Here is a 57,636-nt window from a genome sequence, read left to right as displayed (position 1 = left end):
CTGCTGCTGGAGGAGACTAGTTTTGTTGGTTGAGGAGTGGGTAGGACAGGTGCTGAATAGGATTGTGGGATCAGCTACATTCTGTTGTACCTGTGCATTGGCACCCCTGTATAAAGCAAGTCAGGGTTGATGGAGGAGGGATGTTGAAAAATCTCGGTATTGGTGCAATTGCACCGCCACTTATAACACTCTTGCATAGTTGGAAGCACTCTGAAAGAGCTGTTGCGACATGTTGGCAATGCCTCTTGTGGTATAGTGTGGCTGGGTTTTAATACACCAGTCAGAGTGGTATGTAGATGTCATTGCAACTCATCTTACATGATCATGTTCTGAATGAATTTAAACAGGGTTAGATAAGTTGTTTCCTACTCTTGATAATTTCTGGACTTCAAACTCTTTGTCTGTAGCCTGGGAGCTGTAAACTTTAAGAATCTGTTATGAATAGATGGAATTTTTTCAGCAATGCTTTCCAAGGCACAAAATTCATGCATAGAATGGCTGACTGTTACTTTGCAGTGCATGCTAACAAGCATGTCATGACAGGGAGTGGGGGTTGTGTGGTAATTAGTAAGCACCATCCAATTTATAAAACACATGTATTGTTATTTCTGTCTCCTCCATCAAAGCAGAAGTTGTATGGTAATTGCTTTTGAGCCTTCTAAAGTCCAATTTCCAAATCATCTGGGGGAAGATATTATTGCTAACAGGGCTGCGTGACCTGTTTTGGAGAAACATGAGCCCACTTACACCCTATGAGCTGAAGTAATACAAAGTCATGTCAGTGGGTCAGTTCAGATAAGTGCACTGTTGTCTTGTCTCTGGGTTTTTATATACATGGTTTGACCTTAGATCACTTTAAAGACCGGTATTCCAGACCTTGAGAACTGAATTGAGATGTGTAGTCTTTTGCAGCTGCTAACTGGGGATGTGAAAATCAAAGACAAAGGGTGGTGTGTGTGTGTAAGAGACATATATGTACATCTGGTCAGAGTACATAAATAAAGGCCAGGAGGCAGCAAATAAAACCAGTGTTATTAGCAATGAAAGCCCCACAGGGCTAGCGGGATTTCAGTCTGTGCTCTAGCTCACTTTTTTGTTGTTAATAACATGGTAACAATCTCCAGCTCTGTGGGATACATTAGTCATAACAGGGATGTACAGTGTGCAAGAGTGTACAGCTGGCAGGCTGCCTATGGGAGGGAGGTCCCAGGAACCACCCACTTTCCCCTTGTCAGGGATGCATTACTGAGCACCTGAACTAGTAGGCCTGTCCTATCAGGTTCTGGGGGGCCACAGGCCTGCCCACAGCTAAAGGACCCTGGGTAGCTAAGACTGTGCCTGTATAGAGTTAGTTCCTGGTATTTCCACATAAGCATCAGTGATGTGGCTCTAGACTGTTGGTGAAGCATAAACCACAGAGGAAATGACTATGCCTTGCTGGGGCAGTTTGTTCTTGTGGTTGCAGTCAGCATTGGAAATTCTAATTCCAGGAAATGTACTACAGCCCTGCTGCAGACCCCATCATCACTGTGCTTGACCCAGAGCTAGCATTAGGGGGTAGCAAACAGGGCAATTGCCCCGGGCTCCACAAAGTTAAGTTTTCAAACTTTTTTTTTCTGGTGACCCAGTTGAAGAAAATTGTTGATGCCTGTGACCCAGTGGAGCTGGGGCTGAGGAGAGTGGGAGGGGCTCAGGGATGGGGCAGTGTGTTGGGGTGCCATGGCAAGGGCTGCAGGGTGGGGCTGGGAATGAGGGGTTCAGAGTGTGGGAAGGTGCTCAGGGATGGGAGTTGGGGTGCAGGAGGGGGTCAAGGCTTTGGGATATAGGGGGACTCAGGGCTGGGGCAGGGGATTGGGGCATGGGGTTGGGGTGCAGGCTTACCTCCGGCGGCTCCCAGTCAGTGGCGCAGCTGAGGTGTACTGTGGGCCGCACTGCACCCTGGAAGCAGCCAGCAGCAGGTACAGCTCCTAGTTGGAGGTGTGCAAGCAGCTCCACATGGCTCTCACCCGCAGGCACCACCTCCCTCCAAGCTCTCATTGGCCGGGAACTGACCAATGGGAGTGCAGAACCAGTGCTCAGAGTGGGGGCAGCATGTGGAGCACCAAGGTCCCCCCGCCTAGGAGCTGGACTTGTTGCTGGCCACTTCTGGGGCACAGCATGTTGTTGAAACATGTAGGGACTACTTACTCTGCCTTAGCTGGACAGCACTGCCAATAGGACTTTTAATGGCTTGGTCAGCGCTGCTGACCAGAGCTGCCACAAGCCAGTAACTTCCATTCCACAACCCAGTACTGGGTCGCAACCTGCAGTTTGAAAACCACTAAGTTATATATCTGCAGTATCAGTGTGGGTAAATGTAATGCAAGTGTTACAGCAATTTAATCTCAAAAAGTGGAAATAAATCTCACTGAAGTCTTAAATAGCCATGGCAGAACAAATTCAAGTAGCATATTTTTTGTGAATTCATTTGTTTACTGAATTGCAACTCCATCATGTTTGTTTGATTTGTTACAGCCGCACTTTGAAAGAGTGAATCGCTTGCAGTCAGTTTATGTTGGATTCCAGAGCAGGAGCAATGGAAACTCCTTAAAAGTGTGTGTGGGGGCCACTGCCACCTGAACCAAGGTCCTGCCCTTGCACCAACCCTTCTCTCCAAGGCCACACCCTCATGCTGCCCCTTCCCTCTGAGGCCCTGCCCCTATTTGCTCCTCTCCACCCCCTCCTCCATCACTTGCCCTTCCAGCTGGTAAAAAGTGATGGAGCCATGGCCTCCTGACTCCCCGTGTTCCTGTGCCCCCATTTGAGAGAGATAGTGGAGTAAAATTAGGCAATCACTGAGTCAAGTTGTTGGACCCTACCCAAATCTAAGCATTGCATTGCATCTCCTTTTGACTGTACCTGTACCGTGACATCAGGAGATAAAAGCTTCTTATGCTTAAAGTTACTGAAGAACTATTTACTTTCAACGGTATCACAAGATCGTCTGAATGGTCTGGCTGAGATTTCAGTTGAATGCAAAATTCATCATGAGTTGGACTTCTCTAAAATAATTGAAGATTTTGCCTCCTCAAAGCTGGGAAGGTCTACTGCTAAGTGATTTGGATAAGTTTGTCATCTTTCGTACTCCTTAAGAGATGTGGTCTGATCTGCTTTTTTTTTTTCTTGCATAAAAGTCCTTTTTACACTGTATGATGGTTTGAGTGGTGGTGGTAGCAGTAATATTACCATTATGATATTGATAAAACTGAAATGTTGCAGAAATCCAATGTATGAGCAAGTTAGAGAGTCGGGGTGAGAGGCTCACTCCTTAGTTTTCTGCCCTGGGCCCCAGTGAGTCTAACACCAGCCCTGAGCTGACAGAGGAATCACAGCCAGCTGCTGTGGGGAATAGACCGGAGAATCGCATTGTCACCAGGAAAAGGCAAGTCTACGTGATTGGAGACTCTCTACTGAGAAGAGTAGACAGGCCTGTAACTAGACCTGATCGGGAGAACAGAAGAGTGTGCTGTCTGCCGGGGGCTAAGATACAGGATGTGGACGTGAGCCTGAATACGATCTTAGCGGGAGCGGGAAAAAATCCATTGATTATCCTTCATGTGGGAACGAACGACACGGCTAGTTACTCACTGGACTGTATCAAGGAGGACTATGTCAGACTGGGGAAGAGGCTTAAAGACATCGAGGCTCAGGTGATCTTCAGTGGGATTCTGCCGGTTCCTAGAGCGGGGCGACGAAGGAGTGACAAGATTATGGCGATCAACAGATGGCTCAGGGAGTGGTGTTATAAGGAGGGCTTTGGGATGTACGGTCACTGGGACGCATTTAAGGATAGACAACTGTTTGCTCACGATGGACTTCATCTCAGCAAGGAGGGAAATAGAATTCTAGGATGAAGGCTCGCCGACCTCATCAAGAGGGCTTTAAACTAGAAAGTTGGGGGAGATGGTTGGGAAATGTTCGGGAGATCTCCACGCCAGAACATAACCTGGAGAGGGAAGTAAACAAAGTGAGCGGGGATACCCTTGCGGCCCCAAGATTTGATCCAAGGAGGAATAGTGGAGTAGAAACCAGAGTAACGGGTGATGCTGGTGGTAGAAAGTCTGTGCACGACGGGGGAAAGAATGTCACTGACGCCAAACGCCGAAAATTAAAAGGTTTGTACACTAATGCGAGGAGCCTAGGTAACAAGATGGAGGAACTGGAGTTACTCGTGCAGGAAGTGAAGCCGGATATTATAGGGATTACCGAAACCTGGTGGAATAGTACTCATGACTGGAGCACAGGTATTGAAGGCTATGTGCTGTTCAGAAAAGACAGGAAGAAAGGCAAAGGTGGGGGAGTAGCCTTGTACATCAATGATGAAATTAAATGTAGCGAAATAAGATGCGATGGAATGGATAAGACAGAGTCCGTCTGGGCAAAAATCACGCTGGGTAAAAAAGCAACTAGAGCTTCCCCTGAGATAGTGCTTGGGGTGTGCTACAGACCGCCGGGATCGGATTGGGATATGAATAGAGACCTCTTTAATGTCTTTAATGAAGTAAACACAAAGGGGAAATGTGTGATTATGGGGGACTTCAACTTCCCGGATATAGACTGGAGGACGAGTACTTGCACGAATAATAGGGGTCAGATTTTTCTGGATGTGATAGCGGATGGATTTCTTCATCAAGTAGTTGAAGCACCTACAAGAGGGGATGCCATTTTAGACTTGGTGTTGGTGAGCAGTGAGGACCTCGTAGAAGAAATGGTGGTAGGGGACAACCTTGGTTCGAGTGATCATGAGCTGATTCAGTTCAAACTAGATGGAAGGATAAACAAATGTAGATCTGCGATTAGGGTTTTTGACTTCTCCAGGGCTAATTTTAAAGTTAAGGAAATTAGTTAGGGAAGTGGACTGGGTGGAGGAATTAGTGGATTTAAATGTGGAGGAGGCCTGGAATTTCTTTAAGTCACAGCTGCGGAGACTGTCGGAAGCCTGCATCCCGAGAAAGGGGAAAAGAACCATGGGCAGGAGTTGTAGGCCAAACTGGATGAGCAAGCAACTCAGAGAGGGGATTAGACAAAAGCAGAAAGCTTACAGGGAGTGGAAGGAAGGCAGGATCAGTAAAGAAAGCTACCTTGCTGAGGTCAGAACATGTAGGGATAAAGTGAAGAAGGCTAAAAGCCGCATTGAACTGGAACTTGCAAAGGGAATCAAAACCAATAGTAAAAGGTTCTACAGCCACATAAATAAGAAGAAAACAAAGAAAGAAGAAGTGGGGCCGCTATACACTGAGGATGGAATGGAGGTTAAGGATAACCTAGGCATGGCCCAACATCTAAACAAGTACTTTGCCTCGGTTTTTAATAAGACTAGTGAGGAACCTTGCGATGATGGAGGGATGATAAACGGGAATGTGGATATGGAAGTGGATATTACTGCAACTGAGGTAGAGGCCGTACTTGAACAGCTCGATGGGACAAAGTCGGAGGGCCCGGACAATCTCCACCCGAGGATATTAAAGGAACTGGCGCGTGAAATTGCGAGCCCATTAGCGATAATTTTTAAGCAATCGATAAGCTCGGGGGTTGTGCCGTATGACTGGAGGATTGCTAATGTAGTTCCTATTTTTAAGAAAGGGAATAAGAGTGATCCGGGTAATTATAGGCCTGTTAGCTTGACGTCTGTAGTATGTAAGGTCTTCGAAAAAATTTTAAGGGAGAAAGTAATTAAGGACATAGAGGTCAATGGGAATTGTGACGAATTGCAACACGGATTTACTAAAGGTAGATCGTGCCAAACCAATCTGATCTCCTTCTTTGAGAAGGTGACGGATTACTTAGATAAAGGAAATGCGGTAGATATAATTTACCTAGATTTCAGTAAGGCGTTCGACACGGTTCCGCACACGGAGCTGTTAGTTAAATTGGAAAAGCTGGGAGTGAATATGAAAGTTGTAAGGTGGATAAGGAACTGGTTAAAGGGGAGACTCCAGAGGGTCGTATTGAAAGGTGAACTGTCGGACTGGAAGGAGGTCACCAGTGGAGTCCCTCAAGGATCGGTTTTGGGACCGATCTTATTTAACCTTTTTATTACTGACCTTGGCACAAAGAGCGGGAATGTGCTAATAAAGTTTGCGGATGACACGAAGCTGGGGGGTATTGCTAACTCGGAGAAGGACAGGGATACTATTCAGGAAGATCTGAACCACCTTGTAAACTGGAGTAATAGAAATAGGATGAAATACAATAGTGAAAAGTGCAAGGTCATGCATTTAGGAATTAATAATAAGAATTTTGGATATACGTTGGGGGCGCATCAGTTGGAAGCGACGGAGGAAGAGAAGGACCTTGGGGTACTGGTTGATAGCAGGATGACTATGAGTCGCCAATGTGATACGGCTGTTAAAAAAGCAAATGCGATTTTGGGATGCATCAGGCGGGGTATTTCCTGCAAGGATAAGGATGTGTTAGTACCGTTGTATACGGCGTTGGTGAGACCCCATCTGGAATACTGTGTGCAGTTCTGGTGTCCCATGTTCAAGAAGGATGAATTCAAACTGGAACAGGTTCAGAGACGGGCTACGAGGATGATCCGAGGAATGGAAAAACTGCCTTATGAAAGGAGACTCAAAGAGCTTGGCTTGTTTAGCCTGGCCAAAAGAAGGCTGAGGGGGGATATGCTCGCCCTATATAAATATATCAAGGGGGTTAACGTTAGGGAGGGAGAGGAATTATTTAAGTTTAGTACTAATGTAGCCACGAGGACAAATGGGTATAAACTGGATATTAGGAAGTTTAGACTTGAAATTAGACGAAGGTTTCTGACCATTAGGGGAGTGAAGTTCTGGAATAGCCTTCCGAGGGAAGTAGTAGGGGCAAAAGACTTTCCTGGCTTTAAGACAAAGCTTGATAAGTATATGGAGGGGATGTTATGATAGGATCGTTAATTTGGGCAATTGATCTTGAATTACCACCAGACAGGTCTGCTCAATGGTCTGCGGGGAGATGTTGCATGCGATGGGTACTGAGTTGCTGCGGAGAATTCCTTCTTGGGTGCTGGCTGGTGACTCTTGCCCACATGCTCAGGGTTTAGCTGATCGCCATATTTGGGGTCGGGAAGGAATTTTCCTCCAGGGCGGATTGGCAGGTGCCCTGGAGGTTTTTCGCCTTCCCCTGCAGCGTGGGGCACGGGTCGCTTGCTGGTGGTGTCTCTGCAGCTTGAGGTCTTCAAACCATTTTTGAGGATTTCAATAACTCGGTCCTGGGATAGGGGTTGTTATAAAATTGGATGGGTGGGGTTCTGTGGCCTGCCTTGTGCAGGAGGTCAGACTAGATGATCAGATTGGTCCCTTCTGACCTATGAGTCTATGAGCAAAAGGGAAGACTGTATTTCACCCAGCGAGGAAGCAGTGTGGAGGGATCTCCTCTAGCAATTTTCCACCCACTGAAAGGAGCCATCATTGAAAGTTTAAAAAGACACTTAAAATATCAATTTTCAGATCTTTCTCTCAAGGCCAAGTAGTCAGAGGCTCCAGTTTATATCCTAGCATAAGCACAAGTCCATTCCCACCATGGTAATACAGGCACATTTGGCCCTTTCATGTAGTTCTGTACTGTACTAGACCAGGGTCTGTAGGCAATAGCTGTCAATGTCCAGGGATTTGGGGAAGGGGCAGATGCTGCACTAGATAAACATGCTGGCCTCTTAGAGTATGTCTACACAGCAAAGAAAAACCTATGGCTGGCCTGTGCCTGCCGACTTGGGTGTGTGGGCCTTGGGCTGATTGCTGTGTAGACTTCTGGGTCCTAGAGCTGGGCCAGCTATGGATTTTTCTTTGCTTTGTAGACATACCCTGTGCCCCCAAACGAAGACTTTTTTCTAGTTAACTGGAAGTATGGACCATTCAGTAATGGCACAGATTATCTGGTTCCATGCATGGGAGAGTTGCAAGGGCTGGTTTAGGGAACAAAGCACAATCACTGCTTGCACATCAGTGATTTTGCTATGAACCTAATAACATGGGGCCTGACACGCTTCCCTACAAGTAGGCCTCTGGTTTCAGTGAGTGCAAATATTTGTAAGCATGTTCTATAAAATATCTCTCAACTGCAATTGGATGCTTAGATATCTAATTCTACAAGATGTACCCACAAATACGGGTAGTCAAATTGAGACATCATATAAAATCAGGGCTGTGGAGACCATGTCTCACTGGGGACCTAATAAATCATGGTGACTGAGCATAGGGAATCAGAGAGGTTAGCTAAGGCACTTTCTCACTGGATCAACTAGCAAGCACTACAACGTAGACTTCTGGCATAGTGGGTGTGCTGCAAGACAGATGGGGGCCTGGGTGGAATAATTCTCAGCTGGTGGAATGGCTAGGGCAGGTTAGAACCACCCTGAAGCTGTTCAATCTTGAGATGGGCCAAAACATCCCAAGGATCAAGGAACTGGCTTTCCACCCACTTTCCTCCTATGTCCCCTTTCTTGGGTGTTCTGAGCTCGGCTATGCTGAACCAGAGGATCTGGTCTTCCGTATCTAGCGGAAGAACAGTTTTCTGTCTCCAGGGAAAGGAAAAGAGAAGAAAACTCTATTGAGGGAGGCACTTGGATACTAGTAATGGGCAGTAAAGAAATAGAAGATTCTTGCTGAGGAAAGCAAGACTTACAAAAAAAAAAAAATAGCACAAAAGCAACATATACAGATAAGGCCATCATCTAATTAGAACACTTTAAATTTGAATCGCAAGTAATTCCCACTCTTCAAATCTTTTCTCTACATTCCCCTTTCTCTTTAAAACTATAAAGCATTCTGAGAGGTGTATGATGTACATAGCATATGAAGTTATCTTTCCAAAGGCAACAGACTCTACATGTATCCTGCTTTCATGAGTCAGTTTATTTTAAAAGCAATTAAATAGTTTTTGGGTTGTTTTTCAAGGAAGAAGGTCCAAAATTATCTTTTTATTGAGCCTGCATTTACCAGCTTTCTTAAATGAAGCACTATAAGATCATTAGCAATGATCGTAATCCTTGAGGTTACTAATGGATTGGCTGCTTGTTTGCTTTCAAGGTAACCTTTTATGTTATGACACTTTAAAAACACTTGAATGCCCAACATTGCTTCAAACTTTCATCCAGCTGACATAGGTGTTGGAACTGGGGTGCTGCTGCACCCCCTGTCATGATGTGGTTTCCATTATATACAGGGTTTACAGTTTGGTTCAATGGTTCTCAGCACCCCCACTGTATACATTGTTCCAGCACCCCTGCCAGCTGAGCATGCTAATTGGAGTCAGTACCTTCCAAGAAAAAGCTAGGGTCCTGTAGGAAGGTTATAATCATCTGGAGAAAGTGGCATTCTTTCCCCGAGTTGGTACTCAACTAACATGAAAGATGGTGCTGAGGATTCTATGCTGCTGGAGATGTGGTCTGTCAGATGAAATGCAAAATCAAGTGTGCTTCTTCACACCCTAGCATCATTGTGCTGTGGCACCTAGTCCTCTCCCCTTTGTCAAGCAGTAGCAGATGTCTGGATCCTTGCAGGACAGTTTCCTGGTGGAGGAGAAATCATTGACATGGAATCCAGGTGTATAATCTGTGTAAATAAAACAAGTTACACTTACACACTCTTGCTCCCTTGTCCTGGAACAGAGGTGGTCAGCATTCAGGGCACTGCCTTTTTTCAGGAATCTCAGCCCATTCACAAATACCCAGTTTCCACGGAGCAAATCTGCCTCAAGAATTGATGTCTGCAGTCTTGTAGCCATGTAGGTTCCAGGATATTAGAGAGAGACAGCGGGTGAGGTAATATCTTTTATTGGACCAACTTATGTTGGTGGAAGGTACAAGCTTTGGAGCTATACAGCGCTCTTCTTCAGGTCTGGGGAAAGAAATCAGTTGCTGAGGGCTGGCCTAAACTACAAAGTTAGGCTGACCTAGCTGTGTTGCTCAAGGGTGTGAAAAAGTCAGTCCTCTGAGAGATATAGTTAAGCTGACCTAAGCCCAGGTGTAGATGGTGCTAGGTGGATGGAAGAATTCTTCCATCACCCTAGCTACTGCCTTTCAGACAGGTGGATTTACTACAGGGATGGAAGAATCCCTTCTGTCTGCACTATCTACACAATAGTGATACAGCTGCAGCATAATGGGTTTGAAGTGGGCAATTAAGGGCAGCAGGCTATGTGGCATGTTTAAAGGACCAACCTGGATGTGGGAGACCTAGGTTTAACCTCAAAAGTTTGAAGCCTTAAAAGCTGGTCCAAACCAGAATTGTCATCCTCTCATGAGAGTCAGTTCTAAGCACTTAGGATTACCATGGCACTTCTTGTAAAAGAAGAGGGGTTAGCCCCATTGTGTGTGCTACATTCTAACCTCTGATCATTACATTCTGCCTATTTTAGTTCTTCTGGAGTGGGCTACAGTATTTCTTCACTTTCTGTCTTCAAACTCTCATGTGGTGGTTACACTTCTGCCACTCTCTTCCAAAGGCTTGGTGCGTGAAAACTGGGGTACCTAGCTTACAGTTTTGCCAACCCAAACACTCTCAAAAATTAATGAGTCAGGACCCTAAAAGTCATGAGATTGGAAAAAAATAGGGAGCTCTTTTTATATACCCTCTGGAATTTGAGCCCTATGGAACACAGTCAAGTCATATTTTAAAGCTTTCTTCTGCAACCATGTGGGCAAAAACGTTTTTTTTTATAGTTGATATTCTCCCCTCAATTCCATTCTGCCAGAAGCAAGAGCTTTAAGAAAAATACCAACTGTTTTGAGACTCACTATAACATCACAAGAGCTGGGATGAAGGTGGTGTTTCTCTAGTACTGCAACACTGATTCCAGTTGCTGCTTTTGGAGCTACAAACTCAGAATTAATTTGATTTAATTGGATTAAATTGTGAGATCTATGAATCTTGTGCACTAAGTTGTATGATTTAAGAAATACCCTTTCTAGGGACGCAGTAGTGAAAGGATGCTGAGTTGATGGATGCCAAGGACATCTTAAGATGAGACTCCATGTCTTCATTTCCTGAGAAGGCTAAATGAGCCAGGAAGCTGGTTTTAAACTTGCTTTGTCTTGGCTATAGCTGCCCCAGCTGAGAAAACATAATTGTGGTTGATATTTAGCTGCTGTACCATAATCTTCCCTGAATTATGATGGAAATTTAGCTCCTCTGTAACATTATGGAAACAAATAAGCTTAGGAAATGCTTGCTGCTCTAAGGTTTTATTTAGCAATCACAAGGAAGTGGTATTTCAGTCCTGCTTTTTAATACTGTGCATTAGCAATAATGTAACACTTCAGCTATCTTAAACTATAGAACAGGATTGGCCAAACTTACTGACCCTCCGAACCACAGACAATCTTCAGAAGTTCGAGAACTGCAAGACATGCACAACCTGCCCCATCGGGTAGCGCCTGCTGGGGTGCGGGGCTTCTGCTCTGATGCCCACCCATGGAGCTAAAGTCCTTAGACAACCCCCCAACCCCAGTCCCACAACCCCACTGGCAGGGAGACCTCGGGGCTTCTGCCCTGCAGTTTTGTAGGTAGAGAATGGAGGGGTGTATGGGGGGTTCTGGGAGCCGCACTTCAACTGTAAAAGAGCTGCATGTGGTTCACAAGCCACAGTTTGGCCACCCCTGCTATAGATTGGTGAACTTTCCTCTTCCTTCCTTCTTTCAAGTGATTTTTAAAAGGGTTCTGTTTAAATGGGGTTATCTTCTCTTCTGTTACTTCATTATGTATAAAGAAGCCCCAAAGGGCTTTAAAATAAAATGTTGCTTGTATATCATCTTAGAAATATTCAGTGTGCAAACATTGGCTTTTTCTGGCTTTGCTGGACAGTCTTGGGGGCGGTGTTCAGGTTTGCATTGGGAACCCTTCTACTGTAATTGAAGGGTGTGAGTGAGATCTCTAACAAAGATGTCCCTTTAAATAGTCATTTAAATTAAATAGATATTAACAAAAGCAATCGAAGGGTACATACAGTACAAATGAATGTGTAATTGTAATGGGTGAAGACATACCTGCACCAGCTTTAATATAGATAGTGAAGACACAGCTGTATATGGATCCCAGATTGGGTGAGCAACCCATGCATACCCAGAATCCTTAGTAGACTACATCCTTACTACCACTATTACTTGTGCCAACTAGATTAAAGCTAGCATGAGTATGCGTGACTACACTGCAGGTAGGCAATCTTAATTTGCAGTGCAGATGTATTCTGAAATTTCCCTCCCTCTCATTTGCTCAGCTTTCGCTCTCTTGACTGTTTTGATGTCATAACTTCACTAATTCTCAGATCATGATAATCTTCCAGTCTAGACAACTCCCGATTTGTTAATGGAAGTTTTGTTTGTTTTTTTTTTTTTGTGCAGGGTGTGAGGTGATGTAGTAGAAATACTTTCTGGCTGGCTTGCTTGCTTATTTATTTTTTGTTTTTAAATACATTGCTAAAGGAGCGAACTGGGACCCATAAAGAATTTCATCTATTGCAGGTAACCTTTTAATACAAGTCCTACTGGGTGTGTTTTGCAAACACAGAAGTGTACTCTGATAGAAGCTTCTATACCCATACTCTCTTGCTAGTTCCTGCAGGTGTGGGTCAACATAGGGGAAAAGATTAACTGAAGACACAAATTTCCCAATGGGGCATGGCTTGGGCTGTTTGGTGTGTATTTGCAATCAGTGGGTAATGTACTGCATAAGAGACTTTCTGAGCACTATACAAGCTTGAGAACTCAGGAACTCTAGCTCCATCAGCTTTTCAGTTTGGGTGGCCTTTGTTTCTAACTCCTAAATTTCTTTAAAGATAGTGTTGGTATCTCTGGACATCATTGAAGATGGAAGGCCCTTATGCACAGAAGCCTGGATAGTTGAGAGCAAGCTTCTCCACATGTGCTGCAGCCTTGTTCTGGTGTACCATCCCTAAAGATTTCAGAGGTACCATGCCAGGTGACTGTATTTTGGAACTTTCTCTGTGCTAATCTGTAAACTCCTTGGGCTTTCCCATCTCTGTACAGCACTGAGCACACTGTCATTCTGAATATATAGGCAACAACTGTCTTGGATGCAGATCAGCAAGAGTCTTCACTATTTTGTTCATTTGGGAAGTTAGTATGGTTTTATAAAAAAAAAAAATCAATTAAGGTATCAATGTTAGGCCAAACTGATAAATTTCTTGTTTAATAGAACTATGCTTTGATGGCTTTCATATGCCATTTTAATTAATCTGTATAAGTACTGAAGAAACAATGCAGCAGTTTGGTCCTTTGATAATGTAGTTATCTCCCACAGCAAAGTTCTGTGCAAGAAGGAAGTATGGTGCTTATCAGGAGGTTCAAAATCAGTGGATTCATTTTCATTTGAAAGACTTTGGCCACTAGGCATCAATGCACTTTCCTCAGAAGATAGACTGTTTGCTATCAACAGTGGTCCTTTAAGAGTCAATGGAAACGATTCCTTTTCAGACTTCAAAGACTTCCACATATGCACTGCTTCTTTGCACAGATAAACCACTGTCTTCCTCTTATGAACATTTGGAGAAACCCTCCATAGGCAAACCTTTGCCCCTAGTAGACAGATTCAGCATTATTTCTTTCCTGTGACTGGGTTACGTCATCAACTGGACTGAACAAAGGTTTAATATCATCCCCAATCAAAAGATCCTTAGGTGATAGCTTCCTTAACTAGCTATAACACCAATCCATGCAAGATGGATTCTGGCTAAGGGCACACTTACAGTAAACTCATAGAGGATTACAAATATTTACTTACCAAATAAGAGTGATCTTCCTCTTTGACAAGATCTGCTTTAACAAAAGTGATGTTAGAAGCTGTAATTTTGCCCATAACAGCTTTTACCTTTGACTTTTACATTCTCTGCACAAGTTATGGGGTTACCTTCACCCAAGTAAAAGTATTTACACAAAAGGTGGCAGTGTTGGGGGTAAATTTGGTTACACACAGACAACTTGCTCTAGAGTCAAACATACCAACATTGTTACAGCTGGATAGATTCTATCCCCATCTTTGCTGTTGAGAGGAGCTGGTTTTTTCAGGATGATACAGTTCCTGTTGTTCCTTTATTCTCTTGAGTTGGAGCTTAAGTCTGTCCACTTTTGCCTTCATTTCTAGTTCCTGCAATCAAATATATGCCATTTTTGTTCATGTTCAAATCACAGGCATTCTTTTTCAGCAACTTCTCCTTCCATATCAGCTATTTTTTGCTTGTGTTCAAGTTCTAGCTGCTGGCTTCTCACCGAAGCATTTTTGCTGGGTCTGCTTCCTTATCACTGGCAATTAATAGATTTTTCAATTCTTGCTCTGGGGCCTTTTGCTTAAAATACAACCCTCTCTCTAAGCACAATTCTTTCCAGGAGAGGAGCCTTGGAGGGAATGGGCGACATAGACGTACGGGGTCATGGTTCAGGCTCCAGTGCTCCTCCCCTCCTCTTTTAGGAAGCTTCTGCTGCCCCTGCATCTCAGGAGACTAAACTATTGCATGCCACAGGCAGCAAACAGGAAGGACAAAGGTGCACCAGGACCCCGGGGCCACTGCAATGACAGGGAATTGATTAAGTGACATACTCAGTAACATTTGCCAAAATAAATAGTCATGACAGATGGTTATAGTAGAAGACACAACACACGTGTACTATGGGCTTATTTAGCTGATATGGTGGCATCATTTGTGGCCCTCATTTGAAAAGCTCTTATAGAGCAGCAACCATTTGACACAAACACAAGTCCGTGCCTGTTGGAGCTGAGTGAATAATTTTCACTAAAAAGAGCAGTAGAATTCAAATTGCCCTTATTTTCTGTCCATAAATGGTGATCAGACAGGCACTTCAGCTTACTTATTCAAAATCTATTCCTGAATTTCTTCACTGAATACATTTTGCTCTGTACAAATAGTTCATCGTAAGTATTCACAGCTTATGGAGCGGTGAGCTTCAGAGCTCATGATACTGATGTCTGTTTCTGAATAGATTGCTTCCTAGCTAATCAACATTGCATGACTTGTAATGGTGAAATCCAACATATGGCTGGAAATTTTTGTTCAGTCATGTGTGACTGTCTTCCTCATGGAGTAGTTGCAGTATTGTGTGTTGACAGACTTTGTCCTGAAACACTGCCTGGTGTGTTCCCATACCTCAGGCAAGTTAAGATGTTAGTAGCTGGTGGGTCCCAAACAGATCCCTACCCACTGCCTCCAACTACTCCATGCCTTTCAGAATCCCTAGTGATGTAGCTTCCACATCCCACTCATCCCAGCTTATGTGGAGCCATACTCTCCTGGTGACTCTCTCCTGAGCAAGAGATAAAGAGCAGCAGCAGCAGAAACAGCCATAGAAGATTGATCACATAAGACACGAGTCCTTGTCATACGTGACAGACTTTTTGCTCAGAGTCCTGGTAAATTTGTCATGCTGAGTGAGATGAGGTGAGTGAGGTAATATTTCATAGTGGAACAACTTCTGTTGGTAAGAGAGCAGCTTTCTCTCACCAACAGGAACCGATTCAATAAAAGATATGACCTCACCCACCTTGTCTCTAGTATTCTGGGACTGACATGGCTACAACTACACTGTGTACAACAGTCGGAAGCTGACTGTCTCACAGGTTGGCTTTCAGAGCTGCCACCCCCAGGGCACTTACTAAGTTCCCATACCATTGCTTGGTCTGCCTTGTTCCAGCCTGACATGGCTGCAACTACACTTTAACGCCATATGACCTGTGCACCATGAAAGACACATGCTTGTTAATAGATGAAAAGGCTTATAGGAACTGTTGAGCATCCATGTTCATTAAAGTGGGGAATTGCTTGTTTCCTTCTTTATACCGGGAGAGACCATTCCTCCACTCTCAGTTCAGAGCCTGAATCATCCACTTTGAACATGTCTCCTTGCTACAGTTCCTTCCCTTATGACTGCCCTGTATGGCAGTGTGGGGTGGTTTCATGCTGGTAGTTCTCTGCTGAAGTGGAAGAATCCAAGTTCTTAGGTTATGATCAGGACATTCCTGTGAAGGAGTTATTAGCATAGAGGGCTGTCAACTCCAATGTTTTCCTTGTGGGGTTCGCCTGTCCTTGTTTGCTAGGGGCTTCCACCTTCAAAACCAGCAGATCCAAGGGGATTAGCAGGGACCTCATCATGCTAGCTGGATCCCTGACAGCACAGCTCCTCCCAGAGGAGCACTGCCAGGGAATCTCTCGAAATCCACTGCCCCATGCCTCCTTAGAAGGCAACATGGTAAATTAATGCAGAAAGGGTCAACCTTAATTTACCCTGGCGTTGTGTGGAAAATGCTGCAGAAAGCAGCTCTGTTGAAATGACCTGTTACACCAGAAATGTACTTGTCCCTATGTCCTTGGGGGATTTAATTCTGTCAGGCTGATGTGGACTTGGGTTCTTAACATGTTTCTCACTTCATTCAGGCTAGTATTTGCTTTGCTCTCTGAGTCTTATTGTGGCTTCTGTTGCAATACGGGAGTGTGTTTTAGAAGGAAAAGTGGTCAAGTGGTGAAGCAGAGGATGAGGAACTAGACCTCTTAGTTCTTTCCTCATCTTGCTCAGTCATTCCCTGAGACTATGGGTAAGACTGTTTGACCTCTTGCACTTCATTTTACTGTATTGTTTATATAACACAATTACTTCCAGGGCTTCTAATGTTCTAATTAGACACTATGTAAATGCAAATCCTCATGGGAAAAGCTGCCCTCTTTAAGTGACACTCACTCCTGATGTGCACACTTTAGAAGAAAGCTTTACACTATATACAGTAAAGGCAACAGCCCTGTAGATCTCATATTACAGAGGTGCAGTTGCTCATACCTTGCTAATTCAGGACATCATTGTTTGTTACAAAACCTATTTCGTGGAGTAAATTACTTAGCAGTAGAAAGCAGTCTAGACTGCAGCTAGAGCTGGTTACATACTGCAAAATCTCTCCTTCAAACAATTTGAATTTTTTAAAAAATGAGTTTCTATGATTGCCTTTGCATTTGTTTTCTATTAATATTTCATCAAACTAATTCACTTAGGAATGTCTTGTCAATTTTAAGCAAATATTGCAGAAGAATGATGAAAAGCAAATTTGGAATAGGTAAGCACAACTGCTTCTGAAAATAGATTCTAATAGTGTCACTTTTTCAATCGGAGAAGAGAAGCCATTCCAGGAGTCTGGATATTCAAAATTACTTGAATTTTGAATATCCAGTATTTTGCCATGAACTGCTCAGAAACAGCTACAAGCTGATCTTTATTTATGCAGATTATTAATTGGCTAATTTTGAATGATCAGCTCTTGATTTTTCTGTCTCTTCACAGAGAAAAGTGGTTGGAAATGTGAAATTCATCCAATACATTCTCTGAAATTATTCATATCTTTGATTCTTATCCAATACAGTGAATACAATAATTTGGTGCTGGAGGAAGGAGTTGATGAATTGTTCCTCTTCCCTATAAGCAGAAATTCTGAATAAACTGAGATTTTTCCCTGTGCAAAACTGTTTGTTTGACAGATCCTGCAAATTTAGTTTACTCTCATTTGCTGTTCAAAACTTGAGCTGCTTAGTCTGTGATCAAAACTCTCATGCTATCGTTTCTGTTCCTCTATGGATGATCTAACTTGGAGTTGCCTTACCAAATGGGGGGGTCAGTGCTACTGAGGCCAATTCAATTAGGGTGGACCCCCCCCCCCCTTGGTAAGACAACTCCCATCTTTTCATGTGCTGTATATTTATACCTGCCTACTTTTTTTCACTCTATGCATCTGATGAAGTGGGTTTTAGCCCCCGGAAGCTTATGCCCAAATAAATGTATTAGTTTCTAAGGTGCCACAAGGACTCTTCGATTTTTGCGGATACAGACTAACATGGCTACCACTCTGAAACAAGGGGAACAACTTATTCCTTTTTAAAAGTTTTTAAAACATATACACAGAATTTGGCAGGTAGCTCCCTGAGGGCCAGGGTGAGGGAACTCCTAGGACTCTCCTCCCATGCTGTTTCCCCTCAGTTATGCTGCCTGATGCCCTTGCAGTAATTGTCTTTGCTGAGAGCTATGTTCTAGCGCCTCCAAGTGGTTCATGGCAAACAATGCCACTGGCCTGTGTGGAGCTCAGTACCATCCCCAAGAGCTATATAGAGCAAGTAAGTGTGTGTGTTAATACACAGAGCTTGAGATGAATACTGTGACTTATGAAATACTAAGTCTTGTAATATTCATAACCATATATACAGTCTAAATATTTATTATATTGTGGTAGCACCAAGTCCCCATTTACTGCCACCTTTCCCTGCCCCAAACACGCACAGTGGTTCCTGCCCCAAAGAGCTTACAGTCTAACTATAAAGCAAGATGGATCCAGTAAATAGATGTGAGGAGCAAAAGGTAACAGGCAGACAGCTCTGAGTAATATACAATATGTCTTCTATTTCTTTCCATAGCTAATGGTCCGTATTAGACGTCAATTACTTTTTTATTTGATTGAGTGTAACTTGCTCACTTGTTAGAAAAGGGGTTGAAAAGGACAAGCACCATTGCAGGAAAACCAGCAATTTGTATTTTGGAAATAACAGCCCTAATAAACTGCTTTTAAGCGATTAAAAAAAATAATCATGATTAATCATGTGATTAAAAATATTAATCATGATTAATAGCACTGTTAATAATAGAATACCATTTATTTAAATATTTTTGGATGTTTTCTACGTTTTCAAATATATTCAATTATAACACAGAATACAAAGTGTACAGTGCTCACTTTATTTTTAATTACAAATATTTGCATGTTAAAAAACAAAATATTTTTCAGTTCGCCTAATGCAAGTACTATAGCGCAATTTTTTGTTATGAAAGCTGAACTTACAAATGTAGAATTATGTAAAAAAAAAAAAAAACCCAAACCAGCATTTTAAAAATAATGTAAAACTTTAGCGCCTATGAGTACACTCAGTCCTACTTCTTGTTCAATCAATCTCTCAGACAGACAGGTTTGCTTACATTTGCAGGAGACAATGCCCGCTTTTTGCTCACAATGGCACCTGAAAATGAGAACAGTTTGCATGGCGCTGTTGTAGCCGATGTTGCAAGGTATTTGCATGCCTGATGTGCTAAAGATTCAAATGTCCCTTCATGCTTCATCCACCATTCCAGAGGACATGTGTCCATGCTGATGTTGGGTTCTGCTCGATAACAACCCAAAGCAATGTGGATTAACACCTGTTCATCAACTGAATCAGATGCCACAAGCAGAAGGTTGATTTTCTTTTTTGATGGTTTGGGTTCTCTAGTTTTCGCCTTGGAGAGTTGCTCTTTTAAGACTTCTGAAAGCATGTTCCAAACCAAGTCCCTCTCAGATTTTGGAAGAAACTTCTGATTCTTAAACCTTGGGTCAAGTGCTGTAGCTATCTTTAGAAATCTCACATTGGTCCCTTCTTTGTGTTTTGTCAAATCTTCAGTGAAAGTGTTCTCAAAATGAACATGTGCAGAGTCATCATCTGAGACTATTACATGAAATATATGGCAGAATGCAGGTAAAAGAGCCGGAGACATGCAGTTGTCCCCCAAGGAATTCAGTCACAATTTAACTTTTTTTTTTTTTTTTTTAATGAGCATCATCAGCATGGAAGCATGTCCTCTGAAATGGTGGCCCAAGCATTAAGCAGCATATGAATGTTCAGCATATCTGGCACATAAATACCTTGCAGTGCCTGGTACGGCAGGGAAAGGGGACTGGTGAGCATTGAGGACAAGGGGAATGAAGGTGCACACACAGCCCCTGGCAGGAAATGGAGGGGGATGGGAGGTTGTCACACATGGAGCTGTTGCGGTAGAACAGAGGAATGCAAGGACCCCTTGGTGTGTGTACTAAGTTCAGTCTACAGAAGCGAGGGAGCGTGCGCTCCCTGAGTAGTCCAACAACAGAAATGACATGGGGTCATCAACATCTCCAGTTTAAGTATACATAGCACGTTCTATTTTAATTTGATTAGACTCCCTATGGCTTTGATGTATATGGAGCAGAAACCAGATTCTACATGAGTCTCTTTGGGTGGGCTGACAAAGAGTACACATCTGGGAGAAGACCACTAAGCAATGAAAGAGACATGGTTAATAAGTGTCCCTGCAAACACAACCTCATTTTCTTGTTGAATGTAATGCCTCTTTTAGGCATAAAATCAAAGATTTGGGGAACTTAGCTCAATTTGGAGATTTGTGAACACAAGGGGATACTTTATTTAAAAAAAAAAGGGGGAGGGAGTAAAGCCAACTTGAGGGAAGCTTCCTCCCCACACTTCTGAACAGCAAAGGTAGCTAGATTGCAAAATAATCTCTGAAGTGATGGAATTCTCATTTCTGAATTTATTCCCACTTGGGTAGATGAATCAATCAAGTTGCCAGGAGATAGGACTAGTCCTTCCTTAAATTCTGTCAGATTCTTTGTTGAAGGGGAGGCACCTACTTACCATAATTTTTGGATCAGAGATTGACCAAAACCATGGACCCAAATGTAACCAAACTTTGAGGGAATCTCAACTTTTTTTTTCAAATCTGTTTCTAGTTTAAGTACGGTAGAACCTCAGAGTTACAAACACCAGAGTTACAAGTTATCATACATCTCATTTGGAACCAGAAGTACATAATCAGGCAGCAGCAGAGATGGGGGCAGGGGAGGGAAATTAAAAAACCAAATATAGTATAGTACTGTGTTAAATGTAAACTACTAGGGGGAAAGCATCATTTTTCTTTTGCATAATTAAGTTTCAAAGCTGTATTAAGTCAATGTTCAATTGTAAACTTTCAAAAGAACAACCATAACGTTTTGTTCAGAGTTAAAAACATTTCAGAGTTCTCTGTTCCTGAGGTGTTAATAATTCTGAGGTTCTACTGTAACTCTAAGGCCTGTTCTGCACTACGATTTTGAGTCGAATTTAGCAATGTTACCTCGATTTAAGCCTGGACCTGTCCACATGGCGAAGCCCCTTTTTTTTTTTGGACTTAAAAGGCTCTTTAAATCGATTTGTTTACTCTACCTCTGACGAGGGGATTAGTGCTGAAATCGGCCTTGCCTGGTTGAATTTGGGGTAGTGTGGACACAATTCGACGGTACTTGCCTCCAGGAGCTATCCCAGAGTGCTCCATTGTGACCGCTCTGGACAGCGCTCTCAACTCAAATGCACTGGCCAGGTAGACAGGAAAAGGCCTGCAAACTTTTTTATCTCATTTCCTGTTTGGCCAGTGTGGCAAGGTGCAGGTGAGTGCATCAGCAGAAGTGACCATGATGGAGTCCCAGGATCGCTAAAGAGCCCCAGCATGGACCAAAAAGGAGGTACGGGATCTGCTTGCCATATGGGGAGACGAATCCATGCTAGCTGAACTCCGTTCCAGTAAACAAAATGCCAAAACATTAGAAAAAGCCTCAAAGGGCCTGAAGGACAGAGGCCATAACAGGGACGCACAGCAGTGCCATGTGAAAATTAAGGCGCTAAGGCAAGCCTACCACAAAACCAGAGAGGCAAACAGCTGCTCTGGATCAGAGCCCTGAATGTGCTGCTTCTATGATGAGCTGCATGCCATGCTAGGGGGTGTAGCACCACACCCCCAACCCTGTGCTTTGACCCTGTCAATGGAGACTCATGCAACACAGAAGCAGGTTTTGGGGGCGAGGAAGATAGCTCACAGCAAGGAAGTGGAGAAACCATTTTCCCTGACAGCCAGGAACTGTTTCTCACCCTGGACTTGGCAGCCTTGGGTGGGTACTGACTCCTCCTGGACCCGCCAGGCGGCAAAGGGGCCTCTGGTGAGTGTACCTTTGTAAATATTATACATGGATTAAAAGCAAGCATGTTTAATGATTAATTTGCCCTGGTATTCGTGGCCAGTACAGCTACTGGAAAAGTCTTTTAACGTGTATGGGGGTGGAGCAGAAATCCTCCAGGGACATCTCCATAAAGCTCTCCTGGATGTACTCCCAAAGCCTTTGCAAAAGTTTTCTGGGGAGGGCAGCCTTATTCCATCCTCCATGGTAGGATGCTTTACTACGCCAGGCCAGTAGCATGTAGTCTGGAATCATTACATAACAAAGCATGGCAGTGTATGGTCCTAGTGTTTGCTGGCATTCAAACAGCATCCGTTCTTTATCTCTCTGTGTTATCCTCAGGAGAGTGATATCATTCCTGGTCACCTGGTTGAAATAGGGTGCTTTTATTAAGGGGACATTCAGAGGTAGCTGTTCCTGCTCAGCTGTTTGGCTGTGGCTGAAAAGAAATGTTCCCTGAGGTGAGGGGAGGGGTGAAGCATGAGTGATCTCTCACACCATCTCTCAAACCGGCAGGCACTCAATACAAGAGGCAAAATGCGACCTTGCAACAAAAGCACATGTGCTGTGTAATGTGAACAAAAAAGTTTAATGTGAAAGAGTGTGCCCATTGTTCTCTAAAATGTCTTTTTAACTACCACTCTCCCTTTTCCTCCACCAGCTACAAATGTTTCTCCTTCGCAGAGACTAGCGAAGATTAGAAGGCGAAAAAAACGCAATCAGGATGAGATGTTCTCTGAGCTCCTGCTGTCCTCCCACACTGACAGAGCACAGCAGAATGCGTGGAGGCAGACAGTGTCAGAGTGCAGGAAAGCACAATATGAACGCGAGGACAGGTGGTGGGCTGAAGAGAGTAAGTGGCAGGCTGAAGATGATAGGTGGCATCAGTTTGCTGACAGAAGGCAAGAGTCAATGCTCAGGCTGCTGGAAGATCAAATTCATATGCTCCAGCGTATGGTTGAGCTGCAGGAAAGGCAGCAGGAGCACAGACCGCCGCTACAGCCCCTGTGTAACCAACAGCCCGCATCCCCAAGTTCCATAGCCTCCTCACCCAAATGCCCAAGAAAATGGTGCGGGGGGGGAGGGGTCCAGCCACTCCACCCTAGAGGGTTGCCCAAGCAACAGAAGGCTGGCCTTCAATAAGTTTTTTTTAAAGTGCAGTGTGGCCTTGTCCTTCCCTCCTCCCCCATCGCACTGGGCTACCTTGGCAGTTATCTCCCGATTTGTGTGATGAATTTAGAAAGAATGCATGAATGTGAAGCAACAATGATTTTATTGCCTCTGCAAGTGATGATCGAAGGGGGGAGGGGAGGGTGACTAGCTTACAGGGAAGTAGAGTGAATCAAGGCGGGGGGGTGTTCATCAAGGAGAAACAAACAAAACTTTCATACTGTAGCCTGTCCAGTCATGAAACTAGTTTTCAAAGCTTCTCTGATGCGCACCGCGCCCTCCTGTACTCTTCTAACCGTCCTGGTCTCAACTCCCACCGCGCCATAAATGTCTCCCCCTCCTCTCACAGATATTGTGGAGCAAACAGTAATAACAGTGGGAATATTTGGTTTTGGTGAGGTCTATCCAAGTCAGTAAAGTGTGCCAGCGTGCTTTTAAACATCCAAATGCACATTCTACCACCATTCTGCACTTGCTCAGCCTATAGTTGAACAGCTCCTGACTACTGTCCAGGCTGCCTGTGTATGGCTTCATGAGCCATGGCACTAAGGGTTAGGCTGGATCCCCAAAGATAACTATAGGCATTTCAACATCCCCAACGGTTATTTTCTGGTCTGGGAAGAAAGTCCCTTGCTGCAGCTTTTGAAACAGACCAGAGTTCCTGAAGATGCGAGTATCATGTACCTTTCCTGGCCATCCCACATTGAAGTTGGTGAAACGTCCCTTGTGATCCACCAGTGCTTGCAGTAGCATTGAGAAGTACCCCTTTTGGTTTATGTACTCACTGGCTTGGTGCTCCAGTGCCAAGATAGGGATATGTGTTCCATCTATTGCCCCACCACAGTTAGGGAATCCCATTTCAGCAAAGTCATCCACTAGGACCTGCACATTTCCCAGAGTCACTACCCTTGATATCAGCAGCTCTTTGATTGGGTTGGCTACTTGGATCACAGCAGCCCCCACAGTAGATTTGCCCACTCCAAATTGATGCCCGACTGACCGGTAGCTGTCTGGCATTGCAAGCTTTCACAGGGCTATTGCCACTCACTTGTGAACTGAGGGCTGCTCTCATGTTGATATTCTTGTGCTTCAGGGCAAGGGAAAGCAAGTCACAAAGTTCCGTGAAAGTTTTGCAGCCACTGGGAATCATCCCAGACCCGCAACACTATGTGGTCCCACCAGTCTGTGCTTGTTTCCCGGGCCCAGAGTCGGCATTCCACAGCATGAACCTTCCCCATTAACACCATGGTGTGCACGTTGCCAGGGCACGTACTTTCTGAGAAGTCTGTGTCCATGTCTATGTCCTCATCACTCTCATCACCACGCTGCTGTCACCTCCTCGCCTGGTTTTGTTTCAGCAGGTTCTGGTTCTGCATATACTCCAGGATAATGTGCACGGAGTTTACAGTACTCATAATTGCTGCAGTGATCTGAACAGGCTCCATGATCTCAGTGCTGTGGCATCTGGGCTGAAAAAAGGTGCAAAACAATTGTCTGCTCTGATGGAGGGAGGGGCAGCTGATGACATGGCTTACAAGGAATTAAAGTCCACAAAAGTGGAGGCTTTGCATCAAGGAGAAACAAACAATTGTCACAAAGAATGGCCCTCTCAAGGATCGAACTCAAAACCCTGCGTTTAGCAGGCCGTTGATTTCATGGAGGGAGGGAGGAAGCAAATGAATACAAAACAAATCGGGTCTATTTCTTGTTTTGATCCACTCCATCTGTCTTTTACGTCTTTAGGCTGGCAACAGATGGTGCAGTTTGACTGCTAGCCATCATCATCTCCTGGCTGCTCGGTAGAAGATGGGAATGACCTAGCTGAATCACTCCCATGTCTGCCCAGGCATCCCTGACAGACCTCACTGAGGTCAGTTAAAAGAGCACCCAGGAGTACGACGACTATGGCTACCAGTCGTAATGCACCATCTGCTTCCAAAAGGCAATGAGCTGCTGCTGTGTAGCAATGCAGTCCCATGTCTGCAAACACCCAGGAGACTTACGATGACGATCAGCTGTGCGGGCTCCATGCTTGCTGTGGTATGGTGTCTGCACAGGTAACCCAGGAAAAAAGACGCAAAACAATTATCTGCCATTGCTTTCACAGAGGGAGGGGCAGCCTGACGACATGTACCCGGAATCACCCACGACACTGTTTTTGCCCCCATCAGGCATTGGGATCTCAACCCAGAATTCCAATGGGCGGCAGAGACTGCAGGAACTGTGGGATAGCTACCCACAGCTACCCACAGTGCAATGCTCTGGAAGTCGACCCTAGCCTCGGTACTGTGGACACAGTCTGCCGACTTAATGCACTTAGAACATTTTTTGTGGGGACACATGCAATTGATTGTATAAAAACGATTTCTGAAAAAATGACTTCTATAAATTTGACCTAATTTCATAGTGTAGACATGGCCTAAGAAACCATGACTTGTCCTAGAGCTTTGGGAACAACCATATTTCCCCCTGCCTCACCACTACACTATCAGATTTAAGGAGTTGCCACTAGATGGAGCACCAGCCTCAGACAATGAGATGGGTTCCTTTCCCACAGTCAGTGCTAAAAGAAAACTCATTGTGCCTGCAGACATAAATCACAGTCAAGTAAGGTGACCGGATGTCCTGATTTTATAGGGACAGTCCTGCTTTTTGGGTCTTTTTTTTTATATAGGTTCCTATTACCCCTCACCCCATCTTGATTTTTCACACTGGCTGTCTGGTTGCCCTACAGTCAAGTGTTTATATTTATATTGCACCCTTTGCTCTCCTTTCATTTCAGCATTCAGAAAAAAAAGGGCAACAATAGACACTCACTAAATACTGAGTCCCTCCCTTATAATCTACGGCACTCTCAAGCATGGCCTCTGACAGAAGAGAGCAACAGAATCCTTCACGTGAGAGTGGAGGATCTTTCTGGAAGAAGAGGATTGATGATATGTATATTTTGCCTTTGCTTGCCATGTATTGTTCATGAATTTTGAAGTGCTTTAGAAGCACTAGGACCTGAATCCTTGAGGTGTCTTTTGGGCCCTCTGGAGGGCCACAAATAGCTTAAAAGCTGCAAATTTATTATATTGTGAAGGACAAAAGCAACACATTCCAACAAAAGGGTAACGCATTCACCTCCCTCTGCAACTCCCTGTATGCTGAAGTCTCTCTGAAGAAGTCAATTTTTATGTTGGTGTGTGACTAAGGGTATGTCCAGGGCCAGTTCTACTATTTTTGCTGTCGCAAGCAAAAAAAAAAAGAGAGGACGAAATGTCGCCCTTTAGCATGTGCCGCCCCAGGCACCTACTTCCTCTGCTGGTACCTGGAGCATGCCCTGGGTATGTCTATATTACCTGCCGGATTGGCGGGCAGTGATCGATCCAGTGGGGCTTGATTTATTGCATCTAGTCTAGATGTGATAAATTGACCCCCCGAGCGCTCTCCTGTCAACTTCGGTACTCCACTGGAGCGAGAGGCGTAGGCGGAGTTGACGGGGGAATGTGAGCAATCAACTCACTGCAGTGAAGACACCGTGGTGAGTAGATCTAAATACATCGACTTCAGCTACGTTATTCATGTAGCTGCAGCGTCCTGAGATTCACAGGATCTGGTGGGTCTGTTGCATTGAGAGGGGGATATCTTTGTTTGTTTAGATGTTTGTCAATGCTATCCCTAAAAAGCTTTATTTACCTGGCTACAGATTGTAGAGAGCTGGTGAAATTCAACTCTAGTTCTGGATTTTGCCCTCTAGACTTTGCACAGACTTCCTTGTGTCAGTGTCCCCTCTGTGAAGCACAAAATAGCTATTGATTTGTGCAATTTTTCTGTCTACAAAAACAAAAGGAAGAGCCACAACCAGAACTTAGTTGCTGCTTGTGTGTGTGCAAATGTACCTCCTCTCAGGCTAAAATGATTTATATAGATTAATGCTTACAGTTCTGTAGCTGTGTTAGTCCCAGGATATTGGAGATAAGGTGGGTGAAGTCATCTCTTTTATTGGACCCACTTCTGTTGGTGAGAGAGACAAAATTTGGCACTGAAGAAGAGCTCTGTGTAGCTTGAAGACTTCTCTTTCACCAACAGAAGTTAAGATATTACTTTACCTCCCGTGTGTGTGTGTGTAGATAGATAGATAGATAATATTAAGGCAAACCAGCCAACCAAACGTGAAATCCTCACTGGAGAGCAGTGGGTGTGTCCCATCTGTACTGGCTGCCACGCAGGTAAAGTCAAGGCAGGAGGCAGGACCGGCGCTAGGAGTTTGAGCACCCTAGGTGGATGGCAATTTCGCCGCCCCGCATGCTGGTCCCGTGGCTCCGGTGGAGCTGCCACAGTAGTGCCTGTGGAGGGTCCGGCGCTCCGCGGCTCCGACGGAACTGCTGCAGAGGTGCCTGTGGGAGGTCCACCGGAGCCGCGCAAGCAGCCAGCCGACCGCCCACCCGCCCGCAGGCACCACTGCAGCAGCTCCACCGGAGCCGCCTGCCGCCCCTTCCGGCAAAACAGCGCCCACCAATTATTCTGGCGCCCTAGGCGATTGCCTAGGCTGCCTAAATGGTAGCGCCGGCCCTGGCAGGAGGATTGGAGGGAGATGGGTCCCCACCATTTAATTCTCCCCTACATCAAATTATTCTGTTGCTCTTCCCGCGCATATACCTACAGTAACTCTTATTGGTGCTGGCTGGCTGGCTGCAGTTAGCAGAACGTGCAGGGGGAGTCAGAGGTGTGGTCACAGTCACTGCTGTGCTTCCTCTTCCACCTGCCCTGCACAGGATCTCCTGCCACATATAGAGGGGTAGGGGATGCCAGACTGCAAAGGGGTGGGGGAGATGCTGATGGGGTGGGGGTGGGAGTGGGGGGGGGCAGGCAGCCAGCCAAAGTGGCCTAGAAAACTGGGGGAGGCGGAGGGCACAGAATCTGTAGGCAAAATAAAAATGGACAGAGCCCTAGAGAGGGGGCATGCATCCCTGACAGGGTGGCCCAACTCCACGTATGCCATGCACGATCCCATAGATTCTCACACTGACCTGTACTTCTGGGATAAATGGAGAAATGAGCTCCTCAGTGCAGCCACCTCCTTAACCTACACCCCAATTTTAAAATAAAGTAATTTACACCATTGGTTTCCTGCCTTTCCACATCACATTCCCCCACTTTTCTCCTGTAATTGCATCTGCGGACTGTAGCAGTTCTGGGGACAAAACAGCTGCTGTCTCCCCACAGAGGCCATGCTCTTGGAGATGTAATGGTGCAGTACACAGAAATCAAAGGGGCTACTGTTTCAAGCGACAGGCACCACAGTCTATCCTGGCTGATTTGTTTGCACTGTTTTCTTTTCTGCTTCTTGTGTCTTAACTAGCAATATTTGAAATATTTGCAGTATTCGGGGAAGTCAAAAGCATTTCTACCAGAGACCTGCTTTTGGAAGAGCTAATTTATACCTGTCCACCCTGACCTCTTCTGAACCTTCCAGTTATTAGAATCACTCAGGTACATTTGGAATAATTTGGCTGTCAATATTATATGTCACACTATTGGAGTTCTGTTCAGCAAAATTGTTATTGAGTGTAAAGGTTTCTGAAGCCATTGCGGCCTTAAGACTTTTGTCCTCCTTACATACTGCAGTACAAATACACCTTGTAGTTGTGCAATAATCCTTATGCGTTGCCTCTACTAGAAAGGGTTTGTCAGTATAGCTATGTCTAGCATGCCAAAGAGCTGACTTGCAGCATGTTGATAAATAAGGGGCTAAATCTTGCTGGCCTCTGAGAGTCCTTCCTTTAAAGACAATGGAACTATTCACGTTAGTAAGACAAGCAGTGTTTGTTCTGGGGTGGTAATTTCACTGAAGGAAATCAGAGTGCAATGCAGAACACCTGGAGGATGCTGTAGGGTATGTCTGCACTGCAATTAAAGACCCTTGGCTAGCTCATGTCTGCAGTGTAGATGTTTGGGCTTGGGCTCGAACCTGAGTTCTGGGATTCTCTCCCCAACGCTGAACATCTCCACTGCAGTTTTACAGCCCTGCAGCCCAAGCCATCTGACACGGGCCAGCCATGAGTGTTTAACTGCAGGGTAGGCATACCTGTAGTGACATTCTTATGTGTTGCTTTCACAATTAGAGATATTGCACAAATGCATGTGTATCTCACTGGCAGCATTCATAGCTACCCCCTGGGTCTGGAGCAAACACGCTAGCTTATAGTAATTGTTTTATACAGCTTTTACAGATCCAGACTAACACGGCTACCACTCTGATACTTGTTTTATAAAGGAGGCTTCACCCAGAAGTCTCTGGATCAGTAGCAGTTTGCTGAACTCTCCTTGGCTGGAGGGCTCCATGTGCTATTGCTACCTAAAGAATCTTGCTCTTTAGGCTGCAAAAACAATGCCAACAGAGTGGGGTTCCCTTAAACAGCAAAGGCAGAAGACCTTGAGCTATGTGCTCTATCCCCACTATCTTTCCAGTCCCTAGAACCTATGGCAAGTCTTCCCAGTGTAGGTTTACCACCTTTTCATGGTGGTGGTGGTATTTTGTCCATGATGAAAGTTAAAAGGGCCATAAGGATCTTAATGTTCTGAGCCCTTTCCTTCCTGGGTTCCTAGTGTTGCACCTGCTCCTCCTCCAGTTTTAAGCATTGGAGCCAAATTGAGGAGAAGTGTAAGTTAAACTTCTTTATATGCAGATTCTCTTGTCTCCACTTACTGAGGTGCAGGGGAGTCTAAATTTGTGTATTATGTACTTTCATTTGCCCTTTTCTAACATGCAAATCCCACCACCTGAGAATCTCTCCAGAATTACTCAAGTTCATCTTTGAATTTGGCCTTCTAAAACCAGTTGCTACAGAGGCAACTGCTGGAGAAGCTGGACTGCAGCATCTTCCTGGAAATGAGATGGGGAGTGATTGCCCATGTTCACTATGGCCGCCTGAAATCTTGCTGCTTCCTCTTAGAAAAGGGTTATACTAGAACCTTACTGCACTCCAGCCAAGAACTGAGGACCTTTTGTACCTATGTGCGTCTAACATGGAACAGCCATAGCAATTGATGGCTGTTCCCTTGAAAAGAAAAGGAAGGTTGAGGACAGAATAGTTACTGGATGCCAGCACCAAAGGGGCCTTATTTTTCTGTTAGACTTAGCAGAAGCTGCTCTTGGTACCTTGGTGGTGGTTTGGGGGAGGAGAAGAGATAGAAAGCAAGATTCTCTAACTCCTTGGCATCTGTAGCAGCACCAGAGGATAAAAGCCTAAATATATGATACTAATGTGAGCTTGAAAGGAGAGCAAGACTGAGTTAAGTGTCTGAATTGCACTTAAATTCTATTATTAGAGCTGGTGCATCTTTTCCCCATCTCTGTTTTCCTAAGGTCCATTTCTTTCCTTCCTACAGCCAAGAGCTACAGTAAACCTCATCTAGCAGAGGCAAGGAAGGACCTTGTTACGCTTCTGTTGTCTCATACTTGCTGTGCTGACACTTCCTCTGCATACTGTCACCAGTTTTCTAGAGAACATCTGGTTCTGTTTGCTTCAGTAGCTAAGGATCATCCAAATGGCAGAATCCTTAATGTGTTAAACTCTACCCCTTCCTCCCACTCCACTGCTAAGCCTGAGCATTATCCATGCCTGAAGCAGCTAATCCAATACTGAGCATTCTTTCTTCTTGCGTGCATTATAAACATGAAATCAAACAACTCTGAGTTCTTTATCCCCACTTAAAATACTGGGCAACTAAGTCAGAAGTCATGACTTGCTCAAGGTCAGAGATGGAATGAAAACTGGGAGTTCACAGCTGCCAGGCTTGTGTTCAGATCATGACATTGCAACTGTAGTATAGAGAAAAGAGGGGAAACATCCACATACAAATAGCCATTTTTATTGACAGTTTTTACCCCCAAAATACAAACAATAAATTAAACAAAGTAAAATCATTAAATAACAGCTGAGGTTCCAGCCCTCATACAAATTTTGCATCCATAAAACAAAAGCTAGTTAAAAAATAAAGTGTACTGGCATACTATGAGTCTTGGGAAAAGAGGTAGCTTCCAAATGTTGACTTAAGAGTAGGGACCAAGTTCTGGCATTTACATCCCTGCAACATACAGGGAGGCAACATTTGGTCACAGATATATAAAGAGTGATTGTGAATCCTTAAATCCTGCCATCAGTCATGACAGAAATGCAGAGATGGCAGGGTCAGGCCCTATGGAAGGGACCAAAAATTCCTGAGAGGTGGTCAGAAAGTCAACTTGGATCATTTATAATGACTTGCTTTCTTGCAGCACAGTCCATAATTAACCTCATTACACCAAAGCACCCTTGTAGGGCTCCTCATACAAGCACAACCTTTGTTGACATCCATGAACAGTCAGCCTGTCTAAGGAGTACAGGATTGAATGTATGCACCATAAATTGCTTCACTACCTTTGTTCTAAGATGCGTGATGTGTGTGGTGTTTCTTTTCTGTTCTGGTTTGGTTTTTGTCTAATCCGAACTGCAGTCAGCCCCTGGCAATGCATTGATAAAAATTCTCTCATTCACTAGCTGCAGGCACTCGCTGTGTAGAGTTCCTGGTGATTTGTATCCTGACTTTCCTCAGAATGTTAAAATTAACCAGCTATTCATTTAGGCCAAATATTTACAAAATACATAAAAAACCAACTTACAATTTAAAACCAATAACTGAGTGGTTGATAAAACTTGTATAGGTACTTATAAAAGTGACTAATAGTGATTCAGATATAAAGTAGGGAGACAATGTGACATGTACAGTATCTTGACTGGAAATACACATTTCAATGTTAATATTTGAGTCTTCCATGGAAAGACTTTCAGGTACTCCATGCAGTGGCCAATGGCGATACAGATTATCTGACTGCTTCAGATACACTGCTATGAATGTTGAAAACAAACCACATAGGCATTTAAATTGAAGACCCGAGAGACAAACATGCACAAATCAACTCCAAACTAACATTCAGGGCTTCAATGTACTGCATCGATATGTGGCTCAGTTCCAGTTATTGAAATGAATGCTCTAGACTTCCTGCTTTGGGTCCATGCATTGAGGAAAGGTCACTTTAATTTAGGGAGGCTACGGCTTTTGAAATTGACTCCCTTCATGTGGGACTCAATCCAAGAAAGGTATTTAGTGACTCTGGTGTAGACGCCGGGCTTCTTTACTTTAGCACAATCATCTCCCCAGCTGACGATCCCATACAGCGACATCCTGCCATTGTGCTCGCAAACCAGTGGTCCACCAGAATCTCCCTGACAATGCAAATAAAAAAAGAAGATCACAATCTGATTTGAGTATACTGGAAAGCTAGGATAGAATGCTCAAGTGGCTTTTATGGTCAGCATAATATTTGCAAGGGAAGAGGCAGCTCCCTTAATAGGCTAGAAGGGATTGAGTTATATTACATGAAGTCCTCTGTCTGGTATCATTAGATTAGTACATGGAGCATACTTGTTATAGAAGGCCTAAGCCAGGATGGCAGGTATTGTCTTGAAGGATCAGAAGCCATTCTCCTTCCAGCCTCACTTGGAAAAAGAAATATTCAGCTATCTGCCCATAAGATAATTTTAGTGCTAATGGCAAGTCCTGTTCCCTCCTCCTCCAAGTCCGTGCATAGCCTGGTTCGTGGTGCGAGGGTGGAGGGAAACAGAACTGGATTTGAGGAACCTGTGCAATGGATCTGCATCTCCTCCAGGCTGTGGAGACCAGCTCTGCTATAGTTGTTTTCACATCCATGCACAGCTGGTTAAATGAAACTAAAGTAAACTGGGGAAGAGCTAGGGCAGATCCACTGCTGTATACATCCACCCACTGCTGTTCCAACAGAGTGCCCATGCAGTAGATGCAGAAGCTATTACAGCCCTAGGCCATGAAACAGCACTGCTGCTCCTTCACAAGCTGGAAGGAGGTGGGGAGAAAGATTGCTGCTCCTCCATCACCAGCAGAATATTTTCTGTATCACACCTGGCTGCAACAGAATGAACTCTGCTGAATAACTGAGTTCTTGTTCGAAAAACGACCCACAGTCGCTCTCTGCAAGGTCAATGGACTTCAAAGATTCCAACTATGTACCCATGTGGATTATGTTAAAGAAACTGTCAGCAAATGGTTTTAAAACAAAATGTAAGTATTCCTACCTTGCATGCATCAGACTTCCACTGCACATCCCCAGCACAGACCATGTTGTCATTCACCCTGGTTTGGTCATAGTATTCGTCCCGGCACAATGACTGTGATATTAAGTTCACGTTGGCTGTCTTCAATATTTTGGAATAGTAAATATCCCCTGCAAACAAGAGGAGCTTGATTAGATTGGCTTTCCCACCCCCCGAAACCCTCATGCTGTTATGTTCCCTCTTCATGCAGAAGCAGAAGTTAACTTATCCACACAAAATATCAGTTTTGAGAGTACTACATCTTTGATATACAACAAATGTTTTTATTTTTACTTTTAGTAGATGAATGAAGTGCAAAATGTATTGTTTCCATTAGAATTTTCTGGTTTTCAAACAGAAATCTTATTTGATTCTCAGACAGAGCTTGATAACTTCTTAGTGAAGCCAAACCTGAAGTCTTTATTTATGCAGAAGACCAATCTAACTTTCAACTCTTGTCTGCAGCAGGAATGGAAGATGAGGCATGCTTTGCGTTTCTTGTATTAATTTGTGTAGTTTTATAGAGATGTGAGGTAATTTTACTAAAAGTTCTTCCTAGAACTGGGGCATATCAAGGGAAATTAATATGGAGAGAGTCAGACATAGTGCTGGGATTCAGGTTCCCCAAAGAAAGTGTGTGGCATAAAAGGAGGAAGACTATTGAATCGTTGGCATGATGAGGCACATCAAAGCAGCCAATCTGCACAACTCATTAACTTGCGTAAATGTGATTGTTTCATCTGAGTTTGGTGGGTCTCAGTGGACACTGGTAGCACTGCATGGCTCTCTTTTAAAACTCCTATAACATGCACAAGCTGTGCTGCCCCAGACATGTGCTTCTTCTGCACTGCAGCAAGCTGCAGTAATAGAGTGGCATTTTTAAAAGTCCAAGGGAGTTAGGTACCCAGTGAGAGGTGAGCTCCATTCTCTTAGGCCCTTTGAAAATCCCCCGCCATTGCTCTTCATATAGACACCTTCTGTCTCCTGGTTTTAAGATTTTTATACTTCTCTTCTAGTACCTATGTTTTGTTCCTCATTCCTGAGGAGGTTTTAAAAGAAAGATTCTCCCCAGAATAAAAGTGCCCAAGAACAACTGGTGCTAGAGATTTCAGGAGAGGGATGGAAACCTATCCTGGTAGAGGGGAGAGATCACATAGTGTATGGATAACTGCAACAGGAGAGGGTGTGAAGAAGAAAGCCACTGATTGTTGGGAAAAAAAAGTCAGACTACTCAGAAGGACTGTGGTTCCAAACATTAATTAAAATCTATTTTGGAGACTTAGTTTTAATACACCATGCTCAGATCACATTGACTTGTCCTGTCATTCTCAGGACAAAAAAAATCCCCTCACCTATGCTTCTAATTTGTATTAAAAAATGAACTTTGGTCAATTTTCCACCCCCCCTCTCCCCAGCACTGTGCCTAGCTTTGTATACTGAGCAGACTTGAATTGCTGTGATGAAAAGCTGAAGTATTGAAGATTCCCTAGTTTGACTAGCCATATATGACCTCATTCTATCAGTAGAAATTTAAGATGATATTCACTTACAGTTGTCTTCTTTCCCATAGCCAGACACTTCACACTGGGAATTATCCATCAGTACTAGGTTTTCAGACGGTAAACAGATAGTTTTGACATATTCAGACTCTACTGCACAGTGTCCAGAAGCAGACTTTATTTTCATGAGAGCTACATAAAAATCAAAGTGGTTACAATTAATATTGTAAAGTAGGAAAATAATCAGCTGGAACGATAACTTTGCAACAAATGTTGTAATGTACATGCGTTCTACCACACATCTGGGGCCTGATTCTGAGATCCTTACTTAGAAAGACTATTTTAGTCACACAGATCTTTGCCAAATTGAAATTGGCAAGTTTTTCACCCTTTAATTTCATACATCTAAGTGACAGTGAATGAAACGACTTGGGGGAGACGTTAAGCCCCAGGTGCTCCTTTCAGCATTTTGTAAGAGCACAGCTCCCTGACTTGTGAGTGGGAATGGCATCTACTGTCCCTCCAGTTGAGAGTCTGCAGAGGAGGATGTGCTATGTTGCGCTACAGCACTCAGCCACTAGATGCTGCCTTCAGATTTAAACATTGGTTGAAACTTCAGCTGTTTTGAGCCTAAACCTGTGAAAACAAGATGTCTATCTTTTCTAATGGGTAATTGGAGGAAGCATGATGGAGTTGAGGGTAGCAGGTGTAAAACTAGCAAGTCTGTACTGCATACAATGGAAATAGAAACTTAAAGTCTGTATTTTGTGGGGGCAGAGGGCAATAAGAAATCAGTTTTTATCTACAGTCTCTGAAAGTGCCATGTAATGATACTTATTTACATTCCACTTCACATCTTCAAAGTGCTTTACAAACACTGACTTGCCCAAGAGGGAATTCTAGCCAAAACCAAGCCTAGTTAGTTATCAGGAGTGCCTGGCTTCTAGCATCCCCCTACTCCAACTACTAGACCAGGGGTAGGCAACCTATGGCACGGGTGCTGAAGGCAGCACGTGAGCTGGTTTTCAGTGGCACTCACACTGCCCAGGTCCTGGCCACCAGTCTGAGGGGCTCTGCATTTTAATTTAATTTTAAATTAAGCTTCTTAAACATTTACTTTACATACAACAACAGTTTAGTTATATATTATAGACTTTTATAGAAAGACCTTCTAAAAATGGTAAAATGTATTGCTGGCACATGAAACCTTAAATTAGAGTGAATAAATGAAGATTCGGCACACCACTTCTGAAAGGTTGCTGACCCCTGTACTAGACATAGCTGCTTTCTGCATCAGTGCCCCTATTATAGCAGCGTACTTCATATGTGCTCAGGATTATAAAGATGTATTTCAGACACCACTTACCAATATCACTGTTGAAGTCACCGCCTTCATCTGAATATTCATGATGATTGATGATTCTTTCCACCTGAAATGTTTGTTCTTTGTCATCAGTAGCATCCAGCTTGGACTTTCCAAGAACAACTGTGTAGCCTGATGGATCCGTGTTCCTGGGAAGAAAGTAAATAAAGGACCCATTAAGACTATCGGGTTTCTGAGAGCAAGGATGGGTTTTTTTGTTTGTTTTAAAATAATTTGGTTCATAATGTGAACAACAACATCTTAGAGTCCTGTGAACTTCTCCCTTCTCATTCTGTTTCAAGAGTCTTGTGTCAACTACAGCAACTGTTAATGTAGAAAAGTGAAGGTAGGCAGTTTTGAGAGTCTGAGCCTAATCACTTTTCTAATGGATTTGGGCTCCTGATTCCCTCATTTAAAATGAATGGAAACTGGGTGTCCAAATCCCTTCACCTACTTAGAAAAACCTCCGCTGGAATGTATTTCTAGCTGGCTCTCTTGTTTCCAGCTGGTTCAATACGTGTCCAGGGCTTTCTGGGCAATGACACCTCTTGAAGCTGCTAGCAATCATGGAAAGCTGACTTTTCCCTGATCGCTAAGTGTTCTGTGCAGGATGTAAGCGAACCCCAGTCAGAGGACAAGTTCTGAGTTTGGAACAAAACAACAAAATCCTGGCTGTAAGAGAGGGATAAATTGCTATCTGAATTTGTTTTAAACTTCACTCTGAGCTCTGCTTTTAGCAAAATATCTACCTTTTGCTAAGAGGTACAAGATACAGGCGTCTAATGGTATAACCTTCTCCCTGCTCTGCTTAAAGAAAAGAACAGTTCTGCTGTGGCTGAGTTACACGTGTGTGGTTTTCAGCCATGTGGCATTGCCCGAAGGAACAAAGCAAAAATAAAATCAGTATTAGACACAGGAGAGGTAATGAGTGCTTACAGCGGGGAGAAGCAGTGTGCAGCAGTAAGCACCCAGCAAGGGTCAATGAGGCTGCCACCACACACAAATTTGTTCTGCCCTGTTTTCCTTGAATAATGGAAGATAGTGGCTATCCAAGGCTGAGACTCAATAGCTGCAATGCTCCCGCCCACGATCTTGAAGTACTTGCTGGAGCTCCTCTGGCCACATGTGGCTTCTGTGAAAGGAAAGGAAAAACTTGTTGGAGGCGTGCTCAGATAGAGTGCACTCGTATGACAAGTGAGCACCAAAATTAGCTTAAAGACCACTAAGTCTGTCCAACAAATCTTCTAGAAAATGTGTTGCGATGTTCTCAGTCAGTCACACCATCTAGCCCTTAAGAGCATGTACAATTTGAAATGGTGGATATTATGGGTTGACTCCTACTCACAGATAATCTGTGGAAGCTAATGAGGCTGCAGAAGTGCAATGGAGAAGAATTTTGCCCCCCGCTGTACCAGGGGCCTCCAGTTTGAAATTTACTGCGTACTGTGAAAAGGTGCCTTAAAAACTAAAGGATCCCTCCTGCTCCTCTGTCTTGCACTCAACATACCTTGGACTGTTCTTTTGTAGAAGTCTGGGGGTTACAGTCAACTTCAAAGCTCTACGTGATTTTCAAGTAAATCCTAATTTACCTCTTTCTGTGGGACACAGTTGTATGTCACAGTCTGTTTCCAAAGTCCGATATCCCCTTTTAATGTAACACCAGGGCTTAGCTTTTCCATCTGGGTTTCTGGAAAATGAAAGACGTGCTTTTTGTAAATAGTTCTTCTAAGTGCTAGTGACTCAATAAAATCTGAATTCCCCCTGAAGAGGGTTGCCAGGGGTCTTCTGTTGCAAAGCATGTCAAAGGAGTATATGTGCAGAAGGACAAAAGCAAATATTTTATGCATAAAACCTGCTGCTCATCCATGTTATTTACTTCTTTAGAAGGCTCTTGAAGGGCTCAAGACAGCAAAGTACAAAGAGCACCCAAATACCATTAATTTCAGTGGAAAAATAAGGGGGCTAGACACGTTGAAGGACCAAGTCCAAATTTTAGCAAGCAGTCTTGGAAACTCCTGGCACTCCACGGAATGCATCCTGTCACTCCCAGTGCTCTGGGGAATAGCCAACCCAACAAGTGTGAGAGCTTTAGGAACTACCTGCAGTAGTTGTGTTTCCCCAGTCCAAGCTGCAGGGCATTTCTCACACCAGCATGGTAATCCCTCCTAATTAGTGAAGGAGAGTCCCACGATAAGCATTCTTCATTTTTCTTGTTCTTTGACACAGTCCCTCTGTAGTCCTGACCGTTCTCCGTATAGCATTGGCTTTTAGTGTCTGAAATACAAACACAAAGTTGGCAGCATATTCTGGATTGTTCACAGTATTCCACAGTGGAAAGAAGCCAGGTGGTTCCATTCTAATGAGAAGCAGGATGAGATTCCTGTCACTGACACACTTGCCAACAGACAGGTCAATATGTGGACTGGAATGTCACTTTGTTGCTGTGTTCGACACATGTAGCTCTTAGCTAAGTGTACATGTGTTTTGGTTCTCCCCAAAATACACAACAATCATGTCATGAATCAAATCTGTCACCTTTTATGTAAGGATCTTGGCATATTTCACAATCTAAGTCTCACAGTACTTCTGGAGAAGAATGTAAAATCAACCAACTGTATTTTACGAACTAGTAAACTGAATTAGAGAGGTTGTGACCTTCTCAAGATTAGCTAGTGACAGAGTAGAGACTAGAACCCAGGAGTCCTGGTTGTCTTTTTCCTAATATTTAGGTATTGCTCCTTCCCCTTATGCATTAATACAAGTTATTAAGAAATAACCATTTGTGTTTCCTATCAAAGGTACTTTCCATTTCTATTGGTGCATAGAAATGGAGATTAGAAACACCTTAAATTTAGGAAATTGGCAGTAGGGGAGGGAAGGAGGTGGAATATAGAATGGGATAGGAACCACTGTACCATACCTATTTCACAGTGTTGTCCACTGTATTCTTCTGGACATAAGCAACGGGTAATCCGGGAAAAGAGTTGATAGGAAATGCAGGTTCCTCCATTTACACAGTTACAATCTGCAAGCAAAAAAGACACCAATAACTTAAGTTATAAATCTTCCAGTAGATCCATAAAGTGACAGATAGTTGACACATATTTAGTATGTAACTATTCCAAAGGAATAGTGTTGTCTAGTATGTGTTGTGTGATTATTTTGCATTGAGTGTATTTTGGCCACAGGTTTTAGAGAGACAGAAATAGAAATGGCAAGTATTTACCCTGGTGTCCTGATTTATGTTTCCTTGATAGCATGTGCTGCTGCTGCCTGGTCAAAGCCTAAGGGGGGGAAATACAAATTGGTTTATTTTTTAAGGAAAGTTTCTTACAGATTGTTCCTTTTTTTTTTTTTTTTTAATGTGCTCACTTTTGTCTGTCTCTGGAGTGTACACAGACAGGCCCTAGCTCTGTTCCTTCCAGCATGCCTGCAACCTTAATGACTTTGCCCCAAGTTCTGCTGTCAGTCGCATGCATTTAACACTAACATTCAGTGTGCAGTCCAGGGAGTATGAGTGGGGATACAGTGAAAGTCTACTGCAGTAAAGTAGAATGAAAACACCCAACTGCTTCAATGTACCAAATCAACATTTCTTTTGCAGTTCTGCTAAGAAGGCCAAAGTTGCCTCAGAAACCAGGCCCATATAACCAGACAGTGAGCAAAGGGTCATTGGGGAAATTCACCTCCTTCCCATCTATCTACACCAGACAGTGGATTAAAGGCACAGGACTCATCCACCACTGCAGCACTTAGCTTTTGGTAACCCTGCTGCTGGTGCATCCTTGCTCTATGGTAGTAATGGCCAATGGATCTATACAGTAGTTCTTCTTGTCCTGTGTTCCAGATCCTGACTCTGCCTGGCACATTGGAACTATACTGCAGGCAGGGGCCTTTGCTCTAAAGCTGGAGAAGGCAGGATTAGATTCCTAGTACACTGACTGCCCCTTGGAGTGATGGAGATTGGTCAGTGCAAAAGCAGGGCTTGGCTACAGAAAGCTTCTGCTGCATCCATGTGTATAGACAGCATTGCCTTATGTGATACAAACTGATAGGAGCTGAAATATCTTAAGTCAGAGTAGGGGTTCGGGGGGGGGGCATTCAAATAAAGCCTAATATTCTGCATTAAATCTCTGCTAATTTCTAGTGCTTGACATCCTGCGCTAGAATTAAGAAAAAAAACATTGAGCAAAAATGTCAGAGGCTGTTGCTCTCTCCATCCTGTCTAATCCCCATCTAAGTTCTCTCCAGGAAACCACCTTAGTTTTTCCTCTATATTCACAGGCAGTAGAATTGTAGGTGACATCTACAGGAAAGAAGGTTCAAACCACAGTTGTGTCACAGAAAACGCCTGGTTCATACATGTGGCAGAAAGCAGGATGGTAATAATAGGTCTAGTTCAGTGATGAAAGGGGAAGCTTTTATGATATGGTCAAAAATGGAAATAAACATGATCTGTGCTGAATGGGTGGCTGTGCTTGTTGTGAAACTTACAGATTCTAGGCTTGTGACGAGTGCCCCCAGCATAACTGAGATAATGATGAGTAACTTCATGGCGTTGGGTAAGTCGTGTCTTGGTTGGTTCCTCTTCTACCTGCAGTATTTCTGCTTCTGAAAATAAAAGAGGAACTTAAAGTTGGTGTTATGTCTTGGAGTGCTAGGTTGCAGTTGTTCATCCAGCAGCTTGAACTACAGCATGAACCACAGTACGCTTAGGAGAAGGAGTAAAGAATAAGTTAGCATGGACTATTTGCCTTTCTTTCCCATGAACTAAAAGAGAGCTTTGTTGTCTGAACCTGCTCTTGATCTCGTTTTAAAGGCTAGATTCCCTGTAGATTTGTTTTGCTAATGCTCCTTAACACCATTCCTGGAGCTGGAAAGCTTTTGTTTCTTGAGACTTCTGTCCTAGCAGTTGGAACTGGAAGCTGGGCAAGTCTAAACAGACCCACTCTTGTGTGTGAAGACTTGTACATTCATGGCTGAAACACAAAGACAAGTCCTGCTCTCAGTTAAGGATTTGCTTGCAACCTTCACCTCAGATCACCCGGCCATGGTCAGTTCAGTAACATTGTTTTGCATCCTTCTCAAAGCATTGGTGCAAATGTAAAACTACCCATCTGTATAAACTCAAGTAAAAGAGTAGAGGGCTCAGGAAATGGAGAGCTTTCCTTTTTAACCACAACTGAGAGCAGAGCCACCAGTACAGAATTCAGTGACAATGTTCGGTTGCTGTCCAGCTGTGGTTGCCTATTCTCAATGGGTGTTTAATAGTTCATGGGCATATCTTCAAAGTGCTCAGCACCCAAAATTGGAGCTGCAGTCTCAAGAGAGCTCAGCTCCCATTTAAGTAGCTAATTTGTTCTCAGTCAGAGCTGCTGAGCACTCTAGAAAACCCAGCTTCTTCCGGTAGGTGCCTGTATGGGATTCTTTTCAAAATCTAGCCTCTCTCCACCCTCCCCCATTTATTCACAATATAAAAAGTTGGCAAATAGGAGACGCTGGGGCATATTCTGCCTTGGTTCTACACATGCAGTTGCCACTGACAGCCAGAGGAGTTGTGCATGTACAGCAAAGGCAGCATAGCATGTTAATAGTAATCTGCCTATAAGTAACTAGTTAAAAAAAACAAACAAGTTGGCTTACAAAACATGATGGAGGAAGGAAAAGTGACGATAAAATGGCTGTTTTCCCCATTCTAAAGAAAATCAGCACAGCTAACTGGAATGTTTTTACTGCCCCCTGCAATCAGACATTACATGGCCCAAATTCCAAAACAGGGGCATATATCTAAAAGTAAAAGTGTCTAGAGTACTACTGCAAGAAATAAATCATTTCTCAGGTAGCTAGACAAATACATGTTTTTTCAAATCCATTTTAGATTGCAGAAAATGTATTGTATCAGAGGGGTAGCCGTGTTAGTCTGGATCTGTAAAAGCAACAAAGAATCCTGTGGCACCTTATAGACTAACAGACGTTCTGGAGCATGAGCTTTCATGGGTGAATAAATGTATTGTTCCTGTTTACAAACAATATTTGTATTGAACTAGTTGACTGCTATTCTTAACAAGTTTAAAGTGAAACATAGGTCATTGATATTCCAACATTAATTTTCCAAGCTCAGTTCTTTAGAGCCCCACATCATAAAATCTTTCAGGCTGCAGTGATAGATATTTTAAAGTTGCATTATATGATGTTTGGAGTGGGAACTAGAAATTGAAATGAACCTTTCAAATTGCTAAAAATAGAACTTGTGCCTGTGGGTTTAAAAAAGCAGCCACTCAGTTCCAACTGGCATGGCAGGCTGCATGCATGTTTATAAAATACAGTTAGATTGTAAAGACATTGCACTTACCACTCCACTAACAATGCAGAAGGCTTGCAGTGTTCTGTGCCAGTTTAGTCTTGTAGGTCCTTTAGCAATCTGAGCCTTGTGGTCGTTTCTCACTGTTCTGCAGAGGAAGTGCCTCTCCTTTACTCTGAAACCTCTCTATAAACCCTTAGCCTGAAAGATGATTGGCTGGCTCCAACTAGCATTCCAGCCCAATGACAAGATTGATACCAGATAAGGTTGTCTCAAGCTTTGCACCCTTGGGAGAATTTTTTTTAGAAAAGAGCTCACTTAACTCTTTTCAAACAAAAACCTACCAGAATGACTCAGGGGGAGAATTCTAATTCTTTCTACTGTAGTTTCACTGCAAATCATTTATAATCTAACAGTTAAATGTAGTCTGAGTTAGCTCTTTGTAGAGTTCCTTATCTTAATGTGTCCTCCTGGCAGTCAATAATCATTTACAGCAGAATCTAAATATGGGTGAGGCTTTTGGTAAGGGAGGAAATGCATTATTTGTTTTGTAATAGCACCTAGTGATTTTTTTGTATATTTTTATGTAAGTTTATATAGCACTTTCTATACTGAAGGATGCCACTGCTTTACCATCTAAGTTCAGTTAGGGCACACCTGTAGACTAGGGCAGAATTTGACCCTATATATTAGGGAAATAATATAGCCACCACTTAGGGATGAAGGGCACATGTTGTGCAACAACAGAACTACACAAAGCTTTTAGAACAGTGAATCAAGAATACTGTCTCTAGATGAAACTCAAGAAGTAATTTTGAATTAGCAGAATATATTACCCAGCTGCAATTTGGCTAGAACACAGGATTCGGGGAGTGGGGATCAATTGTTGTTCTATTGAAAATGATTTGCCCATTACTACGTGGCACCCTCTATTCCTGAGAAATATTCTATGGGCTCTTTCTAATAATCAGATTATTTCAGAGGTTCAGTTTTGTCATGTCTGAAAGAACATGCAAGAACATGGGTGTTTCTTTAGGTGTTAGACTGGGTATGAATCCTAGGATATTGCGTCTAAGAAAGCTGGCCCATATGAACATCCGTGCTTGAAAAGGGACTTGTTTGTTACTAACTGACCAGTAGAATTTGGGCAACATCCTACATATGTCTGGTCTGAAAGATAGATGGAAATCAAGGATATTTGATCGAACATTCCTGGCAGAGCTGCTGTTTGGTGGAATAATGAGGAGGGCTTGGGCTCTCCAATTATCTATTATGAATAAAATTGCCCCCTCAAATATTTTCCTACCTTATGTTGTGACTTTGTAGTGGGATGGTGAATGACAAAAACACCAGCACATAATAATAAGTGCAACAATGTAATGACATGGCACGACATAGAACTTCTCTGAATCCTGTATCTCCTCCTCCCCTCAGTTGGAGCTTGTAGAGGGATTATATGTGCTCTCAAATCCTATACTCTGTTTATGCAGCCAGGGCTGCTAGTATTAGAACAGGTCACTCATTTGATGAAAGCAAGTTGAGTTTATGGTTACTGTATTGAGAGGGGATGAAAACAGATTAACTTGGAAGCCCCAAACTGAGGGTGAATAGAAAACCAACCACGGCCTTTCAGCTTCATTAGAACCACTCATTTTTCTTGCCATGGTGATGTAACATAATCATTTGAAGAATAGTCCATCTTGGAAATCCATGACTGAGCTACCAAAAGTAGAAAATGGGCCAAATTCTACCAAGACACAATCCCAGTGAAACCCTGTTGGTTTCAACAGAGCTTTATTGGGTGTAAGTCAGCAAAGACCTTGCTCTAGATTTTTAAGGAAACCCAGAAGACTGGTTCACTTGCTGACTTTTAATATGCCATTTGCACAGTTGAGACTGGAGGCAGATTGCTCAGATAGTAGAAAAAGGAAGAAATGGGAACTTAATTAAAAGCCTTTGATAAAATCATTTTTGCCTTCTTCACTATTACACACCTGATCGACTGCTTCAGATCCCTGCTACAGTCCATGAGCTAAATCCATCCCTCGTGTAAAACCTCTGTGGTCAATGAAATTACAGGAGGGATGAATTTGTCCCCTTATAGTATTTGCCCACACATCATGAACTACCCACAAGCACTGAACTACATCACTCCAAACCACTTATTCTTTTTGTCGATAAAAAAGGGCTAAATGTTGCTGTAGTGTTATGTTAGTTTCCCTTCCCTTTTCTAACTGTGTAGTTAGAAATAGTTCAGAAATGGGCTAAATTATGCTGTAGATTTTTTCCCGTTTCCCCTAAATTCTACTTGTTTGCCACATCTCATCCCCTCAGTCAGGGAAAATATTGGCATCAATGTTCTAGAGTTAAAAACCTTCATAATCTGCCTTGGAGTCCAGCATGCAGCAGAATCCCGGTGTTCCACACTTCAGTCATTTTGTCCCATGCTGCACTGGCTTTTGTAACATGTTGACAGCCATGATAGTGGACGGAAACCTCAGCTGAGGAGATGCAGTAAAGAGGCCACATCAGGAGGAGGTTCTGACCCACTGTCTCTCCATTTGAGACATACTGGGCAACATTCACTGCAGTAAACGCTTGACAAGGCCTTCTGCATCACAATAACTCCCTCTCAGCTCCTTCGAACTAAATCCTCATGCCCGAATAGTTGAGTAAATGGTGCTGGGGAATGAGACTGTAGTGGGAGTAGCTCTGTGCACCCATTATGCACCTGGCTAAGGGGCAGAGATCGGGAGGAGGTGCACTGTCGCAGTTCTGGCCTTACCTCCAAGTGCTGATGCACAGGGAGAACCTCACAGTAGGGATCTCTGTTGCATAGGGGTGGGAGTGCACAGCTCCCCAGATGCTGGACCTGTTCTGCTGCCATGGGACCTTCTGCAGGTACGGAGGCAGGATTTGCCCATTATCATCTGCCTTAAGTGATGAGGAGGCCTTGCCTGCGACCTCTGCATAGGGTTGATTTTTCACCCGGCAAGTCTGATGCAAAGGCTGGGGCAGAAAAATAAGGGAGGCCTTCAGAATTCCAAATCTGAGTTATCTGGGAGCAATAGCGAGGGAATGAAAGGCTGCTGAAGAGATCACCAAAGAACTAACTCCACACTGAGCTGATGTGCTCAAGAAAGACTTTGACTAAAGACTGAGAAGTCATGTTGCTGAAGAAGGAATCTACAGTACTATATGGAGACTGAGATCGGTGACCTGTGAACAAGTCTTGCTCTCTGGCCTGCTGCTTCCTGTATGACACTACATTGTTCACTATCTGTGCTATGTGTCTGACTGTTAAAAAAAAGCATGGGCTCGATTATCTAGCAGTATGGACTTGAGAGAGATTGTAAAGGCAATAGATCTCCATTTGCTTTCATTTCCCTATGTGAGAGCCTGGGAATTGTTTGCTCAGGATGTTCGTTTTCACAAGTGATAGTCAGATATTAAAATCAGGAAGAAATAAAACGCATTCACCATACACTTGTTCTTGTAGCCTCTATTTAAAGCCCAATAGATAGAGCTATCAAATAGTCAGTTAAATAAATCATTTAAGCATTATCTAAAACATAGAAACTTTCCGTGGAACTGAAGTACTAGCCTGAAAAATGCCTCTTAAAAATGGTGTCGTAAATTCCAGGTTTAGCGTCTCAGGCCCTGATTCAGTGAGGAACTTTGGCACATGTGTGAAGTGAATAACATTTAAATCCATAAAGTTACATATGTGCTTAGGGTCTTGGCTGAATCAAAGCCTCAATGATTCCAAATCAAGGCTCCAATCCTGCAACTGCAGCTGCATGGACAAATCCTTCTGCAGCACCCCACTGAAGCTAGCAGGGTTTCACAGCAGCTGCAGGCTCGCTATATGGATTCAGTTGCAGGACCAGGGCTCCATATTTATTCTATTATGGGCCTGATTCTGATTTCACTAATTCTGGCTTTACGATTGATTCAGTGGAGTAGCTCATGATTTACACCTGGTATAACTGAGATCAGAATCAGTCCCACAACCAGTAAAACATTGTTTGTTGTGGTTTTGGACAAACTCAAAATCAACTTGGAATATGAAAGTCAAACTGGGTTCTTCCCTGCTCGTGGGCCATAGAAATTCTACAAGTCTAAGTATGCCCCTTCCATCAGCAATCTGCAAAACTTGGCTATCTTCTACATGGTTACATGAATGCAACTGAGCACCTGACACTTAGCTAACCATTCTGAGGACGTGCAAGCCAAGGTGGAGTCCAGCTTATTCTCTTATAAACTGTAGTGTCTGCAGCATTCACTGGAGTGAAAAAGGTAAAAAATCAAACAAGTGTGGGTTTTTTCAGTGATTTAAGCTGCTCTGATGCTGAACACGTAAATACACACAGACAGCAGAGTTCCTGAACCCGTTCTGTTTCTACAGTAGAACTACACTTTAACCGATAATGGGTTATGCTAAAATAGAGGGGAATGGATTTCAAGATACTTGGTTTTAGTCTTAGTGGTACATATATAAAGGAATTTGCTACTACTGACACTGTTTTAGAATATTCTAGCTGAAAGTTCACACACTTGGGCACCTGTCCAGTAAACCATTTCATTTTCTCCCTTTATCAGTGAAGTTTATTTTTCAAATCAGGTCACCTTTGGCTCTTACAAGAAGGACAATTAAGTTTTAATAAACCAGTAAAGTTTGCAACACTAAAGATAACTTAAACAAATATATGTGATTTTCCTTTTTAACTGTTACACTCAAACTACATGCATCTGACGAAGTGGGTATTCACCCACGAAAGCTCATGCTCCAAAATGTCTGTTAGTCTATAAGGTGCCACAGGACTCTGCTGCTTTTACAGATCCAGACTAACACGGCTATCCCTCTGATACTCAAACTACAGCTCATCTGTAGGCTGTCAGGAATTTCCAAAGATGTTGATTTTTAAGTAAATGTGAATCATGAAAATTCTCATGCTTTAATGACTCCAGATTACTTGTCAGTTGTTTGTGGGGTTAATCAAGGAGTGAAGGATGATCTCATTTCCTTTAGGTATAATTCTGCTGTTCAGGTTGTGTTTTTTAAACTAACTGTCTTCCTGTCCTGCACTTAGCCTGCGTAGTGCTGTTTCAATGATCTACTTTATTCCTGTTGGTGAAAGTAGCAGAGTGTATCAGCTGTAGGTCCTTGGCCGCTCTTGGGAAGCTGATCGAGGTTGCATGTTTCTCCGTGAATAGCTGTAATAGTCTGCTTTTTTTCCCTGGACAAATGCCAATGTAATCAGTCTTAAAAACTTGTTTCACTCAAATCCAGAAACTGACGACTGTTTGCTCAGCTATTCTAGTGCGGTGACCAGATAGGAGCATGGCTTCAAAAATCAAAACAATATAATCCTGCTCAAGTACAATGTTGCAAGACACTTCAGCTGGAATTTTCAAAGAGGCTGAAAGGATTAGGAACCCAGTTCCTTTGGAAGAAGCTGGGTGCCTAACTTCCTTGGGAAACCTTTGAAAATGAATCCCAGCCATCATTCGGATCTTATTCATTCTGCTTTGGAGCTTGGGTGTATAAAGTGGGTATCTGAGGTGCAATTTTTCTTCTTTGTTTTTCAGTTGCTGTGTGCTCTCACACTGCTGCCTGTTTTGCCCTAGAAGTGGATGCATTGGTTGGTTGCTACACTGGTGCACAGTATGTCTATCTTTAGCCTATAGTGCATGGATTGTGACAAATGCCCAAAGCAGATTGTCTGTATGCACTTCCAACCCTCTCTGGGGTTGATTCGGTTTGCTTAGATACCTGAAAATGCGCAGAGCTCCTGGGATAGTTATCTGTCACTTGCTTCTGTGCATATTGTGAAGAGTCAATTCATGTCTAAAATCTAAAGTGCAGATGTTGGATCCAGTTATGAAACATCGCAAAATGTCTGCTTGTTTGCAGGCATGGGCCTATTGGGGGCAAGAGCCCCATTTTGACTCTCCAAGGCCAGAAGGCAAACAAGAGAAGCAGAAACACACAGGGAGTCTTTTGGTGAGTCAGCTGTCCTGCTAATGCTGACTGTAAACTCTGTAAGGCAGTTTTTCAAAGGAATGCTATGTTTGCATACCCTTTACCGCTCTGAAAAAAGCACACTGAAACCAAGCAGAAAATTAGAGGAGAGATGAGGAGGATCCTCTGAAGAAGGAATTACAGAGGTAGGAGGAGACCCAGGAGAGGACCGTTGTGGAAGCCAGGGGAGGGCAGATTTCAAGAAGAGCTTGTTTGACTGGGTCATGATGAATTATTGCTTCTGAGCTTTGGCTAGAAGTCACTGGAGATTTTGGCAAGAGCAATTTCAATGGAGTGCAAGGGGTGGCAGCCAAAGGGTCTGAGATGGAATTGGTGGGAAGGAACTCCAAATAGCAATTGTAATCTGTGTCTTTCAGGAGCTTAGAGATGAAAGGGAGAAGGTGATTGGGCAGTGAGAGAGGCAAGTGGGGTCAAGGGTAGTATTTTTTTAAGATGGGAGAGACTAATGTTTTGTAAAATTGTGGATTATAAAATTTGCTCAGTTTCACTGGAAAATTTGCCTGTTTCATTTTTTCCCCCTTAGCACTCTGGGGCAAACAGGAAAGCAATGCCAGAGCCACGGAAACTGGTGAACAAAAAAGCGGAATTTTTTATTTCTTACCTATCCCTTGAAACACAATTCACTTCAATGGAAGTGCTTGCAGGAATAAGGAATGTGAGTAAGGAACACAGAACCAACTCCAAGTTACTGTGTTATGCTCATTAAAATGTTGTACATAGTATTGAAGCAGATATTAGGACAGGAAGATCCTAGTCTTGCTTCCACTGATTTCAATGGAACAGGATTGGTCTCCAAAATATCCGGTAGAATCGGAAGTCCAGATGCTGATTTCAGTTGCTCTGTTGATAAATCCAATCACTCTCCTAATGTAATTGGTATTACTCTGAATTTATACTTGTGTAACAAGGAAGAGAATCTGACCTAGGGTATCTTGGCACTTAGAACCCTCTTTTCCTGTCTCCACAAACAATTTAAAAAAACCCTTTATAATCCATACCACCTCTGACATGATAGAGTGCAGTGCACTAACATGGCTTTTCTATGTATCCCCTGTGCCAGCTAATTCCGTGTCTAGCTACAGCAATGTAGTGATGAACTCTTACCCAATCCCCTTCCAGCTGAGAGATCCCTTTTGAAGAGGGACAGGAGCAGAAATAAAGACAACATTTTATAAAAGTGCTGCTTCTCTCACCTCCTTTGCTAATGTTACTATTTCAGTCACTGTGGAGTTCTCTTCCTTGTGGTGAAAGAGGTTCATTTAGGTTAGGAGTTGAGTTAATACTGTTGCTTTTGACGTGTGGCTGCAGGGTTTTCTTTTGACTTAAAGTGCAGCAGCATATTACAAAACTCAGTAGAAACTTCACAAAATGTACAGTTTGGTCCTAAACAAATAGCTTCATGCCCCTATTGTCTTTACAGAAATTGCAAAATCAATACAGAAGCTTTGGGTAAAAATATTTCAAAAGCACTTAACGTCTCATTTTCAGAAGTGACTTAGGCACTCAAAGGCTACATCTCATTTTCAAGTCAATGGAACATATGCTCCCAAGTAAAATTGGACAGTTTTGAACATTTTACTTGTCAGCTTTTCTTGCACTGCTTGGCATTAACTGTCTAATGGTGTTTTCTCTGTCCTTCTCACTGTGATCATATTAAAAAGGAATGTATACTGTCTTTGGATCTTGTGATGTACACAGGATGTAACTTATATCATCTGACTTTTTTCCCTGTCTTAAATAATCACCGAGAAGAACTAATCCTACTCCATTTGAGTGAGAAGACACAGGAAAAGAGGATAACCAGACACGTTGCAAAACACAAGGAAATCCAAGTTCAAGCTATGGTATTAAGCAGAACGAATATATATACACATTTTGCTTTTGGAAGCAGTAGGTTCCAGGAAATAGAGCATGGAACTGAGGGTCAGGGCAGCTGGGTGCTGTTCCTGGTTTTGTCACTGACTGCACCTATCTTTTGTGTGCTTACCCTCTTTGCACCCTCTTACCTAATGGCAACAATGAGCTAACTCTCCTGTGGGAAGTTCTTTGAGTATTGAGCTGTATGTAAGTACTGAAGTACAATGGTACTCTTACACAGCTTGTGGAAAACAACAGAGTCCTGTGGCACCTTATAGCTAACAGAAGTATTGGAGCATAAGCTTTGTGGGTGAATACCCACTTTGTCAGACGCATGTGGTGGAAATTTCCAGAGGCAGGCAAGGCAAGAATCAGTCTAGAGCTTGTGGAATGACTTCAATAGGATATGGTGGAGAATGTCTCCTTGAGAGTAGGCAGTATCTGCAAAAATAATCTGTACCTGAAACATAGATGTGTTGAAAGTAGGGCTGTCAAATAATCGCAGTTAACTCGTGATTAACTCAAAAAAATTAATCATGATTAGAAAAATGAATTGTGATTAATCACAATTTTAATATCACTGTTAAAAAATAGAATACCAATTAAAATTTATTGAATATTTGTGGATATTTTTCTACGTTTTCAAATATATTGATTTCAATTACAACACAGAATTCAAAGTGTACTGTGTTCACTTTATATTATTATTTTTAATTACAAATATTTGCACTGTAAAAATGATAAAATAAATTGTATTTTTCAATTCATACAAATACTGAAGTTAATCTCTATTGTGAAAGTGCAATTTACAAATGTAGATTTTTTTTGTTACATAACTGCACTCAAAAACAAAACAACGTAAAACTTTACAGACTACAAGTCCATTCAGTCCTACTTCTTGTTCAGCCAATTGCTAAGACAAACAAGTTGATTTACATTTATGGGAGATAATGCCCCCCCCCCCGCTTCTTATTTCCAATGTCACCTGAAAGTGAGAACAGGCGTTTGCATGGCACTGTTGTAGCTGGCATTGCAAGGTATTTACGTGCCAGATGTGCTAAACAGTCATATACCCCTTCATGCTTTGGCCACCATTCCAGAGGACATGCTTCCATGCTGATAACGTTTGTTAAGAAAATAATGCGTTAATTAAATTTGTGACTGAACTCCTTGAGGGAGAATTGTATGTCTCCTGCTCTGTTCTACCAGAATTCTGCCATATATTTCATATTATAGCAGTCTCGGATGATGGCCCAGCAGGTTGTTCATTTTAAGAACACTTGCACAGCAGATTTGGCAAAATGCAAAGAAGGTGCCAATGTGAGATTTCTAAAAATAGCTACAGCGCTCGATCTAAGGTTTAAGAATCTGAAGTTCCTTCCAAAATCTGCAAGAGATGAGATGTGGAGCACATTTTCAGAAGTCTTAAAAGAGCAACACTCTGATGCGGAAACTGTAGAACCCAAACCACCAAAAAAGAAAATCAACCCTCTGCTGGTGGCATCTGACTCAGATGATGAAAACGAACATGTGTCGGTCTGCACTGCTTTGGAATGTTATTGAACAGAACTCATCATCAGCATAGAGGCATGTCCTCTTGAACAGTGGATGAAGCATGAAACGACATATGAATCTTTAGTGCACTGGTTCCCAAACTTGTTCTGCCGCTTGTGCAGGGAAAGCCAATGGCGGGCTGGGCCGATTTGTGTACCTGCTGTGTCCACAGGTTCGGCCGATCGCAGCTCCCAGTCACCGCGGTTCGCTGCTCCAGGCCAGTGGGAGCTGCTGGAAGTGGCATGGGCCGAGGGACGTACTGGCTGCCGCTTCCAGTAACTCCTATTGGCCTGGAGCAATGAACCACGGCCACTGGGAGCCGCGACTGCCGCATCCGCAGGTTTGGCCAGGTACACAAACTGGCCCGGCCCGCTAGGGGCTTTCCCTGCACAAGCGGCGGAACAAGTTTGGGAACTACTGCTTTAGTGCATCAGTCAGGCAAATATCTTGTGATGCCAGCTACAACAGCGCCCTGTGAACACCTGTTCTCACTTTCAGGTGACATTGTAAACAAGAGGCGGGCAGCATTATTTCCTGGAAATGTAAACAAACTTGTTTGTCTGAGCGATTGGCTGAACAAGAAGTAGGACTGAGTGGACTTGTAGGCTCTAAAGTTATATTTTGTTTTATTTTTAAATGCAGTTATTTTTTCTACATCATTCTACATTTGTAAATTCAACTTTCAAGATAAAGAGATTGCACTACAGTACTTGTATTAGGTGAATTGAAAAATACTGTTTCCTTTGTTATTTACAGTGCAAATATTTGTAATAAAAATAAGTATAAAATGAGCACTGTACTCTTTGTATTCTGTGTTGTAATTGAAATCAATATATATGAAAATGCAGAAAAAACATTCAAAATATTTAAATAAATGGTATTCTATTATTGTTTAACATTGTGATTAATATTTTTAATCGCTTGAGAGCCCTAGTTGAAAGGTAAAGGAGGTACCATATATCATATTCAGGTTTTTAATAAAGGCTGTGAAACATTTCCAGAATTTAATTAGGAGCTTTGAAACAGGGTGATGCGTGACACTAGAAGCAGATGTTTCCAGATGGTGCACTTCCAATGTCATTAGCAGGCCAAATTCATCTCTTGTGCAATTGCAAACAACCCCATTAGAGCCAAATGTAGACCAGAAGCTGTAGTTTAGTTAAGAATTGCAGCTTGCCAGGAACTTTGTAAACACCTCTTGGTATGATGTGTACATTCTCAGGAATGATGCTGTGAGATTTGGGTTGGAGATAACAAGGATGTTGCAGACAACAATCCCATCATTTCTAGGGCCGATGGCAAGATTGCTCTATTAAGGAAAATAAAAAAATGAAGCCAGCTTTAAGAGTCTCTGTTGGCCAAGATGCTACAGATGTTCTCAATAAAAGAGTCTTCCACAAAGTTGATCCACATTTCTCAATACTTCCACAAAGAGGAATATTTCTGGGAGTACGCTGAAGGATCAACTCTTCATCAGGGCATGTAGGGCAGCTGAGAAGAAACAAAAGCTCTCTAAAAGAGCAGAAAAGAAATATAAATCCAGGCGAGGGAGTAAAGCCCAAAGAAAAGGAGACTGATATTCAATCCTTCTAAGGAAGAACATCTTCAGAAGCATTAAGTGTTTAGAATTAAGTGTTTCCCCAAAGGTCAATAAATTCCCAGGCTCTAGTAATACAAATGCTGCTAAAAGGCATCATCATCCTATCTTTCTACAACATGACAGAGTCTCTTGGCCATGGAATAGTGATCTTCTCAGGATATAGCCCACCTATCTGACATTCCCCATCTTGGAGGTCTGCCCCAAATGGTCTCACAGGCTCTTCAGTTGTGTTGAGGATGCGAGGTCCAGCAAGAAAAAATTTTTGTTTTTACAATCCCACATGGGATTGTAGTAACAATGGGTCTTATCCATAGTCAGTGTGCACTGAATTCTTGAATGCAGTGGTGCACTCTGGATTGATTATTGTTTTACCGTATTACTACCATCCTGCTTAGTGGAATTTGTATTCTCTAGCAATGATCTCTTTTGATGCATCATACCGGGTCCTTAGGATTCCTATAGGCTAAAGTATTTTATTGTAGTGGCCATGGAAGATGCCCCATTGACCTCCCTAATGGCCAGGGGTGAAAGTAATTTAAAGGACTTGCCAGTACTTGGGAATCCTGAGGAGGGGCGTGGCCTCCACCGGAAGAGGTGGAGCCTTTAAATCCCCAGGCCCTTTAAATCAAGATTTAAAGGGCCCGAGGCTAGGGCTGCGGTAGCAGCAGCTGGAAGCCCCAAGCCCTTTAAATCATCCCCTGAGCTCCCAGCTGCAAAGATGGCTGGGAGCCCTGGGGTTCAGAGGCAATTTAAATGGGGCGATTTAAAGGGCCTGGGGCTCTAGCTGCTGCTACCGCAGCAGAGCCCTGGGCCCTTTACATTGCCGATGGAGCCCCAGGGCTCCAGCAGCAGGGCCTGGGGCTCCAGCTCCCGCTACCCTCCAGGGCCCTTTAAATCGTCTCCGGAGCCCTGCTGCCGGAGCCCTGGGGCAGCGGCGGCAGGGCTCCGGTGGCTATCTAAAGGTCCTGGGGTGATAGAGGCAGCGGGAGCCCCAACCCTTTCAATAGTCACCAGAGCCCTGATGCTGCTACCCCTGGGCTCCGGCAGGCTCCGAGGGCCCTTTAAATTATACCTGGAGCCCTGGGGTAGTGGCAGTGAGGCTCCAGCAGTGATTTAAAGGGTCTGGGGTAGTAGCAGTGGCAGGAGCCCTGGGCCGTTTAAATCACCACCCTCCACCCGAACCCTGCAGCCGCTACCCCAGAGCTCTGGCAGCGGGGCTCTGGCAGCAATTTAAAGGGCCCTGGGCTCCAGCCCTTTAAATTGCTGCCTCAGGAAGCCGGTCCACCCCAATATGGTGCACCAGCTCTTGCCAGCAGGGGTGGTAGGGTTGTAGAAATTTTGATGATGCCCAGAACCTGCCCCTACCTAAACTCAGCCTCCCCAAACTCCACCCCCCCCCACTTGCCCAAGACTCTGGGAGGGAGTTTGGGTGAGGAAGGAGGTCTGGGGTGCAGGCCCTGGGCTGGGGCAGGGGACTGGGGTGCAGGAGGGGTGCAGGGTGCAGGCCCTGGGAGGGAGTTTGGGGATGGGAGGGAGTGTGGAGGGAGGGGGTGCAGGGGTGAGGGCTGTGGTGTGAGGCTGGGGGGTATATCTGGGATGTGGATGGGGATGAGGGGTTTGGGGTGTGGGAGGGAACTCAGGGCTGAGGCAGAGGGTTAGGGTGCAGGGGAATGAGGGCTCTGGCTGGGGCTGGAGATGAGGGGTTTGGGGTGTTGGAGATGCTCAGGGCTAGGACAGAAGGTTGGGGTGTGGAGAGGATGAGGGCTCTGGCTGGGGGTGTGAGCTCTGGGGTGGGGCAGGGCTGGGGATGAATTTGGGGTGCAGGCAGGCTGCCCTGGGACTGGAGCCAGAGAGAAGGACTCCCCCCAGCCCTCTCCCTGCTGGCAGCAGCGAGCTCTGGGGTAGGGACCCCCTTCTCCCACCCAGCAGCACACTTACCCCCCCAGTCACTGCATGTGCTCCTAGGGCCCCTCTCAGGTCCAGGAATCTCCCTCGCCTCCCCTGTGGTGGGTGCCATGCCGGTGGGGGCTGCTATCACATGTGAGCCTCCTCCTCTGCTGCTGCCCCTCACTGTAGCCTCATGGGGCTGCCCTTTGCCCAGCGTGGGGCAAGAGCAGTGACTGCAGGTAGGGGGGCGGCTGTACTGGTGGAGGGTCCCACTGGAAAATGAAAAGGTCCTAGGGGGAAAGGCAGCCTGCCCTGGGAGTTGTGGAGGGGGGGGCACTAGGACCCTGTGGCAGCAGTTAATGCAGGCAGGCAGCATGGAGCTGCAGGGGACAGGGTGAGACAAACACTCTGCTCTGGGACCCAGGGAGGTGCATGAGGGCAGCAAAGGGGGGCCGGGGCACACTCAGGGAAGGTGCGGGGGGGGGGCAGCAGGTAGGGCCAGGGGGAGACCTGGCCCCGAACATTTGTGGAGCCGGGCTTGGACCCTCAATATTGCTGGAGAAGGAGTAAGAGAGGAAGAGAATGCTCCATTTTCTTGCCGGTTGTTACTGCACCTTTTCTTACCAGTCCTCCATACCGGCCAGTACCGGCTTACTTTCACCTCTGCTAATGGTTGACATTCTCAGTGCACTGCTTGCATCATAGGTAGCAGCACTCCTCACTCTGCTTGCAGAAGCACAGAGCAGCTTCTGGCTGAGACAAGCTTGGCACAGCTTCTACGTGGCTCACATACAACCTGCTCCTTTGGCTCGGCTTAGGCTTGACTCTCCGTTCATGGAGTCTTCAGGGAGCACATGCACTGTACAGTCACTGTCTAGAGAAAATAATTAATAGGGTTATTTCAGCATCACTGATCCTCTAGTGCTCGTGCACCAGAAACGCCCATTAACTGCAATTAGGAAATTTGAATGCACTATCATAGGATGATTGGACCTTCCTATCTGGCCATGAGCTGGCTGATGTAAGACCTCCCAGGCATACCACAGCTCCATTTGTGAGAAGTCTTGGTTATAAATTGGGTTAGCTCAGTCTCCAGCTATTTCAATCCTTGGCCTTGCTGAGACTGACACAAAAATTAGTGAGCGCTCGTTACAGAAGATCTTTTGGGGAAGTTTTGGATTCTTCACTGGGATCTCTTATGGAGACAGTTAAATTGATTTTAAAAAAAGCCAGCAAAGGGAACAGCTGCAATTGGGTAAACAGTGAAAAATTCTTACATAAACATCTCAAATACTCGTAATTTATAACTTTATTTCAAACATGTTCCTAATCCTTTCCAGCTGCTTTTTTGCAAACTTTTATATGAGCAAAATTTTCTTCACAGGAATTATAATAGGGCAGTCAAATTCCAGGGGAGGTTGCCTGGACTTGGCAGGGTTGCAGGAACAAGTTATATATCCTGTACAGCTGTGGTTGTTTGTGCTGGCATGCCAGCACCACTTCAGTGAAAATGTGCTGTTTAACCTGTTAGAGCCAGCCAGCTACCATGCCGGGAGTTAAAGGCTGTGATCTTTCTTTTTTCATATCAAGGGACAAATACATTTATCAACATCAGTAACTAGAAACATTTGAGCTGGGGCGTGGGTGTATGCGCACATGTTATTTAAAAAGGAGTTATTTAAAAAGAGGAGTTCTTCAACCAAAGTTACAGATAAAAGTATAACTCTCCCAGAAAAGTTTGGCTAATCTCTTTGTAATATGAGATAACCATGCCTAGCTGTTAAGTAAGATGACTACTCTTTTAGAAGTGCATTCCTTACAATGTCTTGGAGGAGGCACGGGACACAAAGGACAGATAATGCTGCCTTCCTTTGCCTTTTTTCATGTATTTGAAATGACTGAGTTTTCCTTGCTATAAGAAGTGAATATTAATACAGCACCTAACAGAGCAACAGTATGTATTTGCACAACCCTCTTCAAGTTTTTTGTGTAATACGACAGGATATTTCATTTCAAATACTCCTTCTGTACCTATGGAAAACCTATATGTCTTTCACCCATACCCTTTCTGTGATATCCTTTGCTAAGCAGCCTCAAATCTAATCAGTACTTGGAAATACCACATCCAAAAACCCAACGTCCTGCAGGAAGTGGTGTTGCTGATTCAGTAGATGGCACTCTGCCCCCTGAGTCAGTGCTGAACCAATGCCCCAGCATGGTTTTAGGGTGGTAAGATGTGAAACTGAGGTCCTGTCCATGTGTGATCACTGGCAGATTCATCGACACTACTGATGACAGCAGGGATATTGGCGGCAACATTCTGGCCAGATTCCAGTCTGGAGTAGGTACATTCTGCCTTCTTTTCCCCTGATGGCTTTACA

At 43.7% G+C, this 57,636-nt stretch overlaps 1 protein-coding gene across 1 annotated transcript; it reads right to left on the bottom strand.

Moving 5' to 3' along the window:
- Positions 1 to 30,835: 30,835 nt before the first annotated feature.
- Positions 30,836 to 42,448, bottom strand: PLAU (plasminogen activator, urokinase). The gene is made up of 11 exons (XM_050960222.1): positions 42,363 to 42,448; positions 40,505 to 40,621; positions 39,237 to 39,294; positions 38,931 to 39,035; positions 38,110 to 38,284; positions 37,600 to 37,697; positions 36,947 to 37,142; positions 36,014 to 36,159; positions 34,699 to 34,839; positions 33,131 to 33,279; positions 30,836 to 32,245 (listed from the first exon to the last, which is right to left on the bottom strand). Exons 2-11 carry the CDS (start codon positions 40,562 to 40,564, stop codon positions 32,051 to 32,053), a joined length of 1,323 nt encoding a protein of 440 aa, XP_050816179.1. The 5' UTR covers positions 40,565 to 40,621; positions 42,363 to 42,448; the 3' UTR covers positions 30,836 to 32,050.
- Between the last annotated feature and the right edge of the window lie 15,188 nt (positions 42,449 to 57,636).

The sequence above is a fragment of the Gopherus flavomarginatus genome, chromosome 6 (assembly GCF_025201925.1).
Source record: "Gopherus flavomarginatus isolate rGopFla2 chromosome 6, rGopFla2.mat.asm, whole genome shotgun sequence".
Taxonomy (NCBI): domain Eukaryota; kingdom Metazoa; phylum Chordata; order Testudines; family Testudinidae; genus Gopherus; species Gopherus flavomarginatus.
This window is presented reverse-complemented; position numbering and strand designations above follow the sequence as displayed.

Excerpts from the sequence above, each read along its gene's own strand:
- PLAU (XM_050960222.1), bottom strand. The coding sequence starts at position 40,564 with ATGAAGTTACTCATCATTATCTCAGTTATGCTGGGGGCACTCGTCACA. Across the intron at positions 39,295-40,504 it reads TCGTCACAAGCCTAGAATCT|GCTTTGACCAGGCAGCAGCA; the intron begins GTAAGTTTCACA and ends TCCCCCCCTTAG. Across the intron at positions 37,698-38,109 it reads GGGAAACACAACTACTGCAG|AAACCCAGATGGAAAAGCTA; the intron begins GTAGTTCCTAAA and ends TTCATTTTCCAG.